Raw genomic sequence first — 72,089 nt, 5'->3', positions numbered from 1 at the left:
GATCCCCACTTGAAGATTGAATTCTTCTTGATCATTGTTTGAAGTGGTAATACAATTTGAGAAAAATCTGGAACAAATCGTTTAACAAAATTGATCTGGCCCAAAAATGACTGCATCGATTTTTTATTGTGTGGGAAAGGGATTTTAGAAATTTCCTTAATCCGATCAGGATCAATATAAATGCCATCTTTGGATACTATAAAGCCTAAGAGTTTTCCTTGATCAAGAGCAAAGAAAGACTTCTTTGGGTTCAGAGAAATACCATATCTTTTGCATCGCTGAAAGATTTGATTTAAGTCATGCAAATGATTATATCTCTTCTTAGAATATACAGTAATATCGTCTAGATAGATGACTACTGATCGATTAATCAACCCTTTAAAGGCTATATCCATGGCTCTCTGGAATGTCGCTCCTGCATTTATGAGTCCAAAAGGCATTTTCTGATATGCGTATGTTCCCCATTTTGTTCTGAATGTGGTTTTAAGTTGGTCGTCAGGATGAACCAAAACTTGGTTATATCCTGAGAAACCATCTAGAAAGGACATCAATTCAGAGCCTGCTACTGATTGAAGGATTTGCTCCATAGTAGGTAATGGGAAATTATCTTTCAAGCTCGCTTTATTCAGGTTCCTGAAATCAATACAGATTCGAATGTCGCCATTTTTCTTTCTGACTGGCACCATATTAGAGACCCAGTTTGAATGTCGGACTGGAAAAATAATCTTGGCTTTCAAGAGCTTGTTAAGCTCCGACTTTATCTGGCTCTCCAAATTTGGATGTATTTTTCTTAACTTTTGCTGAATTGGTTTCTGATCAGGAAGCATAGGAATGGTATGCTAGATAATAGATGTATCATATGTCTTCAAGTCATCATATTTCCAAGCAAAGACCTGTTTGTTTTTTCTTAACAGTTTAATAAATGCTTCCTTTTCTTCCTGGGAAAGTCCTATTCCTAAGTTGATGTTTTGAGGAGCATCGTTAGTGCCTAGATTTATCAATTCAAACCTAAGGGTAGAACTTTGAAGCTTTGCATTAATTACAGGTTTAAACCTGTCTTTGATATCATAAAGGTCTTCAAGCTTCACCACTGGTTTAGGGATCGAATTTTCTTTGGGCGTTTCTTTCATCTGTAGATCATGATCATCTTCCTCAATAACTTGATTGTCATAGGATTTTTCCGAAGTTAGAAACTGCAAGATATCTTCGTCATGGTTAAATACTCTCCAATTAGTGACATTGTCAGGAATTGAAGGCCTAAAAAGTAATTCTACAGAAAATCTATCAAGGCTGTAGTCTTCAGAAGGTAGAAGCTTAGAAGCTACATTGGCTAGTAGGTCGGCTGCCGAATTCTGGGACCTAGGAATGGAAGAAATGTTGAATGCTGAAAAGTGTGAGGTAAGATCCTGTACTAGCGATTGATAATGCTTGAGGTGACTTGAAAGACAATGAATTGCATTCCTCACCTGTTTGACAATGATTTCCGAATCGCCGAATACTTTTAGATATCGCACTTCAAGGCCGATTGCTTTATATAATCCCTGGACTAAAGCTTCATATTCGGCTGTGTTATTAGTGCACTCAAATTCTAACCTACAAGACAACATTGTCTTTTCTCCTTGCGGACTAACCAAAATGCAACCTGCTCCTGAGCCTTCACTGGACTTAAAGCCATCAAAATATAAAGACCAAAATAAAGGAGTATTAACAAAAATATCTACATTTTTCTCAGCATCATTAAAACATCTGGACTTATCAGTTTGTGAAAAATTTTCAATCTGAGATGTAAAATGATTGACTGAAAAAGGAGATGGTTGGGCAACAAAGTTGCCAAAGAATGATTCTGACGAATAGTTCCCCAAAATGTTGTTGTTGAATGCCACAGGTTGGTTTTCTTGCTCAAATTCAGTAACTGTGTGGGTCATATGCTTCTCTCGATCGATCCTTATTTGATTTGGCTTTCCCTTGTAGGGAAGCCACATATGTGACCAATCTGTGGAAATATACCCATGCAGTTTTTCGGACCAATCTCTGCTCAAAATTAAACCATAAAATTCAGGTATGTCGGCAATTAAGATGTCAATCCTCTGTACAATCTTGGGGTCGGCAGACAACCTGATGGTTACAGAATTAATTTCTCCCACAACCTGCACTTTAGTCCTATCCAACTGTACAATATGAATGGCAGACTTCTGGGGTTCAATGTTTAGCTTAGAGCAAACTGAAGCTGGCATTATATTAGATGAGGCCCCTGAATCAATTAAACAGTTGTGCAGGTTTCTGTTATAAATCTCATAAGTCAGCAGGAAGGGTGGAGTGTGAGAATTTGATTTATCTCCAATTAGAACTGAATCGGTAGCTTCAACCATACCTGCAGGAGGCTGGCCTGAATTGTTGGCAGCTCTTGCACCGGGAAGGGGAGTAGAGGGAACAGCATTTAATTCTTTAAGAAGTAATTTTTGTTGATGCTTTAATTTGCTAAGCTCAAACATGGTTATATTTGCCTTAGTTTTCTTCATGTCATCAACAATGTTATATTCCATTGAATCAGATACCACTAATGTCTTGGATGTTGAAGGAGAATTAGAAGTTGAAGGCTGGTTTTGGGGAACTACTACAGGTGACTTCTTTGGGGGGACTTTTTCCTTTGCTGTAGCAGCACCTGCACTCCTCTTCTTTGAAGTTGCCTGGGCAGGTTCAGAAGTAGTTTTACTTCTTGTAGTAACTGGAAAGGCTTCTTCATCATTCTCGGTATCAGAGTTTGGGAGTATAAAATCCCACATTCCGTGGCATTCAGCTACTTCTTCTTCATCATCGGTTTGTGAAGTTGTTTCCTCTTCCTCTTCTTCTTGCTCTGAATCTGTGTTAGATATAACATTGGGCGGCTTTGATTCAGTTTTATTATAAGTTCTAAATGGTTTTTTGTTTGAGGTTTCGGCCACCTGCTTTTTTATCTCGACCATTTCGTTAGACAATGTTTTAAGAACCTTTTGTAAACCTTCCATGTCATACGGGTCCTTTGGGGTTTTCTTCTTGGAATCTTCTTTAAATGAGACTTTTTTAGCTTTTCTATCTTCCAAAGCAGCTTTCTTTTCTAGAGCATTGATGCGCTTTTCAACAGCAAGTGCTTCTCTCATGTTTTCAGCTAAGGTAGGTTTCCCAGCCCTGTCTACAAAAATAGCTATGTTGGCAGGTAGGGCAGTAATATACCATTCGCTTCGGATTTGTTCACTTGGTTTAGAAGCGGTAGGGATTTTATTCAGGAGTTTATTAAATCTGGCATTAAACTCCTTTATTGGTTCCCTGTGCTCTATTCTCAGATTGGAGAGGTCGTTTATTAATGTAGCTAAGGACCTATCATCTCCATATTTGGTAAGAAACTGCTCTTGGCATGTGTTCCAACTGGTAATTGAACCAGAAGGTAAGGAAAAATACCAGGATCCTGCTGATCCTTGTAAGGTGTAGGGGAAGAGTCTTACAACAACATCTTGCTCTGTCACTCCTTTTAAGTTAACTGCTAACATAAAATTGTTAATGTGTTCTTCTGCCTGGGTTCCGTCATCTGGATTAAATTTAGGCAGCCATTTTTCGGGAGCATCTGGTAGATCATGCAATGGTGCAGGCATGTTGACTGCTCCTGGCCTAGTCCATGGGTCTGCCATTATGATAGCGACAGTGGTTGACACTACTGTTGGGATTCCAGATGTATGGGAAGGGATCAAAGATGAGGAGTGAATAGGTTGGGATATTGAGGCTTCTGATCCCTGATGAACGACAATTTGTAATGGGGGAGTGGATGGCTGACCTCGCAGAGGAGAAAATGCAATGGAGGATGTGGATGAAAGCTCTTCACTATCAGATCCTTCAGTAATTTTCTTCGCCCTTTTCCTTTTAGGTAAAGGAAACTCAGTGGGTTCAATACCGAGTTTTTCGCTCTGAAGTCTGGTGAGAGGGTGAGTTAGGTTGAACTGCGAAGTCGCACTGCTTTCTGATACCTCAGATTTCTGTGGTGAAATCGAGAAGATCTGAAGTTTATGGATTAGAGACTGTACTTCAGGTGATTCAAGACTTAGTTGTTCTGTGGTATGGTGGGTTTGAGCAGTGGTAGTTGATTCCCCTTCTCCTTGTTTGGATACCGGCGAACCAGTATGCAAATGGGAAGGTCGAGGGGATTCGGAGGGGGAAATACTCTTGGAATGGCTTATAGGTTTGGACTTATGTGCCATTCACAGTTGACGCCCTCCTTCTAGCGCCAATTATGTTGAGGCCTCGAAAATCGCTGCAACAACATAGGGGAAACCACCCGGTCCAGACCTTAGTACAGCTCCTTTTCCGTTTGGAATAGTGGCTCCGACTGGGGATAATGGGACCAGTTTCCCAAAATAGATAAAATGGGATGGATGAATGACTTATAGATTATGCTGATGATAAGCAAACAACTAAAACTATCGGCATGAATATAATAACTATAATCTACCCCGGGGTTTATCGATCTCTAAAGTGTAGCGTTTGATGATCTGTGCTTTTAGACAGGCATATAGATGACTCTGTCTCCAAACATAGATATTAAATTGTTCAAGATTGCTGTGCATAAATAGTTACACAAAGCGATAACAACGAAATTACTACACTATCATTTATATCATTGTTTACATACATGTTTAAAAGAAATGCAAATCACAAAACATCCAATAGTGGGCTGAGATAAAGATTTGCTGTTATAGCGTATGCATGTATTCAATAATAACAAGAATATATAGCATAACAATTCATATAAAAGAAATGACTTTAGACATAGATAAAAGTACCATATGAGCTGCAGCACATTCCCAAATATCAATCGCTATTAGCAGTTCTTCCTTCAACACGGAAATTGTCCTCAACAAAGGCAATAGTGCGCAATTGCATAAAAAAATTTGATGTCGAATTCAGAACAACTGGTCCAATTTCATAAAAGAATAGCGACTGAAGCACAATAGTGCAAACTTCAGCCTATTAAGTCTGTTACAAAATTTTACGACCCTTTCCAAAACAATGAAAGGGTCTATAAATACTAAGCTAATCTAAATATCTAAGAAACTGAAAAGCTATTAAATTGGCATCAATAAATATTTCTTCCATCTTCCTTGGCGATCTGGCAGTCGGCAGCAATGCTCCATCAGGTGGCCTCTTTGCCTTTAAACCTTAGCTGACATATCGCCAGCATTGGCTCTACTTCCGGTGGAGTGTTGAGACGCGAAGTGAGCTGGGCATCATATGTGGCATCCTGAATGTCGGGGATCAGGCATCCGAGAGCATCTGTTAAACATTTGAGGGCCGACCTTTGAGTGTGTGGCTTGATTAGAAAGAGCCAATATGCCTCGGAGGTTAAAGTATTTACTCCAGCGATTAACCTTCCCTTTTCCTCCAAGTCATGATAACTTGTTTGTTCAATCATGTTTGCTGTTGTTATGCTTCCAGGTGTGCACTGGGAGATCATGTTTGCCAAATAGAGTGTGTTGTTGACTAAATCAATCATATTGCTGGCAATCATTTTACACCTTGAAGCTGCCCTTTCCGCTTTCATCACCTGAGTGTTCCATTCCATGAAGAGTATGTCCTTGTACGTTTCATAGATTCTGGGCAAATTCGCCGCTTTTCCCACATCAGAATCTTGCCAATCAAGATATCCGGCTATGGTTTCTTCGGCCTGATCTAGCTCATTTCTGGCTTTCTCTATCTGCTCACATACTGCTGTAGATATTTCGCATAATGGCTCAGCCTCAGTAAGTTGTCGGCATAGGAGTCTAATCTGAGATACTAATGCGCTATTTATTTGAGCTGCCTCTGCTCTGAAATCCTCCACTTTCTAGGTGCCCTTGATGTCTTTGAGCTGTGCTAATAGTTGAGCTATTTGCTCATCTTTTGATTTCATCATCATCTCATTTGTCGTTCTCAACTGTGACAATGCCTCCGACAATTCTTTCTGCTTCTGGATTGCGCTCTGGTCTATCCTCTGCTTTTCAGTCTGCAGTTGCTGGGTTAATACATTGTTTTCTTGCCGTTGTGCCAGCAACTGCTCTTCTACCTGCGCTGCCTTGTTTTTCGCCTCGGTTACTTCTGCCTGTAATGCACAAATCTCCTGGTCCTTAGTCTTCAATAGAAGACTTACCTCCGATGCCTTGTCAATAGTCGTTGCAGAATAAGCTCCCGCATACTGCGACAGCTTTGTTAGATCATCGGAGGGGTCCAATTCCTCCTTCCAGACTACATTGCCCGTGACTGTTTGCTCAGGAAAGATAGAAGGTTGATCAAGCCTTCGTCTCTTCCTTGAGCGCTTAACAACGGCTTTATGCTTTGGGCTGTAGAAAACATCCAGGGGAGGAATATCTTCCACCTGGAGAACAATTTGATTGGAAGGGTCTTTAGTAATTACCTCGACATCCTTTGAAATGGGTGGGCCGCTGGTTCCGCTTAGAACCTGAGAAGAAGTGGTATCTGGTGCATCGCTTGTCTTAGAGGTGTCTGTGTCTTTGGAGCCTTCCTTTCCACTGATAATGGAATCGAATTGGTTCCATTGTTTAAGCAATTCAGGATCAATGGAGGTCTGTTTATGTTGCTCTGTCTGGGATTTGCTCCGCTCTTTTTCTTGTTCTAACCTCTGCTGCTCCTCTAGTCCTTTTTGCTGCTGCTCCTCTAACTCTTTTCTTTGTCTCTCTTCTTGCTCCCTTTTCTGCCTATCTGCCAATTCCTTCTTTTGTTTTTCTTCTTCTTCATTCTTCCTCTGTTCCTCTATCTCTTTCTGCTTTCTCTGTTCTTGATCCTTCTGCGCCTTCTGCTGTTTTTCTATCTGCTCCTTCTTCTGCCTCTCAGCTTGCTCTTTTCTTTGCTTTTCTGCCTGCAGCTTCTTTTGCCTTTCCTCCTGTTGTTTCTTTTGTTCCTTAGTTGTAACAGGAGGTTGGCTCGTCTGTTGCCGACCAGGCTCGCTTGAGGAAGACGCTGGGGTTGTTGATAATAAATCTAGAGGCAGAGTTTGCAACCTCTGCTCTCTAAGTTTATTGAACTCAGTTAACGTCTCATCATTGTATTTCATTCTAGCAAGCTCTTTGGCACCGCCTATTGTATCGGCGGCGATGAACAGGTCATCAAACTCATCTTCTTGATGGTCAACCTTTGTTAATTTGGCCTGTTCTAGGGCAGTGTAGGCGGTTTTATTTGGATCAAAGAGTCTGCTTGGGATAGTGGCTAGGGATAAAGCTTGCATCTTTATTGCCTCTTTTTCTGCATGCTTGAGATCATGTAGAGTAAAAACACCAATTCTCAAGGGAAAAGAGGGCCAGCCCCTCTTCTTTTCTTTCTTGAGAGTTTGTGTGACACTCTCAGCCATAATCTGGTAGGAGATTTCTCGGGCCAACAATTTGTCTGGAACATATAAAGGAAGAACATGCGGCTTGGCTTGGCTCCCGAAAACCCTAATATAGGTAAAATGCTCTTCTCCGAACCAACTTGCTACAGCTGGTAAGTCGAAGGAAGCCAGATAGGAGATTTTGGGAATAGGCCGATCAAAAATGGAATAATGAATGGGAACCATAAAACCATTGCAAATTTGATACAAATGATCCTTGTAAGAGGACTTCCACAATTTCTGATGGTACAAATGAATGGGTGATGGGTCTTGGGTGGTCCACCTCCAACCGAGGATAGGAAACTCAGAATTAAAGCACAAGGTATCCATAATGTAAGCACTATAATAAAATGGTGGGATTTTCCTTTCGGTGACTACGGATTTGGCTCTAAAGTCACGAACAGCTACGGCCAACTTATCAGAAAGAATGGTGGCCCAATCCATGATTATACTATTAACAGTTGCTTCCATCAGGGGAACCATTTCTATGTCGAAATTAGCAGAGTCATGTAACCCCCATAGTCTACACATCATAATCCCCGCATAGCAATAGGGAGAAGCCAAAGAATCGACGGAGTACTTACCCGAGCTTTCGTGCTTGTGTTTGGCCAGATTCTGCCTCCAATCCCGGATGGGTTCAGATTGTACTTCATTTTCGGCTGCAAATTTCTCCACGAAGGCTTTGTTATAGATTTTCTCCGGCTCGGGAAAATGATACATTTGCCTTAGGTGCTCTGGCTTGAACGACCCGAAAATCCTTCCATCCCTTGTGTGAAACGTTCTATCGATGATTGGAATTTCCTCGATTGCCCAGCGCACTACATCAGTGTAGGGAAGGACCTGCTCTCTGGCTGCTATCCTGTGAAGAAAGGAGTCGGCCAAGTCTTTGAGAGTAGCGTCGGACTTCTTTAGTACATCCACACTAGCCTCTGTCACTGTCACTTTCGGTTGCTCAGCCTCTAATAGATTATATGTGCCCTGCCATGAAGTCCTAGTGAGACCAGTGCACGTAGTGTCTGAAATTAGGCCTTTCTTCTTATCTGCGGCAGCTTGTCCTGCAACAGATGTAGCAGCGGAGGCCGCGGTCCTCTTGGATTTATTCCCCATCATGCTCAGGCTTCTCTCGACAGATGAATTCTACACAAATGCAAGAGAAATCGTAACAAGGAAATAACAATGACAATCCATAACGGGAAAGATATATCATTTGAAGTGTGGTGAGATTAATTCTCAAAAGTGGCTGCGGATCCAATCACTGGGAAGATATTGCAGATGCATTAATGGTGATTTAAGGCCTGCTACCCATTAAATGACTATTACACCGTTATCCGGCTGAATGACCCCCTTAAGCGTGCAACAGATATTTTGGCGGTTAAACGCAAGTGTTCGTTAATCGAAGGGGCAAAGTTTTAAATACACATGCATTACCTTATCCCTGCATTTAACAGCATTTTTAATTTTGCGCTTTATCAACCGGATATCAATATAACTTTAAGGCTTCAAGCGATGACTTTTTGAGAATGCCGACCGCCGATGAGCGATATCGCATCGCATCGGGGAATAGATGCTACACAATCATTAGAAAAAAAATCCTGCCTAGTGCCGATTGCGACATTGCATCGCATCGGGGGTAAGACCCGAGCGCCTTATCAAAGTGCATGGGATTCTGCCGACGGCCGATAGCGATATCGCATCGGGTCGAGGTTTATAACTTAAAGCGTTTTTTCCCACATGAGGCAGCGCCGATAGCCGATCGCCGATATCGCGTCGCGTCGGGGCGTGAGTTATGTGCCCTTATTAGGTGTGCATGGAATATCGCCGATCGCCGACAGCAATATCGCATCGGCGGAGAACAAGGTGTCGTTTTAATATATTTCTCATGTCATTGCGATATGCGATCTTGCGATCGCTTTATCGCAATAACAAAAGATTGTTTTATTATTGGAACACTATTATTCAAAAAGGCTTAAATACATAAACTCATTTGATTATCATACCTTTTTGAACACAAAAGCATTGATGCCAATTAAATTTTAAAAGGGACCCATTCCATATGTTAATTTTTTTCGTGAATAAAAATGTTATGAAATGGGGGGTTGTTGTAGAGCACAACATGACCTTAAAATTGGATAATAATAATAATGATATAGAAAATGTCATCTTTTGGCATGGGAAGTGTCGCTTATCATGTAAAGTGGAGTTTTGGCCTGCTTCAAAGGGTAAATTTGGTATTGATTAACCCCTCTAATCATGTATACATGTTTTACACGCATTTCCAAAGTTTTATGAATTGTCGCACAAGTGTCGTCACTGTCATTGCAAAGTGTACCTTTTGTATTGCACTTGCAAAAAGCCGTTGCAATTTCTTCACATTGAGGGAAGTATGTTGTTCATGTATTATGAGTGATCAATGTTGTGTCTTGAACTATTCTAAGTGTGTGGTCATGCTTGAGTTTTGTTCTTATTCATTTTGGTATCATTGATTCCACACTTAGCCTCATCAAGAAAATTTCACTCCCGAGCAACTTGACCTCACTCAGCCTTCCTGAACTACACATTGTGCAGTATTAACCCTCACTCCTTGACCTTGCCTCTTGGAACTGTGCATTGCATAATCACAATGCCCAACTTTGACCCTTGAGCTCTAGAGTTGCACAATTTCTGCCTTCTAGTCAGCCTTAACTGTGCACTTCACAATGTCATGCCTCAAGCTTCCAGCCTGACACTTTGAGTCGTGCAATTGCATAATCCATTAAACTATCCCCCCTTCCAGAATTTCACATTGGGAAAATTCAATCCTAAAGCCTCAAGTCCGAGCCCTTGAACCCCTCAACTGTGCAATATCCCACCTTGTTCTCTTGCTAGAACTACACATCGGGCAACTCCAAGCCTCAAGCCTCAACCTTGAGCTCTTGAGCCCCTCAACTGCGCAGTTACCTATCATGGCCTCTCAAAACTATGCATTGGTAAACCTCAAGGCTCAAGCCTCAAGCTTGACCTACTTAGTCTCTCAATTGCACAATTCCTTAAGTCTTTCCTTCCAGAACTGCGCATTTGGCAACCTCAAGCCTCAAGCCCCGGTCTTGAACTCTTGAGCCCCTGAACTGTGGAATCCTTTGACCCTGGCCATCATGAACTACACATTGCATAGTATCAAGCCTCAATCTCAGACCTTGACCTTTGGGATTGGGAAATCCCTAGGTTAGTCACTCAACCAGTCACCAGTTCCAGCCCTAACAAGTGATTTCATGAAACATGTTAGATTAGGGGTTTTTCGAATTGATGTCGTCTTGTCATGAATGGTTTTCAGTTGCAGGTACTCTATCTCATCATGACAGGATGATGATGGATGAAAAGGAGAGGGAGACCATGCTAGAAGACACCTATGGATCTAAAATATCAGATGATCATCATGCGAGAGGACGAAAGAACACAAGATTACAATAGAAGACAAAATATGAAGATCACATTGAAGACTCCTTATCTTCAAGTCATGAGGAGGAGGAAGAAGAAGAACATGCACTATCTCTCAAGAAGACTCAAAGATAGCAGCAACAAAGAGTGACTTGACATTGCCATGTCATCATGTAGTCCATGTCATCAGTGTCATGTCATGTCAGGTCATGAGTCATCATGTGCCACATCATTTGTGTATTATGTAAATTCCATATTGGAAAATGTAAAGTAAAGTGGAAGTACAAGAGTCATCCATGTAAATTCATATGGGAGTCGAAAGGTATTAGAGAAGTCAAACAGTCATGAGGGTAGTCCAAGAGTCACAAGGGAGGTGAATGATCACCCCATTCGTTATATATACACCCTCATTGTTCATGCAAAATAATTTTCACCTTGGCTCCTCCTACTAGGCATTGGAGAGGAAGATAGTTGTTTTGGAGGAGCAAGTGACTGCTCTAATGCTCCACTATTAGGGCTAGTGGTGTTCACTGTCTTGTTGTATCTTGGAATTTTTACTTAATTTAGAAGCTCATTGAGCCAACATGCTTTCATGCATATGTCGTTAATATTGTAAGACTATTCTTTGAATGTTTTCAATGTATGTTGTTTTTATCTATACTGGGGAAATTGAACTATTTCGATGGTTTTGGTACTTATCTTGTTGAAAGTGTGTTGTATTTTCTTTAACAACCGTTGTTTCCTTGTGAACTATTTCACTAGTTTATCAATGAGTCATTCATATGTATATGCTCATGTGCCTTTTCTATATTATTAATATTACTTGTCTTTAAAGGGCCCACTTTTCTCTTCCCTTTCGGTAGAAGGACCTTAATACTTTCCGCAGCTGAACATTTCACAAGGCATACTCACTTTCTAATATGAAAATACATGTGTATTACTCTCTTGTGCTAAACTTTGTAGCAAAGGAAAATCTACAAGAATACATGGTCGTCAGGTTGACACTTTGAATGGGGCTCCTACTCCAAATAGTGTGAGGTCTAATTGGGACTTCACATAGGGATACCCCCTTGGTTGATTATCATGAACAAAATGGTGCTAGAAGGAGGGCCATATGATAGGTTGTGCCCATTGAGTCTGCTTTGAATATCTTATCCAAAATGGATCTTCCCCAAATCATAATCTTGGGATGTTTTTCTAAAGAGCTTAATCTTACCATCCCTACGGAAGTTTTCCATAACCTGTCCCAATTTAAGTTTGATGGTAAGGGTGAATTAAATCTTCGTGAACATATGTTTCAAGTTGTCTATTTTTTCCTTTCTAATGGAATACATTGCAAGGATGTCATGGCTAGATTTCTCACCCTCACATTTGAAGGTTGTGTTAAGAGATGGTATCATACATTACCTGTTGCTTCTATCCATTCATTCAACCATCTTGTGAAGGAGATTCATAAAGCATTTAATATGTATGATTACCAGGATGTTCTTAAAATAAAAAATAAACTAAGAATGAAGCCTAATGAATATATTGAGTATTTTTTTGATTGATTCCTTCACCTTTGTTATTAAATTCTCCGAGAAGACATGGATTGGGATTTATTTAAACAAAATTTTAAGAATTTGGTTCATATCTCTTTGCATGGTGAATCTGAACCCCCTGATGTTTTTACTTCCCCAACTCTTGTAAATCATGAGACACCTCGAATTTCAGAGGAGGAACCTACTACTCTTTTTTTTCCTTGTCCTCCTCCTTTTCCAATTCTGATGAGGGTGCCTCCTTGCAATGATAATGAAGTTGGGAAATATACACATCAAATTCCTAATCCATCTTCTCATTCTCCTTCCGCTTTTCATGATTCGGATCTAATGGGTGAAATCCTATAATGTCTCATGAAGCCTATAGTAAAGACTAATTCTGAATCTGATTTGGATTCTTTTCCTCCTCTATCATCTCTTTCTCATGATCCCTTTCCCCATGGTTTTCTTGATCAACCTATTCCAAATCCAAGCAATGAACAGGTGCAAGGTAGTCACATTTCGCAGGTAGAGGAGCAGGAAGGTAAATATTCTTTCTATCTTTCTTCTCTTTTGCAAAATCCTCTGTGCGAAGATGATACTTCCTCATTCTTGGTTGATTTTCAATCCACTAATCTTGGTAGTGAATCAAATGAAATATATTTGCTTAATCAATCTCAAATCTTGAAAAACAATAATCCTAACGATGATGACTCTGTTGACGTATGCGATGATGAATGCTCGAGTGTACTAGTTGATATTTTGGTGTCTCATCCAGAATCTGATTCAGTCAAAGAAGATGTTCTTATCAAAAATTCCTCTTCATCTCACTATCCCTTGTGCCCTACCATTTGTAATGCATCAACTTGCAATGAAGATACTCCATGCTCTTCAAGTTATTCATCTAAAGAGTTAACTTTTCAATTGACACAAGGTGGTGAGATTATCCATGATGAAAATGAAAACAATCAAATCATTAAGTATTCTTTCCATCCCTCATCATCTCTTATTTTGCATGAAGCCAACTCTTCAAGTGAGCTTTCTCATGAACTTTCCCTGATTCATACGTCTTCAAATTTGCAATCGAAAAAATCTTTTAGCTTGAGTACTCTGGTTGTTTAAGTTGTAAAATATGATCAAATCAGTGACATAGATGGCTGTCATCCAGTCATTAGTGGTCCTATTGAAATCAGTGGTGGTAGCTATCCTTACACCATGCATGATTTGGTTCAATCTTCAAAATGCAATTTTACAATCCTTGATAATTTTGGGACTTGCCAAGAAGTCGAGGCACCTCAACTTCCATTGATGGTGATGTCAGGTTCTCGTGACTCTAGTGAGGTCCCCGAACTAAATCATATATGGTTTCTCTCGCAAAATCCTTTTCCTTGCATGGTTTTATTCGATGTAAATTCCTTCTTGAAAGATGTTTGGTATTCTGAATGTAGTCTTTCAAACTTTCGAGATCCGATTTCTGATCGGATTGAAGATTCTATTTCAAATGATTTATCTCCATGCAAGGATTTGGTATCAAACTTGGGTTTGGAATGTGTATCTCTCATAAAGTCATGGAATTGTGAAGTTGATCACTTCAAAGATCATCTTTGGCCAAAGGAATCATGTCTATCAAATTCATTTCATAATAAGAAGCTCCTAGTTTTTCTTGTGAATGTTATATCATAAATCATGTTCTTCATCGCACCTAAAATCCTCTTGAGTGCTAACGAATGCATGATTTATTGTGCGAATCAAATTCTTCTTCATTCACTATATCTTGAATGGTCTCATGTGCTTGTTGTATTGGCATTCCTTTTCACTTCTTTTGATGGTTACGATGCTAGTGCAGTGTGTTTCTAGTTACAAGGAAATGGTTTGTTATATTCATCTATTCAAGGAATTCGTAAAGATGTTCAAACTAATCTATCTTTGTTATCTTCTAACCGAGAATCTCTTGCCACAAATGGTCCATCTGATCATAATATTAACTATCATTCGTTCTATCATTTTCCCACCAATATATCTGATGACAGTTGTTTCACATTAATTACTATTTATGGTTTTCCTCACTATTCGAATACTTGTCAAGCATCTGAGGCACTTCAACCTTCTTTGACGGTTATGTCATGCCTTCACTATCTTGGCATGCCTACCGAATATGATCAAATCCATTTTCCAATATTCTCATCTGGACCCTGTGCTTCTAATTGAAAATTCCTCTTCTCGAAGATTGTGGGGTTTTCAAGAGAATTGGTTCAAATTTCATGATCCAATTTATGATTGCCTGGAAGCATCCTACTTAGAAAGCACTTTTTCTAATAACACATTTTGGTCTTTTCTCATTCTTGCTAAGAAGGATGACACAGATGAAGGAGCATTCACAAGAAGCTTTTGACGTTTATTTATTTGCAATTTTCATTGAGAAGGCAAGATCACAAGTTGAGTATAAGTAATGAATATGACACATTTTTCTACTGATAGGCAATACCTTCAATTTTATATGCAAGTTGTTCAAGCTCTTATATTCTCCTTTGCACATTATTTTATATTGTTTTAATTGCTTGTATCTTTGTGGATGCAAATCGAGAGCAACTACGATGGTTACATTTGAAATTTCATTATACGTATCCCTGACCTTCTTGTTGGTTAGTTTAGAAGTAGGTCTATTTTCATATTATTTTACCTGCACGTTCATCATGCGCTCATTTTCTGAAGCTTGTTTTTTGTTTTATAACGTTTGTCTCGCACTCTGTTTTCAGTCTAGCCTCCTTTTGATTTGTCCTTTTGGTTTTGTTTTCTTGTTATGTCTTGGCTTTTATTTGTGTTTTGTTTAATAAGACTTCGCATGAAGAATGTCCCCTTTAGCTCGAAGACAATGTGGCAAAATAGAAAAGGGAATTGTGACACTAATATTTGGATAACCATAAATCCTTCTTCCTCATCTTGGTTATCCTTTGGTTAATGATGTTTTGACATAAAATATGAACCTTTCCTAAAGAAATCTCTATGTCAAACCGTGATATTCGTGTCTACTCTTGAAACCTCATGCCTACACTTGGTTCTTTATGTTTCGATGTTATTCGTTCTTATCCAGTCAAGTAGAGGAGGATAAGGGGAAAATCAAAATGTGCAAAACAATATCAGAGGTCCAATATATGCTTCTCTAAAGGAACAACCCCTTATGCTCTCAATAAGCAGGGACTCCTCTTCTGCCCATGAAACGGATAATTGTTGATGCATAGTCCTATAAAATAAATAAATAAGGGTGAAAGATGAGAAAAGATTCCTGTGCAGGGAGGTGAAGCAAGCAGCTCCGTCGGGGTATTGTTTAGGCTTGTTGGCAATAGAGCAATGTTTGTGTTCCTGAAGTGACTCTACTGGGGTACTGTCCATCCCTACTGGTGTGGAGAAACACTAGAGATGAAAAACTATACTCTTAATATCTTAAGCTCATGAGCAACATTTCCCTTCTCTTGATTTAAAACATTGTGATATATCTAGTTTTATGATTTTTTTCAATTGAGGAAGGATGAAGGGGACTATGTTTATACACGGGGTAAGTGGGGAAGCCAAAGTAATCTGAATGATGAATCAATACTCCCCGAAGAACTAGACCATGCACAAAGAATTTACCAAGGCAAATAAGTAGGAGTTTAACCAGTGTTTCACCAAGTGTCATCACCACGATAAAGAACCTCCAAAATTTTCCCTATACTTGAATTTTGGAGCCTACTGTGGATCTTTCGATCAGTTGTTCCATAGTCACTTCTTGGTCAGTTGATACTTTTTAAGTCTTTGAGCTCCCTGCTTGGTTTGTAAGTATCGAAGACACCTACTCACACATGATCAAATCATAATGAATTCATGAGCACATTCCTTGATGAAAGCTTGAATAGGCCTATCACAATCTACCAAGACAGTGTCTGTGGGCATTGTCATTGATAGTTTCTCACTTTTGGCTGCACTTGTACTTCTATTTTAGTGAGTTTTTCAAATTGTCTCTTTTACGCACCTTCACTTTCATGAATGTTGTTTTCATGTTTTTGACTATCCCTTTTGCTTGCTTTCACTTTAATTAGTGTCATTATCATGTCATCTTCGCTATAGCATGTGTCGCTTTCATCATCGTTCGCATATTGCAAGTGTCATTCACACTTTTCTCTTCACATTTAAAATGTCATCTTTTGGCATGGGAAGTGTTGGCTTAGTGGGTCCTGACCCAGGTTCAGAGTTAAGTTTTCCAAACAAATCCCTACACTACTGGCCCTATCGGCATCAATCCAAGGAGTGCGGACTGAAGTCTCACCCGAAGCAGTATGGGGGGGTGCTGGAACCAATTTTCTGCACCCAGAGATGAGTGTGATGTTGTTTTATACACCTAATATGCCTTCACGCATATCAATAATCCCTTAAGGCTTATCGATATAAATTCCTCTTACCAGCCTCTAGACCTTTGCGAAGGTCGACGACTGTCATTCATGGACCCTAAACAGTTGAATCAACTACTTACACGCCTCTGTAATTACCCTTAGTTTTGTATTTACCCAGATCGGCTTAAGTGTCTGATAACTTTAACATACATTAAGATATTCTTTGCATAAATAGATATTAGTACTTGCATTCATATAACAATGTAAACCATGCCGAATCGCACATCAATACAATATTAAATCATAAACCCATCATTTATCATAACATAAATGCAATCATTCATAATAGAAGTAAATGGAAAAAACACAGATATTTCCAGAATAATCTCTTTATTGATACTTCAGTTCTGCTTACAGACTCGAGACTACCCTGCGCACTCAGCTGCAGGGGTCTGCGCACTCAACTGCAGACTCTACTCTAGGCCTCTGTGCACACAGCTACAAAGCCTCTCTTCTACGCTAAGACTCGCTATTTTCTTCTTAATGACCCATTACATCAATATCATTAACTATGAACTGCCTTAGACTCTCCTTTTTATACAATCCCATGGTTCGCGGACCATGGGTAGGTCTATGCAAGCTGACACAACTCACATAAAAGAAGGGGAAATCCATTTACGACACTTACTATCTACGTGCTCCGCGACCACAACTTGCGGAGTCTTTACACTTTACATAACAAACTTGGGCTTTCTGCCCCAAAATTAGCTGCAGGGGACCCTGTCCCAACAAGCCCCAACAAAAATATCATGGATCGCCCTGAGTCACTCTTTTGGCGAGGATATCTTACTGCGGAGACCTCCCAGCTTGACTTGCACCACTACTACCTCAATCGCGCTTTGCGTGGCTCCCTGCTTGATTTGCTCCACCAGTTGATCCATTGCTGGTCCTGCACTATCTTCCTTTACCTTCTTGTTGTAGCAACTACAACCACCCTCCAAAATTTTGCCTTAGCTTCATTTTAGAACCTTCCTTCCAACCTTCACAACAACTTGCCTTGCTTCATCAAGTTCATCAACTTCAGTGTTTTTCTTGCACAAAGGAAGCTTTTCAATCACAACTTGATGCATTCCACTCACAATCTATTAACCTAGACTTGGTTTAGCCGCAGGCTGAGCAGCTTCCCCTAGAAAATTGTGCATTTATGGAGGGAAACCAACCTTCACTCTAGAAATTGTGCAATCCTGTCTGGCAGCCTGCTAGGCTCTAGGATTGCGCAATCCTGCCAGTCAACACTCCCAACAGAAATTGCGCAATTTTCCCCAGTAGGACTGCTCAATCCATAATTTGTACAAATCTAGGCAGCTGTCAGTTGCTCTGCCCAGAAATTGCATAAATCTCCTAGACTTTTAGCCTAGCTCCCAGCCAGAAATGCGCATTTCCTTCAAGCAGTCGAACAACCTCTTGCATGTGCAGCTGAGTTGACTGGTTCCCTCCGGGACTGCACAAAACAGACTTGCATGATTGGCTGCTTCTCCCAAGGTAGCATGCAAATGAATCCCTTGTTTCAGGGATCTATGTTTAGCAGTTGGAGGTTACATGCAAGGATTATTTCAGAAACCTCCCACCGAGTGTCACTTTCCCTAGATTTGTGGCATGCACATCACAACCTCGATGTTATCAAAACTCATCAACCGGATGCTACTGAGCTCATTCCTCACGTAAACCTTGCATCTTTGACATCCCACATCACATCTAGGTGCAGTCGGCACACTCAGCTCAACTGTTTTGGGGTAAGCCCGCTTCCCATGCCTTGTGTTGCATTTCTGTCGCTTTTTGTGTTTTTGCTTGTATGAGTATTGTTTGCTTGATTTCTTTGAATGCTTGTTGTTGTTTACATGTATATTAGCTTTTCCTAGCATCGTTTTAGTTTTCATCAACATCTCACTATTGTCGCATGCATGAAGTTGTTTTTCGCGAAAATTCGTTGATTTAGCAGCTCGCCTCACCCACATGCATGTTGTTCCATTTTCTGAATCTTTCATTCACCATTTGCATGCATGATCATTCACTTATGCTTACACTCAGTATCAGCATGCATTCACACTCACATTCACTTTCAGTTGCCCGTCGGCGAGTCTGGCCAACCTCGGCCCGGACTCTGCCTCACCAAGACAACATTGCGCAATCCTGAGAGGGAAGGCTCTGCCTTCCTCTCCAGAAATGTGCATTTCTTCCCAGAAGCTGTTCCCCAGGCCTGCTTTGTACAATCCTAAGGGACAGTGACTGTTGGCCAAGAAAATTACGCAATGCAGTCACTGAGCCTGCAACCATTGCCAGCTTAGTTTGCACATTGTGTAATTCCAATAGTCAGTAGCCAGACTATACTGTGCATTGCATAGCTCCAGCAGTCAGTCGGTCTCCCAACAGCCTAGACTGTGCCTTGTGCAGTCTTGACAGTTGGACTCCCGAGCTGAATTCTTAATCTCTCTTGTAAAGATGCGGTCACCTCGAAGTCTTGTGCCCATAAGAGTTAAGCACAGTGGTCAGTGCCATGACCGACAGTCGGTTGAGGTAGTTTGCAACATTATTCATGCTTCCCTTCTTGTACTTAATGTTCAAATAGAATTGTTGCAAGTATGTGGACCATTTCTGATGGTGATCATTTGGCAACTTCCCTTGTGTTTGTATGAACTGCAGGGGTTGATGGTATGTGTGGATGACCATTTCTTTCCCCATAATGTAATTCTTCCATTGTCGGTAGGCCTGCACAATGGAATACATATCCTTTTCATAGGTGGGATACTTTTGGACTTTGTCTGAAAGTGTCTCACTGTGATAAGCCACTGGATGCCCCTGCTAAGTAAGAACTGCACTATTAGCATAGTCAGAGGCATATGTCTCAATCTCAAATGGTTGTTGCAGGTCTGGTAATGTGAGAAATGGTGAAGAGCAGATGTGATGCTTCAACTCAAAAAATTCCTTCTGTTGGGATTCAGGCCAAAATAATTTTCTTTCGCTTTGCCCTTGGTGACTTGACTCAAAGGCCAAGTGATATGAGAGAACCCTAACACGAAGCTATGGCAGAAATTGACAAGACCCAGAAAATTGCGGAGCTCTGTTATAGTGGTTGGGGCTGGCCAATCTCGAATGACTTTTATCTTGGTTGGGTCCACATGCACATCCCACTCATCAGTGATGTACCCTAGATATTGAACCTGGGTCATACCAAAAGTCCATTCCCCAAATTGGCACACAACTTGTGTTGTCGCAGAGTTTGGAGGACCTGTTGAATATGGCTGAGATGCTCTTCCCAACTCTGGCTGAAGATCAGGATGTCATCCAACTACACCACCATGAATGAGTTGGTGAAGGGTCACAAGGTGTCATCCATCAACCTCATGAAGGTTGCATGGGAATTCGTCAACCCGAAAGGCACGTCTAGCCATTCGAAACGGTCCTCCTTGGATTTGAAGGCAGTCTTCCACACATTGGAGGGTTTGATTGGTACTTGGTGATACCTAGAATTCAAGTCAATCTTGTTGATATATTTGTCCCCCTTAAGCTGGTCCAGAAGGTCATCAATCCATAGGATTAGGTACCTATTCTAGATAGTGATCTTGTTTAGCACCCGATGGTCAATATAGAGCCTTCACGTCCCATCCTTCTTATGTACCAATATGATTGGGCTCCCACAGGGTGATGAACTTGGCCTGATGTGCCCTTTATGCAAAAACTCCTGAATTTGCCTCTTGATTTCATCGTTCTCTAGAATAGAGCATCGATAGATCATTCCATTGGGTAGTAGTGCACCTGGGGTTAGATAAATGGAGTGCTTGACTTGAAAACTTAGAGGTACCACTGTGGGTGAGGTGAAGATGTCCTTGTACTCCTCCACGACCTTGTCCATCTATTGTTTCTATGTGAAGGAGGTCTATTTGGAGGTCGTGGCCATAATCTTCTTCTTTCCCTGAGGGCGAATCATAAGGAAAACAAATTTAATAGTCTCGGAAATGATCTTACTACATTGCTTCACAGTGATCAAAGAGAGTGTGGTAGGCGATGCTACCTCCGGTATCCTATACAACTTATTGCCAAGCTAATAATAACAGTGTTGGTCCTAGACTCATACACATCATGTCACTTCCAAAAGTATGGTTGTCCTAATAATACATCACAAAATTCAAGAGGAGCAACATCACATAGTACCCCATCTGCGAAGGGCTTGATGCTGTAGGGAAGGCGACACTGCTAGTTGATGGGGAGATCTCGCCCTTGATGAAACCACCCGAGGGTGTACAACTATAGGTGTGTTGTGGTCGATAGGCCCAACTGCTTCATGACATATACTGAAATGAGATTATTTTGGCTTCTATTGTCGACAATGAACTGTAGTCTTCACCCGCATCTAGGAGTCGAAGAGGCGATCCCCCTCCTCTGGATCTTTGGGCTCATTATTCTGGATCTTGGTGGTGGAAACGGTGGCACTGGGCTCTGCATCAATAATATGTTTCCCTTTGTCATTCCACTTGTCATATTCTGACTTAGAGTTGGAACATGCATCTGGTTCAGAAACCTTCAGCTCGACCACGAGTGACTGCTTAGCCCGACACTCATTTGTGTTATGAGTGGGGATCTTATGGAACTCACACCATTTCCCTATGTCCTTATTTGTCTTCATGGTGTTGTTCTTTGTTTTCAGCTTTGACGGGTTGTCTTGGGTCGACCTTCCTTGGATTTGTAATTTTTTTTTCGGATTGGGGGCACCTTTCCCTTGCTTCGAATTCACAGATCCAAAGTCTCGCTTCTTCTGTTTAAATTTCTGTTCGATCTTAACAACATATCGATAGGCAGCACCAAGCGAGGAGATGTGTAGGAATTCCATCTCGTCATAGATGTACTTGTGTAGACATCAATGAAACTTGAGTACCAAACTCCGCTATGAATCCTTGATACCCTACTTCATGCAAAGTGTATGAAAAATATTTGTGAAATCTGGCACATCTTGGTCCCTTCCCTGTCGCAACATGGTCCACTTTATGTAATTATCTTCATAGCTCCTGACAGGGTAATGCTGCTCCTTGATGGCGTCTTAGAAATAATTCCAAGTGGGCGTGGATGAGAATAGTGAGGGTTTACTCTCGTCCCTCTTCTCGCAGTAGGTTTCCCACTAGTTCTTGACGTGGGGGTGACTTTGAGGAGTGAAAAAGTAATATTTTCCCAGTTGGAAAAGTCATGAAAAAAGAAATATCCTTCTAACATATTTAACCATTTATCTATGACAGTTGCATCTATATTACCTTCAAATATGGGGATGTCAAAGTTAACTTGTACCTTAAAGGGAGTGCCGCTTGCAAAGCGATTGCTAGAAGAAGATGTGTTGTCTGTGGGGTAGTTGTCGAAGGATTTGGGCAAAGTTGTCCATCATCACGTTCCTTTGTTGCTCAAGGGCTTCTTCAAGCAATATTTTGAAAGGATCTCATGATCCCTCATCTTTCTTTTCTTTTGCCATGGGAGGTCATGGGGGTTTGAGAGGTTGGTCTTGCAAGGGTTTAATCAGTTCAAGTCCTAACTCCTTATACCCCAACCTCATTGGGGACATGCAAAGAAAAACAAAGAAACAGAAAACCTCTTTGATTCCACTTATCCAAACTTAAATAGGAATGCAACAAAATACATATATAACCACAAATACAGAGATGCAACATAAATAACACTTCATTTCATTAACGTCAAAGAACTAAAATATACTTACAAACCGAATGGAAATAAACTAGCTCAAGCGATGGTAGCTTATCTCTGAGAAGAGATGTGGCGGTTACAGCCCTCTAAACTCTATTACAATGAGACTCGAAAGCATATTTATTATTAAGAAACAATGGGAAACCCTAAACCTCCAAATACCTAAACCTAGGAGATGAAGCGTCAAAACTATGGTCCCCATTTGGGTAAATTGGTACCTCAACTTCCCGACATCATAACTTTGGCATACAATCTCTGTTTGACGTGCACAATACCTCATTAGAAAGATATATCCAAGGAATACAAAGTTCAACTACAAACATGAGTCAAAGCCACTTGTTTTCCCATTTTCTAAAAAAACTCCGTTTAGGGTCTCAAAACGGCTCTGGAAGTTCAGGACCGGAAAAACTGCCAAAAATAGTAAATTGTGATACAATTAAGGAACCTGAAAATTTGAAAAAAAAGGTGGTGAGTGTCCAAGTGGAATAGGTAGGTCACCACCAAAATTCACCTGGATCAGTCCTCCCCCCTTAGGAATCAATGGTCCCCATTGCATTGAGTGCCTCCATGAGATGGTGAAACTTCTGTTGAACTTGGTCCTTGGTGAGCCACTTGCCTTGGTGTAGGAGTTTGCCAAATTGACAACCCGATATAGTTGGATCTTTTGTTAGCGAGTATTCTTGATCTATGTATCCATGATCCGATCAGTTGTGGCCTGTTCCATACAATCTGGGTTTGACTTTATTGGTGTGAGATGTTCTGCAATGTCAGATGTGTCTAATAATGGTGGAAAGTATGGCTAAAGGCAGTCCACATTGAAAACTGGGTGCATGCAAAGAAAAGGTGGAATGTTGAGCTCAAAAGTATTATCCCCTATAGCCTTGGTGATGGTGTACATACCATATTAGAGTGGTTAAAGCTTATGATGGGTCCCAACAAGGCGTTCCTTCTGCAAATGTAGCCAAACTTTGTTGCCCACTTGGAACTTATGCAGCACCCAATGCTAATCATGTCACTACTTGTACTTAGCATTGGCTTTGTCCAATATTTCATGGACCTATTGGTGGATGTTCTAGATGCGCTCAATCAAGCTGTTAGCCCTATCAGCTTCGGATTGCACATGGGCCGACGTTGTCTGAGTAGCTGCAAATGGCATGGCCACATGAATGGGACATAGTGGCTGGAATCCCAACCCCACCTGAAAGGGGTTGTGGCTAGTTGAGCTATGGATAGATCTATTATAACTATGTTCGACATAGGGGAGGATTTTGTCCCATGTGCATGGATGCTTCAACTTGTACATGCACAAAATGTTTACGATCATCCTGATGACGACCTCTATTTGGCCATCATTTTGGGGGTGGAAAGCCATGGACTTAGTGAGCTTGGTATCCAACATCGACGAGAGACTTGACCAAAATGTACTTAGGAACCCATTGTCCCAATCTAAGATAATGGATTGTGGGATCCTTAATTGTACCCATATTCGTTCAAAGAAGAGCTTATAAGTGGCTTCTATTGTGATACTCTTCTTGCAGGCCGCCAGAATGGAAATCTTAGAGAATCTATTGACGACAACAAAAATGCAGTCGTTGTCATGCTTAGTAGAAGGGAGACCTGACATGTAATCCATGGAGATGGATTCCCAAGGTCGACTAGGAGTAAGCAAAGGAGTATATAGGCCTTTCTTCTTGATGGTCGGTTTGGAAATGGCACGGGAAATGCAGGATCTGTTGTACTTCCCAACATCTTGTCGAAGGTTTGGCAAATAAAAATACTTATACAACACTGCCACTATTTTCTCTACTCCAAAGTGTCTAGCGACTTGACTGTAGTGTGCCTCCCAAATCATCTTGGCACGCTAGATTGAAGGAAAGCAAAGGTGTCCTAGGTGACACAACAATTTATCCTAGAGGTTCAACTTTGGAACTTGCTTGCCTTATAGGAGCATCTGGTATGTGTTGTCGAATTCTCAATCACTCTTGTATAGATGCGGCCACTCTGAAGTCTCATGCCCACAAGAGTCGAGCACAATGGTTAGCTGAGGCAATTTGCAACATTATCAGTGCTTCTCTTCTTGTACTTAATGTTCAAATGGAATTGTTGCAGGTACGTGGACCATTTCTGATGGTGATCATTCTGAAACTTACCTTATTTCTATATGAACTGTAGGGGTCAGTGGTTTGTGTGGATGATTATTTCCTTCCCCAGAATGTAATGATTCCATTGCCAACAAACCTGCACCATGGAATACATCTCTTTATCATAGGTGGGATACTTTCAGGCTGTCTCTGAAAGTGTCTCGCTGTGATATACCAATGGATGACCCTACTGAGTAAGAAACACACCAATAATATAGTCAGAGGCATGTGTCTCAATCTCAAATGGTTGCTGCAAGTTGGGTAATGTGAGAATTGGTGCATAGTAGAGACAATGCTTCAAATCAGAAAATGCCTTCTATTTGGATTCAAACCAAAATATTTTTTCTTTCTCTTCGCCCTTGGTGACTTGACTCAAAGGCAAAGTGATATGAGAGAAACCCAACATGAACCTATGGTAGAAATTTGTAAGACCCAGAAAGCTACGAAGCTTCATTAGAGTGGTTGGGGTTGGCCAATCTTGAATGAATTGTATCTTGGTTGGGTCCACATGCACACCTTGCTCATCAATGATGTACCCCATATATTGAACCTAGGTCATACCAAAAGTGCATTTCCCCAAATTGACACACAACTGGTGTTGTCACAGGGTTTGGAGGACCTGTCGAATATGACAGGGGTGTTCTTCCCAACTCTGGCTAAAGATCATGATGTCATCCAAAAACACCACCACGAATGAGTTGGTGAAGGGTCGCAAGATGCCGTCCATCATCCTCATGAAGGTTGCAGGGGCATTCGTCAACACAGGAGTCATGACCAGCCATTTGAAAAGGCCCTCCTTGGATTTGAAGGCAGTCTTCCACACATCGGGGGGTTCAATTTCTACCTGGTGATACCCACACTAAAAGTCAATGTCACTGAAATATTTGGCCCCCTTGAGCTGGTCCAAAAGGTCATCAATCCATGGGATTAGGTACCTATTCCAGATAGATATCTTGCTCAACACCCGATAGTAAATATAGAGTCTAGAGGTCCCATCCTTCTTCTCTACCAACACAATCGAGCTCCCACAAGGTGAAGAAATTGGTGTGATGTGCCCTTTATGCAACAAATCCTGAGTCTACCTCTTGATTTCATCATTCTCTAGAACATAGCGTCGATTGGTTTGTCCATTGGGAAGTGGCGCACCTAGGGTTAGATTAATGGAGTGCTTGACCTGAAAGTGTATAGGTATCCTTATTGGTGAGGTGAAGATATCCATGTACTCCTCCACGACCTTGTCCATCTGCTACTTCCATGTAGAGGAGCCCCGTTTGGAGGTCATGGCCACAATATTTTTCTTTTCATGAGGGCGAATCATAAGGAAAACAAATTTCCCAACCTTGGAAATGATCTTACTACATTTCTTCATAGTGATCAAAGAGATGGTGGCAAGTGACGCTACCTTTGGTATCCTTTATAGCTTATTTCCGAAAGTAATAATAACAGTGTGGGGACTAGACTCATACAAAACATGTCCGTTCCACAAGTATGGTTGTCCTAATAATACATCACAAACTTCAAGAAGAGAAAAATCACATAGTACCTCATCTGTGAAGGGCTTGATGCTGTAGGGAAGGTGACACTACTGGTTGATGCAGAGATCTCACCCTTGGTGAAGCCACCTGATGGTGTACGATTGCAGGTGTGCTATGGTCAGTAGGTCCAATCGCTTCACAAAATTTTCTGAAATGAGGTTTTTTTGGCTTCTGTTGTCGATAATGAACTGTAGTGGAGAACCCTTCACCCACATCTAGGAGTAGAAGAGGTTCTCCCCCTCCTCTGGATCTTCGGGCTCATTCTTCTGGTCCTTGGTGGTGTCAATAATGGCACTCAGATCTGCGACAATAATCTGCTTCGCTTTGTCATTCCCTTGTTGGGTTCTGAATCAGAGTCGAAACATGCATCTGATTTATAAGCCTTCAGCTCGACAATCAGTGACTTCTTGGCCCGACACTCACTTGTGTTGTTGTTGGAGCTCTTATGGAACTCACACCATTTCCCTGTGTCCTTATTTGTATTCGTGGTGTTGTTCTTTGCTTGTGGCTTCGACGGGTTGTCTTGGGTCGCTCCACCTTGGCTTTGTAATTTGTTATGTGGCTTGGGGGCACCTTTCCCTTGCTTAAGATTCACAGATCCAAAGTCTTGCTTCTTCTGTTTAAATTTTTGCTCGATCTTGACAGCATATCGATAGGAAGCGCCGAGTGAGGAGATTTCCAAGAATTCCATCTCATCCAAGATGTACTTGTGTAGACAGCTGTAGAACTTGAGTACCAAATGTTGCTCAGAATCCTTGATACCCAACTTCATGCGGAGGGTATGAAAAATATTGTGAACTCTTGTGCATCGTGGTCCCTTCCCTGCCACAACGTGGTCTACTTTATGTATTTATTTTAATAGCTCTCGAAAGGGTAATACCGCTCCTTGATGACATCTTGGAAAGAATTCCAAGTGGGTGCAACTTATAATAGTGAGGGTTCACTCTCATCCCTCTTCTCGCAATATGTTTCTCACCATTCCTTAATGTGGGGGGTGGCTTTGAGGAGTGCAAAAGTATTATTTTCCCAGTTGGAAAAGTCATGAACTAAGAAATATCCTTCTAGCATATTTAGCCATTTATCTATGACATCTGCATCTATTTGACCTTCAAATAGGGGGATGTCAAAGTTAACTTGTACCTTAAAGGGAGTGGCGCTCCCAAAGTGGTTGTCAGAAGATGATGTATCACCTGTGGGTAGCCATCGAAGGATCTGGGAAAAGTTGTCCATCATCGCATTCCTCTATCGCTCGAGGGCTTCTTCAAGCAATATTTTGAAATGATCTCTTGCTCCCTCATCTTTATTTTCTTTCGCCATGGGAGGTTGTCGGGGTTTGCGAGGCTGGTTTTGCAAGGGTTCAACCAATTTGTGTAACAACTCTGGTGAAAATTCATGTAATAAAAGTTAATAAAGGAAAAATAAGACCACGGTTAAGGGACACTTGTTCCAAGCTAAATGTTCGACAAAGATATCCTAGTGGGCATCACTGGATGTGTGTTTTTGGCTAAGGAGATTGGCAAAGGCTAAGGCATTAAAAGGCAAAAAGGAATTTTTGGCACATTTATATATGAAAATAAGGGAAATTAGGAGAAAAGTAAGGTGAAATGTCACAAGTTGCATGCGAGGAGAAAATTGAAGGAAAATAATGGAAAATGAAGAAAATAGAGGTCTCATTCATACAAAGGCTTCTGAGGACTAGTTCGTAACCTTTTTTTAATTCAAGTTTGGAGCTCTCTCATTATTCTCTCTCCCTCTCTCACTCTTGGTCACTTAGATTTTTCTTGGAGCACTCTAGCTTTGGAGCAAGAAAGGAAAAGCAGGCAAAAGGAAAGGGAGGAAAGCAAGGATCAAGGAAGGAAAAGCAGGATCAAGCAACTTCAATAGGAATACTTGCAGGTAACCTTTTGCATGTTTGATTTCCAAGATGGTTTGGATATGCATGGATTTGCATGTTTGTGTATGGTTCTCTTACTATCGGTGGCATGGTTTTACCGGGTTATGACAGTGGTTTTTAGCCTAGCCTTGCCTTTTTCTAGATGCCATGGTATGTTGGGACATTTATCTCGGTTTTGACCTTTGGTTTGCAGGATGGATTTCAGAATTCGGGGCATTGGTGGTCTCAAGGTTCATTACCAAAGGCCTAGGAATCCCTTGATTGGTTTTGGTGGGATACATGGTAAAGCCTGAGGGAGAAGTCTTGGTTTAGGGCCTAGTGATCTAGGTTTGTATTGCCATAAAGCTTGGGAGACTGGTTTAGGGCCTATTGATCCAGGATTGGATTGCGGTAAAGCCTGAGAGACAAGGAGACGAAAAATTCCTCAAGGATAGTGATGGATTCCGGATGGCATTCCAACTTCGGTTCGGTTGTGATCGGAGCACCGGTTTTTGTGTGATCACAGTTTGATGAGGTGGTTTAAACTCTGGATTCCCTTGGTTGTTCTATGAGATCCCACATTCATGCTTGGAATATGGCACAAGGGTGACTAGTTGAAAGAGAGATTTCGTTCAACCATGTCTATGGTCAGGTGGTACGTGGAAGTCCTGAACCTAGTCAGATTTGACTATGATTAATGAAAGCTAAGTTCTCTTAGTTTTGCACTTGTTTATATATGGATTTTATGGTTGTCATATCTCTGATATTTATATGGTTTTTTACGGGTTATAAGCATGGTTATATGACTTGTTCATGTCATGCTTATTTCATATATTTACTTGTAATTGTTAAATGGATGGATGCAAGACGTAATTGATGTTATAACAGTTCAATGGAGAAGGTAGTGATCCTTCAAGTTATGTTTAATAAGTTCTTTCAGTCATTCATGCTCTGTCTTGTATCCTAGACTTGTAAGTTGCATTGATGCCAAGTGTTTGACAGAATGTCAGTCCCGGTTGGGGATGCTTAGGCCTAGTCCTGAGGTTGAATTTTGATTTGTTTATCTTGTCATCAAAGACATCTTGTCATCATGTCTTTGATGGATTTTGGAGGTTGTAACAAGTTTTGGGTAGAGGCCAAGATTTTGGGCTAGAAAAGTGGCTCAAATCCCGGGGACGCTGGCACAGGTCTGCTGAAAAGAGTCCAGGGATGCTGGCACATAGGCCTATGAGAGAGAATTTGGCTTTTGGACATTGTCATGCTTATAGCATGAGAGCAACCAGGGGTTAAAATACTTAAAAATTTAGTGGGACTCAGGGATAGGATGCTTGAGTGGATGACATGTCTCCTGAGGGTGTTGTTGCTGATGTGGATGGGTTTGTTTGATATATTCTGTCAATTCCATTTCCTTACAGTCACCAAGGAAGTTGAATCCCTTATAGTAACATCTCTCGTCGTATGTTTACCTCGGTTGGTCGGTTGCTTGGGTGAACTTGGGAGGAGGGGGTGTTAGAGTTCGAGCCCTAACTCCTTATACCCTGACCTCGTTGGGGACATGCAAAGAAAAAATAAGAAAGAGAATACCTCTTTGATACCACTGATCCGAACTTAAACAGGAACGCAAAAAAATACATATATAACCACAAATACAAAGATGCAACATAAATAACACTTCATTTCATTAATATCAAAGAATTGAAATATGCTTACAAACAAAATGGAAATAAACTCACTCAGGCGATGGTAGCTTATCTCCGAGAAGGGGTGTGGTAGCTACATGCCTCTGAACTCTGTTACAATGAGGCTCGAAGGCCTATTTATTATTGGGAAACAATGGAAAACAATGGAAAACCCTAAACATCCAAAGAACTGACCCTAGGAGATGAAGCACCAAAATTATGTGCCCCGTTTGGGTAAATTGGTACATCAACTTCCCGGGATCGTAGCTTTGGCATATGATCTCTGTTTGATGCACACAATACCTTGTTAGAAATAATTATCCGAGGACTACAAATTTCAGCTGCAAACATAAGTGGAAGTTTGATGTTTGCCTATTTTCCAAAAAACATCGTTAATGGGCTCAAAATGGCTCGAGAAGTTCAAGACTTGAAAAAATGCCAAAAATAGGAAATTGTGCTACAATTAAGGAAACTGAAAAAATGAAAGAAACAATGGTGGGGGTCTAAGTGGAATAGGTGTGTGGCCACTAATATACACCTAGATAAACCCTCCCTCCTTAAGAAGTAATGGCTCCCATTCTGTTGAGTGCCTCCATGAGATGGGGAAACTTTTGCTAAACTTGGTCCCTTGTGAGCCACTTGTCTTGGTGCAAGAGTTGGCCAAATTTGACAACCTGATACAGTTGGATCTTCTGTTAGCATGTATTCTTGATCTGTGTGTCCATGATTCGATCAGCTGTGGCCTGTTTCACAACAAAGCTAATACAACTATATTTAAAAATACAAAATTTACAAAATTTGGGTTTTATTTCTCTTTAGATTTATAGATATGTAGATTACAATTAATTGTGTATGCATGTAAATTAAAATAAGGTAGAAAATAGAGAAAAATGAACTAAAAACTCACAAACCATGATTTGACACAAGACATGACTTGGGAAACACTTCCAGAAGAAAACCCAGATAGAAGGTGAGATTGTTCCGCTCTCTTTCTTTGAATAGAAAATGGTTGTGAATGTAAAGTATGGCTTGTGGCCTATGGGCTACTATAGTGAAAAAATCCTCTTTATGTTATCTATCTCCTATTCCTCTAAGCTATATTTTCTCATATATGGAACAAATGCACTTGAAAGAATGGAACCTCTTTTCCTCATAGTGCCCTAGTTATAACACAACATAATAGCCTACTAGTGGTTAGGTTTAACTACTCAACTCTTAACCAAAGTTACACTATGGACTCTTCTAGAGTATTCTTCATAATAATCATATGGTTATATCCCCTTTTTCATGAATAATGAGGGTTGACGTGGCATCCTCTTGAATTATGGTGGTGAAAACATGAAGGTTAACTTCTAAGTGGCCTAACCTTTGCATACAGACTTCGATTGAGGCGATTCTTGCATCATTGGAAAGGTATTTGTGTGTATAATATGAAAAATAGGTGTGGTGCTAAAGAGGAAAAGCTTTACCCACCAAAAACGTCATTTTATGCCTGAGATGCTCTCGAAAGGTTTTGGACCCAATTTGCCAAACTGGTTCCCGCTGGTAAAAGTGGTCATGTGAGCTTATTCCTCCACTTTTTCCACTCTAAAAGAACCAAGATGGATGAAAAAGAATATAATGATCCAATCTAAATCACACCTACCCATTTTTGGAGGGTTTTGGCCCCTAAAAGTTTCTACTGAATGAGGTAACAAGATTTTTCCTCAACCTTCTTTCAAGTGTACCATTTAGCTTTACCTGGAAGTTATCCTTTCAACTGAATCCATCAAAGGTCATGCTATCCCTTTATTTTAGTTCTATACCTCTTTTGCAAAATGGAATCTTCTTTCAACTTTGCTTGAGCATCTAGTGCCAAATCCTCCATATAAGGTAGGACCTATTCCTCTTCCTAATCTAGCATGGAAGGCTCATAGAGTTCATATTAACTACATTCACAACTGAGTAAATGTGCATGTATGGTGGTAGATTGAGTCGATAAGAATTATCACCCACCTTTTCCAGTATCTAGAAGGGACCATATTGCAGAATCTTTATTTTCTTATAAGGATCCTATAACCTCTCCTTGTTTAACTATAGCCATACTCTGTCTCCAACCTTGAATGACTATGTTGATCATGTACAACATTATATTTTTCCTGTGACTTCTGTAGTGTCTCATGTACCTGTATATGGATTTGCTTGATCTTCTCAATAATTTTTTCAGCCCTCAATGCATCTCTTGTAAGATCCTCCCTTACTCTTATATGTTTCCCATATGTAATATACAAAGGTGAAGGTGGAAAATATCCCAAACAAGTTTCAAATGGGGACTTACCAATAGAAGTGTGAATTGTGTTATTATAAGAGTGTTGTATAAATACCATATTTTCATCCTAGGTTTCTAATTATAACCCCTCAAAAGTTGCACCAAAGTCATGTTGAGTACTTTTGTTTTCCCATCTGTCTGAGGATGGAATGTTGTAGACCTCTTCAACTTCATGTCCATCCCCAGAATGTAGTCCAAAATTCACTGAGAAATATCATGTCCTTGTCTAAAATGATGCTCCTTGGTATCCCAAAGTGTACCCATACCAGTCCAAAGAACAAGTTTGTTGCTTCTTTCTCACTGATTGTCTTTTATAGGGCATGTGAACACACATCTTGTTGAACCTGTCAACTACCATGAATAAGTAGTAATGTCCCTTCCTAGCTTTTGGTAAACCTCCCACAAAGTCCATGGAAATGCTTTCCTAAGGACGAGTGGGTATAGGTAAGGGATGATATAGACCATGTTTCTTGTTACTAGGCTTGTTAGTACAACAAAGCATGCATCCTCTTATGAACCTAGATACATGTTCTTACATCTTGGGCTAATACACATGCCTTTGCAAGTTGGCCATTGTCTTCCCTACACTAAAGTGCCCTGCAACCTTGGAGGTGTGAGCCTCTCTAATCAACTACAATTACTCTCCTTTAGGAACACATAACTCATCTATCTTGTAGAGTAACCCATCCTGGAGATGGTAGTCAACGATGTTGTCACCATCGTGCACATGAATTTGACTATGGAACTACTGAAACACCTTTATGAAGTCTTCTTCCTCTAAATATGCCTCTCTATAATTATCATGGGTGAATGACTCCATGTGCATCAGAGTTCCAAAAACTGTGATATTTGATGAGGGTGGCCTTGAAAGCACGTTGGCCAACTTGTTTGTAATTGCCTTCTTGTACTTGCTCACTAAATGAAACTGTTGTAGGAACCCCATCCGCTTGTAATGTTTGGTCTGCTGTAGCTTACTCCGGTCCTACATGTACTGTAGTGGTTGGTGATATGTGTGGATTATTGTCTCCTTTCCCATCAGATAGTGCTTCCAATTCTTCACATATTACACTAAGGCATAAATATCCTTGTTGTAGGTAGGGTAGTTAAGAACTTCCCAATGAAATACTTCAGAATGGTAGCATATATGCCTTCCTCCATCCATCAAGACTGCTCCCATAGCATACCCACTCACATCTCTCTCCACTTCAAAGGGCTGTTGCAAGTTTGGTAATGCTAGAAATGGTGCTTGACTAATCTTCTTCTTTAACTCCACAAAGGCCCTCTGTTGGAACTTTCCCCACTGGAAACTCTTGCCACTTGTTGTTATGGTGTGAAGTGACATTGTTACTGCTGAAATGAGCTTAGAATTTCCTCACGTATTGTGTTTCACCAACAAAAATCCTAACCACAGAAACATTAGTAGGAATTGGTAATTTCATGATGGCCTCCATCTTGGAAGGATCTATCTTCATCTCTCCTCCACTTATCACATACCCCATATATACTAAATACTATTATGCAAAATCACACTTCTTGATATTTACTAGCAGTTGGTGCTTCTTTAATGTCTTTAGCACCTGCGTCAAATGTGAGGTGTGTGTTGGGTCTAAAATGCGGATGCAAATTAGAGTTTCAGTTACTATCAATTCGGGTAAGGTAAAACTTCAAGGAACATCCATCGTATGTGGACTTAGAGACAAACTAAACTAAGCTAGGTGAAGAAATGCCAAATCTCCCTTACAGGAGGTCTTTCATTGGGATCTCCAACACCTATTTAGTCATTTAACAAAATAAAATCTAAAAATTAAAAGACATTATGACAAGTGTAAGAAATATTGAAGCTCCCTTACAAAAGACTATTCATTAATATTTCTAACCATCTTAATCAATAAAATAAGAAATGAAGGCATTTAAACATAATTCAAATTGAGTACAGGAAATATTAAATCTCTCTTACAAGAGACTATTCATTTATATTTCCAACATCAAGATCTTTAAACTAATGAAATTAAAAACATAAATGAAAGTTTACTATACCAAAACAAGTATGCAAGTGAGGCAATGGGGACCCTCCATAGCTCCACAAGCACACCTAGAAAGAAGTCAAATGTAGAACAAAATCCAATCCACTTTATTTATCAGCAATTGCAAATTGCAATTACAAGCTTCAAGTTCTACATTCCAAGAGATTCTAAATCTCCATTATAATGATCATAAAATCTAAAATTACAAATGAAGGACTAAGTTTCAAAATTCTAAAAAATTAAGATTACAAATGAAGGAGATAACACTCCTATTTATACAACAAGATGAGATAACAAACTCATAATGATGATCCACTATTCCCTCCTTTGATCCACATATTTCTCAACCAATGGTGACACATAACCCTATCCTCCATGATCTTCTCCATGAGGTCCATGATCTCCTCAAATTCGAATTTGAACATAGAGTGCCAAATAAGAGTGCCTTAGAAGCTTCCTTTGTACCTACAGATGTCAACAAACTCATTGTAATTGTTAGGTATAAGTATATGGATATTATTTTCTAAAGTTTAACCACAAATTCTCTTAAAAATACTAAGAATTAATAATGTTTTGGAAACCACAATGGTGATGCATTTAATGATGAAAGTGAAGCTAATGCCATGACATGGTGGTGGAATAGAGGTGAGAAAATGTGTGAATGGAGAGAAAGTGGATGTTGAATGGAGTGAAAGTGGATGTATTTTAAGGACAATTATTAGGCCCAACATTGTGCTCCTCCCAGGTAGCATAGTATAATAGTATATCATCCAAATAGACAATAGCAAATGAATATATAAAGGGGCATAGTATATCATTCATTAACCTCATAAATGTAGCCGGTGCAATGCATAGGCTGAATGGGATGACTAACCACTCATACAACCCTTCCCTGGTTTTGAAAACAGTCTTCCAAGTATCTTCTTCTTTGACTTGAACCTAATGATATCCAAACTTTAAGTCTAGCTTGGTGAAGTACTTCATTTGCTACAACTAATCCATCAGATCATCCATCCTTTGTAGGGGGTACCTATTCTTGAGCATGATTTTGTTCAATGCCCTGTAATCAATACACATATGCCAAGTCCCATCGTTTGGCACAATGATGATGGTTGACTCACATGGTGATGTACATGGTCGAATGACATGCTATTACAGTAGTTGTTGCAATTGTTTCTTCACCTCACTTGATTATATAAGAGAATATTTGTACATCCCAATGTTTGGCAATGGGGAATCCAATAATATTAGGATCTCGTGCTCTACTTTCCTGTTGGATGGTAACCCCTTAGGCTCTTGAAACACATCCCAATATGCCTGTAGAAATTCTTCCAGTTGTTGTTTTTGTTTCTTAGTACACCCCTCCAAGGATTTCTTGCCTCTTATAGACTCTTCTACACAATAATTTTCTCTTACAAATAGTGAAACATGTAGAAATTCCCACTGTAGATCAACAAATTATGCAATATACTAAAGCAAAATACAAGATCTACTTCTACAAAAAAATTTGCAGAAGCTTAATTGAATATGAGCAAGATCAAATAGAACACATATAACTGAGAATGAGAAATCAATCACACATGAACACAGAAGAATAACCCGGGAAAGCCTCAGCCTAAAACCCCAATCTCTATATTATCATACAAGTGGAAATATGTTTAGATTACAAAAAGAATCAGCTCACAAGCTATCTTGCTCTCTCTGCAATCAAACAATACAGCTCACAAACTGAATAGACACAAGATATGCCTTCCCTCAGCGCTCCAAGCCTCCTATTTCCTTGCGTAGTTTTTCTTGGGGCCCAATGATGCCATCTGTGTGATTGGCCTCATCACACACTCACTAAACTGAAGAAGTAACTGCACAATCCTCAAGGAATGAATTCCTTCTGCATGCAAGAGATATCCTCCATGGAATATTCCTGCAACTGATAGTACACTGTCCCATCATCTGATCTCAACTGGGTCTCTGACTGAACTAACATGCATGAGTTATTTATAAGAGAATATTCAGTTATCTGAAGTGCAGTAGTTACATGCATGCATGCATTAACTAGCTAAACTCACAATTAGTTCAACAAACTATTTGAACTAATCTAACTGGACTTAACTTAGTTAAATGAGCTAACTAATTACAACTCAATATTACAACTCATCCTTATCTCTTTAACTAAGGGATAAATTCCTCAATCAATGGGATAACTGTTGCATGTCCCCACATAGAATGTTTGATTTTCTACAACTAATTAAATCAAGATGAATTAATTAATTATTTTACAAACAACTGCTAAGATCAAATTCGAAATTTACTTCTCTATTTTAGTTCAGGGACTAACTAAAATAGGAAGGTATCCCGAAATGCTATTTATGGCAGTGCTATTTTTAGCACTTCTATATTTAGCATTTCTTGTTTCTATTTTCAACAAAACATACTTCTTGTTGGAATTGATCATTTTCTTGCTTGACTAGCACTTACCAATGAGATTTCCGACTTGCCTTTATGTGCATCGATGGTGAACGATTGTCCATCCTTGATGAGCCGACACTAGTTGGCTCTTTGCATGAATATTGCATCTCGCATGTACATGTAGAGACTCCCAAACATGACTCCACTTACATCAAGGGGAACTACATCTAATTCTACTTCATCAATCAAATCAGAACCGAGGGAAAATCTATTTTTGCACTATTTTTTACCTTCAAATATACATACTTATTTACCCATCCTAATGGATATGGGCTCATATGGTCATGAACTTCTAATCCCAATTTTATAACCAGATCTACTGCAATGAGCTTCACATGGGATCCAGGGTCAAATAGATCATAAATATTTATCTTCTTGACCTATATCTTTATATGAAAGAGTTTGGTCACTTCTTTCTCTTCCTATTGCTGAAGGCTAGTCACATTCACCTCCTTTTTCACTAACATACAAAAAATCTTCTTATCCACATCTGAGTTGCTTTCAACTTAGTTGCTTGAATAGGTGGCTATGAGATTCTTCTTGTTATTATATTTCTTTTGTTCTTCGGGTTAATCTCTAGATGCAACTTCCAACACTTCACCTCTATATGGTTGTCAATGTTGTAGTGGTTGTTGGGATCTTTGCACTGGTATGTTGTGGTTGTCGCCTTTTTATCTTTTCCCCCTTTCAAATCCTTCTTTCTCTCTTTAGAAGCATCATATTTCTCCTTTTTCTTTGATCCACCCATTTCTTTAGGCCTATGTTCTCCAGGTACTGTGCTTGTACACAAACCTCGTCCATTAATCTGGGTTTGAATAACATCACTTGCTTCCGCAGATGGTTTTGTAGACCACCCAGATACTTGTGGAGTATGTCTGGTTTCTTTGAGGAGATACCCAACATCATGGCCATCTTTTTGAACTCTATGTTGTACTCCTATATGGTCTGCTCTTGCTTTTGGCTTAAGTAGTGCCATCATATCCACTAGTCATCTACATACCTAATAGGGTAATATTCTGACTTTATGAGGGTTTTGAAGTCCTCCTAGTTAGTCACTAGAGGATATTCCTCCAACCTCAGGGTCTCCATGTGGCTTTCCCACCAAGTGAGGGCATGGGCATCTAATTTCAACCACATCTTTTGTTCTTCCTCAACATGATGGACATTAAAATAAACTTCTAATTGTTGCAACCAATGATTTAGCTTTAGAGCGTCGATCTCACCTTGGTAGGGCTTGATATCAACTTTGAATTCTATTTTTAATATGGATTGTGAATGATTCATGGCAATTAAACTGGTTTGATCTTTTTTGGGTCCTTTCTTCGGTTGGTTCTCTATTTCTTCCTGATCTCCTAATCTCCTCTCTGATCTGTTCTTTGTATTAGAACCCCCATATTCTCTGAATAACCTAATATTATTAATTAGGTTTTACATAAGGAGATTTATGTTATATTTTATATCCGTGACTTGTGCTTCCATCCATGAAAACCTCTCCCCTTTAGGATCAAGAGGGATATTCATAGATTTTTTGGCCATGACTAGGGTTTTACAATTTTTTTCTTAGCCGATCTAGATTCCCTACAAATATCCACAATATACCTAAAAAATCTTGCTTTGATACCAATATGATCCATAAACTCTTGTGGATATGCCATTGGACAGTTTGTCATGACAGATCTATTAAAACTATATTTAAAAATTTGAAATATACACTATTAAGGTTATATTTCTCTTTAGATTACTGTTAATTGCATATGCATGCAAATTTAAATTATGCAAAAAATATTGAACAATGAAATAAAAATTCACAAACTATGATTTGGCACAAGATATGACCTGGGAAACCCTTTCAAGAGAAAAACTAGTTGGAAGGTGAGGTTGCTCTTCTCTCTTTCTTTGAATAGAAAATGATTGCGAGTACAAAGAAGTATGGCCAGTGGTTCATGGGCTACTATAGTGCACAAATCCTATTTGTATGCTCTATATCCTATCCCTCTCGACTATTTTTGCTCATCCATGGAACAAATGAATTTGAAAGAATGGAACCCCTTTTGCTCCCAATGGCCCACTTATAACACAACCCAATAACCTACTAGTCATGGTTAGGTTTGACTCTCTCATCTCTTAACCAAAGTTAAATTATGGATTCTTATAGAGTCTTCTTCATCAAAATCATGTGGCTAACCCATTTTCCATGAATAATGGGGGATGACTTGGCATCCTCTCAAATTATGGTGGTGAAAATAGGAAGGTCAACTTCTGAGTGGCATAACTTTTGCATACAGACTTTGATTGAGGCGGTTCTTATGTCGTTGGAAAGGTATTTATGTGTAGAATATGAAAAAAGAGTGCCACACTAAAGTGGAAGAGTTTTACACCCCCCCCCCCCCCCCCCCCCCCCCCCCCCCCCTTCTAAATGCTCCCAAAAGGTTTCAGACCCCAATTTTCCAAACTGGGTCCTTCTGGTAAAAATGGTCCTGTGAACTAATTCCTCCACTTTATCCACATTTTAAGCATCAAGATGGATAATAAATAATATAATGATCTAATCCTAATCATAAATAGATCGTTGATGTAGAACCTAGTGCTACATTGCTACCACCAATTTCTAAAAAAATGAGCTTGAATATTTGGAAGAAAGTGAGTGCCTCTTTTACTCACACTTGAGGGTGAAAGGTGGTCCATTGCATTTCATTGCTGATAGTGGGAGTCAAAAGAAAATCATATTAGCAGAGGATGTTAAGAGGTTGGGTCTGTTGATAACACCACACCTGCAACCATACACCATAAGGTGGCTCCACCAAGGGAAAGACCTTTGCGTCAACCAACAATGTCGCTTGTCCTATGGCATCAGGCCCTTCAAGGATGAGGTATTGTGTGATATTTCTCCCCTTGAAGTCTGTGATGTTATTTTAGGCAAACCATACTTGTGGAAGCGTCATGCTGTATATGAGTCTAGACCTCATAATGTTATTATTACTTTGGGAAGACAACTATATAAGATATCAGAAGTAGCCTCGCCTACTGCCATTTCTTTGATCTATGCTAAGCAATGCAGTAAGATCATCTCACAAACCAAGAAATTTGTACTCTTCCTGATTTGATCTCAAAGTAAGAAGAATATTGTGGCCACATCCATGGCCTTCACATCAACACATTCACTAACAGGTCTATGATATCTTGCAGAAAACCAATACTAAATACAAACAATTCCATGATCAACACAGGGTACCACACAAGTTTCAATTGGGATACAAGGTTTGGTTGCATTTACAGAAGGAACACCTTGTAAGGGCTCATCAGAAGCTTCAACCACTTCATTATGGAACTTACACCATCACCAAGGCTATGGGTGACAACAATTTTGAGCTAAGTATCCCCCCCTTCCTTGGCCTGCACCCAATGTTCAAAGTGGACCTCCTTTGACCATACTTTCTACCATTGTTGTACACATAATAAATCACAGAGAAACTGTCTCCGATATAGATCAACCCAAATTGCATTGAACATGAAATAATTGATCATATAATTGACATACAAATTAACCACATTCGCCAACAGAGGATCCATCTATATCAGGTTGTCAAAGTAGGCGAGCTCTTGCACCAAGGCAAGTGGTTCACGAGGGGCCAAGTTTAATGGAAGTTTCCCCATCTAATGGAGGCACTCAACACAATGGAGACCATTTCTTCCTAAGTGGGAGGACTGATCCTGGTAGATATCGGTCGCCACCCACCTATTCCATTGGCTCACAACACAATTTTCTATTTTGGTAGTTTGTACAATATTTTGATCTTGAAATTATGGAGTCGTTTTGTGGCCCTGAATGACATTTCTTGGAAAAATGGGCACGACTAGTGAGTGCAATGAAAAATTTTACTTCTTGGTTATACCTTTCCAACAAGCTACAGAGCACCTCGAACGAAGATCGTATGCCAAATTTACAACCCTAGGAAGTTGACGTTCCAACTTACCCTATTGAGACCCACAAGCCTTTTGGCGCTTCATCTCCTAGGGCTAAGATTTTGGATGTTTAGGGTTTTTCTCATTGCTTCTTTATGATAACAAGGCCTTGGAACCTCATTGTAAGATAGTATGGGAAGGCATGTAGCTGTCACATCTCTTCTCAGAGATAAGCTACCATTGTTCGAACTAGTTTCTTTTCATTATGCATTTATACAGTTTCAACACTTCCCTTTTATTATAGAAGTTAAGTTTCATTGTATCTTTGTATTTTGGTTACCAATACTTATACTATTTTGTTCCCTTCATAAATTTAGATCAGAATTAATGTTTACATTTCATGCATCATCTCTCCATGAGTTCAAGTACAAGCTTCCCATAAATATAAGATTCAAGATCATGCTAATTTTAAACTTTTCAATAGAGACATAAATAATCTAAAACAAGTAACAATTTACACCACATGCTCATGAAGCAATCCTTTTCATGTTGCATACTAAGGATAAGAGAGGCTCATGGTTGGTAGTTGATCACACTTTATTTGCTTGTAGGCATTGATTGTTGTGGCTTGGTCCAAGATGAAACTTGAAGATGCCAATACATAATATTAGAATTGCACTGAAGGTAACCACAACCTTGTAGATGTCATTAATACAACAATGGGAGTAAATACAATCTCATGGTTGCAAGGATATAATCCTAGAATCATGTTGAAGGTAGGTATGTTGTTAATCTTTGCTACCATGTTGGTTTACACATTAAAACTCCCACCAGAACCTTCTCAAATCATGTCAGGACTACTCTTGGGTAGCCAATTCAGATACTTTATTGCAAGGTAGAATGATTCATTTTGTCCCTCATGTCTCCAAGGCATTGGGCAAACAATCTTGTGATAATCCTTCAAAATATATTGCTCAATGTTCCTATGATCAAATGAGGCACCTATACCATCTCCACAAGGTTTTTAACATGTAATAAAAGTACCTAGCTTAAAAAAATTAGAAATAATAATGAAAACTCCTTAAGATTGATTCTATAAACAAGAAAAGACTAGAGTTGAGTCCATAATACTTGGAAAAATGCCAAACGCTAAATCTTGATGATATAGACACATTTTGGAATAATCATGAACTTAAGGAGCATAATGGATTAGTAAATCTAGGTATAGACAAGCAAATATATCATTCTAGGGGCCCATTACTTCACAAGTAAGGACCATTACTTTGTGTTAAGAGAGTACGTTGACCATTAAGGCTACTTATGGGGAGTCTATTCCTTTGAGTAATATGTTGACTTCCCATCACATCCAATGGATCTTCACCAAATTACACAAGAGTGTTTCACATCCAATGGATCTTCACCAAATTACACAAGAGTGTTTCACATCCAATGGATCTTCACCAAATTACACAAGAGTATTTCACATCCAATGGATCTTCACCAAATTACACAAGAGTGTTTTTTCCTTAAACATTAATGCTAAAACCCTAGTTTGTCCCTTCATGAAAAAGGCAAAACTTCTAAACCCCAGCTTGTCCCTTCATGAAAAAGGCAAAAATTCTAAACCCCAACTTGTCCCTTCATGAAAAAAGCAAAACTTTTTGTGCGAGGATTTTTAGTAATTCCTTCCCCTTCATTCTAAAAAGCTCTTCATAGCTCTTTGTGAAATTAACTTTAAAAGAAAATTAAAATTTCAATTAAAACTTAAATCAAAATTAAATTTCATTTAAAAAAAAAACCAAACAAACAAACATATAATATCCCAATCACTAACATAATAAATGACATTAGAGTACACATATAATGATATCCATGTTCGAACACAATACATAAGTTTCCTCACTTCTGAAACTATATAAATTATATTTATTCATCTCCATTATATAAAATTATAATTTTTTTCCTCTGGAAAAATCCATAAATATTGCATTAATAAGCAAAAAATTTACATGAGAGTGTCTGTTTTTACAAGTATTAACAGTTGAGCTGTTAAGTTGCATTACCACGCAGGGTATGCGGACTGTTCTATTACAGTAGCCTGTTCATCATTTTCAAAATATCAAAAAATTCAGTATGAGTCTATGTAAGTACTGCTGTTAAATAAAAGCGGTTCCTATTGTGCTACTTGCTGACCCAAGGTTGGATATCCCGGGTCTATATACGGTCGGTGGAAAAATTTTTGTTCCTGCTGATCTTTAACCTCTGTAATCTCCCAGATGCCTCTGTCCATCAGCGCTGCCTCCTTGGATAATTTGTCGGCACCCTTGTTGTGTTCCCTGTAGATGTGAGAGATAGTAATATTGTTAAAAGCTGATTTGAATGTCAGTGCTTCATGTAATATAATGCTGAGTGAGTGCATGTGACAAGTAGCTGTGCCATTTATCCAGTTAATGATGATCTGTGAATCCCCAAATATATTGATGCTAGTGCAGTGGTGCCTCAAGGCAAAGTGAAGTAAGTGGCGGAGAGTGATGAGTTCTGCAAAGTTATTGGTTCCAGCTCCCAGTCCAGCCTTAATTCTGTAGTGATGATTCTCTGATATATGTAGGATGATGCCTCCACCACATCTTTGCAGGTTTGCCGCCCCATCGAAATATGCCCAAGGCGTGCTTGGGTCGATGGGAGGGGGCGGGGCAGGTTGTCGAGTTGAGGGAGGGGGTGGGTCGGGTAGTTCCCTCAGGGCAGCTACAATACTAGCCTCTAGCAGTGGCCAGTGAATTGGCTTGTTTTCGAATATCACGCTGTTTCTTGTTTTCCAAATGGCCCAGTTTACAATGATGGGGAGATTGATAGATTTTGAACCTCTGTTATTCTTTTCCCAATCAGTCCATGCGCTAATGATATCAGTACCAGCCCAATCGCCCGCGAAGTTTATGAAAGGCTTGAGGTTTTTCCACAGGTTCAATGTCGAACGACAATTTAGGAATAAGTGGTCTGTAGATTCCGAGTCCGCCTTACATAGTACGCACCACGTGGGGCCATGCTGGGCTCTTTTCATAAGCTGGTCTCCGGTGGGAATTTTATTCCGCAGTATGCACCAATTGAAGAGCTTTGATCGTGGGGAAGCGGATTGTTTCCATATACTCTGCCACCAACTAGCATTTACCTCAGGTTTTTTATGAGCAATGAGCTGTATGTAACCATCCTTGGGTGTGTATACCCCGTGTTCTGCCTGGTTCCATACTAGTTCATCCGGGCCCTCTGTGATTCTAATGTGTGATTCTGTTAAGGCATCTCTGTATTCTTCCCATGCTGTATGCCATCTTCCAGGGAGGTTTAGTTGGTGCGCTGATTTCCAAGCTTGGTGGAAGATATCCGAATGGTCATGGTCCGCAATCTGTGAGATTACCTTTATGTTCCGTGCTGTGAGGTGTGCAACCAGATCTTGTGGTAGTGAATGCCTTCCCCCACTCCCCGTCCAGGGGTCAAGACCTATCCTTGCACTGTTCCCTTCTCTGATACGCCAGACCAGGTTGTCTCTAATGAGAGGCAGTGAATGTAAGAGGGCCTTCCATATCGAAGATATGCCAGTTTTGTTCCACTCAGGGAGCCTTACCCAGTCATAGATGCTGAGTGGCCATATGTATTTGTGGAATGTAATACTGGTCCATAAGCTTTGGGTCGTTAGTAGGGCCCAACCCATTTTTCCTGCTAGTGCTTTTGCGAAGATAGGGAGCTCCTTCAACCCCCAACCTCCCCATTTCTTGGGTATGGCTATCTTGTTCCAGCCAATCCAGGCAAAGATGCGCTTGTCTTGGTTGCCAGCCCATAAGTATCTATTGCATAGCTGCTGTAGTTTAGCCAATATGTTCCGAGGTATCCAAGCTAATGCCATCCAGAATACTTGGGTAGCTTCAAGTACAGATTTTATCAGGGTTAGTCTCCCAGCCCTGGAGAGATATCTGTGACTCCAGCATGTTAACCTTTTTTCTATCTTTGATACTAGCCATACCCAATCAGCTATCTTTTGACATGTCGGCTTTAGCCAATATCCCAGATATTTGAGGCCTCTGTCCAGTGGCTGGGTGGTATAAGGAAAAGCCTGTCTGGCCACGAGTGCTTCATTTGCTGTGGTACCCACCGCGGTGATAGTGGACTTTGATCTGTTCACTTCCATGCCTGTAGCTTTTGAGAAGAGATCTAGGATACGAGTGAAAGAAGTTGAGTCCTGTACGCTGCCATCCAATAGAATTAAGACATCATCTACAAATAGAAGGTGAGTGAGGAAACATACTTCCGTGATTTTGAGGCCTCTGATAGTCCCCTCCCTTTTTGCAGAGATGATAAGCCTGCTTAGAGCTTCTATGACCAAAAGAAAGAGTAGTGGCGAGAGGGGGCAGCCCTGTCTCAGCCCTCTTTCGGAGTGAAAGAAATGTGAGGCTGATCCATTGATCAAGATACTGAAGGTGGGGGAGGTGATGCACGCCATGATCCAGTTGATTAAGGTAGGGGGGAAACCGATGTGAATAAGGATCATTTTTATATATAGCCAGCTTACTCGGTCAAATGCCTTGGATAGATCTATCTTCAGCAGGATACACTTGAGATGTTTAGTCCAGATGGAGTGTATCGCCTCTTGTGCCGAGCCAATGGCTTCATGGATCTGCCTGTTTTCCAGAAATGCAAATTGTTGAGGGGAGATGTGTCTGGAAAGAATGGGCTTGATCCTATTGGCAATGATCTTAGAGATGATCTTATAGAGGACATTGCAGAGGGATATGGGGCGAAAGTCATCAAATGAGGATGGGTTGTCTGATTTAGGGATGAGGGCAATGAAAGTGGAGTTAATAGCATTGTAGAGACTACCCGAGGTCCTGCTTTCCTCAACAACCTTTAAGATATCTCCTCCCAGCAGATCAAAGAAGGCAATGTAGAACTCTATAGTCCAGCCATCCGGCCCAGGGCTCTTTTCCTTTTGAAACCATTTGATAGTACTTTCCAGTTCTGCCATAGTGACGGGGGCTTCAAGGTCTTCAGATTCCTCCTCCTCTACAAATCTGGGGAAGTGTGTGGCCACGTTGATGATTTCTGCCAGATTTGTACCTGCAGGGTTCTTGTATAGGTCTCTGAAGTGTGAGGTACCCAGATATGAGAGCTTGTTAAAGGAGTCTGCCAGTCCCCCCTCGGGGAGAGGGAGGTTCCATATGGTATTTGCCACTTTCCTTCCTTTGGCAAAATTGTGGAAGAATCTGGTATTCTCATCTCCGGCTTTAAGCCAAGTAGCTCTACTACGAAGCCTGATAGATTCCTCCCTACCCTTTAGTATATTATTCTTCTGATTTTCCAGCTCCACGAGGCGGGCCTTGTCATCCTGAGTTATGAACCCCATGTTTCTCTCGTCCAGAAGAGCATTCAGGTCTTCTTCTACCTTGATGAGCTGCTCATCTTCTCGATTCTTCTTCTCCCTGGCCCAATTGATCACTATATGCTTGAGCTCAGTCAGGTTTTTAACAAATCCCCTTGCCATCGAGGATTCTCGATCAATGGGGTGAGCTCTCCAGTATGCTGTAATCAGATTAGAGAAGCTAGGGTCTTGTAGCCACAGATGATTGAACTTGTAAGGTGCTTTTGGTTTCAGATGCGGACCCTGGATTTCCATAGCAATTGGGGAGTGGTCTGAGATACCTCCATTGCTTACCCACTGTTTGTATGTGTGCAGTCGATGAATCAGAGGGCCTTTCATCAGGAATCTATCCAATCTTCGGGCCAGGGCAGCCGATCCTATCCTTCTATTTCTCCATGTAGGATGAGGCTTCTGCAGTGGGATATCAATGAGGTCATGTTGCTCCAATAATCGTCTCATGAAATCTGTGAGGGGATCTATCTGGGCCGATGATCCCCATGACTCACTGAATCCCAGGGAGAAGTTCAGGTCTCCTCCTATGATGATGTGATCAAGTGATAATAGATTACAGCTGAGGAGTTGTCTCCAATAATTTTCCCTCTGTTGGCAAGGCCCATATATGTTGACAATGCGAAGGGAGAGGCCGAGTTCGATAGAGAATATATCAGCTCCTAGGAATCCATGACCTCCCCAAGAGGAGTCAAGTCTGATAGAACTGGGATTGTATCCGAACGCCAGGCCACCCGATCTGCCCATGGCATCCGAAGCTATGAAGTTCCATCGGGCTCCTACTGTGGCTAGGGCTCGTGTAGTAGACTCTGCAGATCCAAGGGTTTCTTGTAGGAGAATGATATCGGGAAGTTCGACCTCAAAAAGTCGTTTGAGGGCTAGCTTTTTTGGGGAGCTAGCCAGGCCCCTACAGTTGAAGGAGATGCACTTCATGGGGGGCCGATCTTTGGGGGTTTTGTTGCTCTAAGGACCCCATCTATGGTGGCTTGACGCCCAGCTGCTACTTCCGCGCCCGCGTGCCTAATGGCTTTATTGAGATATGATTTGCGACCCCGGGTAGTAAGGAACCCAGGGCCTAGAGGGACAATACCCAGCCCGGAAAGGGTTTCAGAGACCTCCAGATGTGAAGAGCGAGGGCGAAGGGAGTATGGGTGGGATGGGGTCGAGCGGGATGATGATGGCGAGGGGGGCGGAGATGAAAAGGGCAGAGTGGTCGGAGCAGTGGATGACGACGGAGGGGGAGGGGGGATAACACATTGAACCATAGTGCATGCAGTTGAATTTTCAAGTGCAAATGAGATATCAGATGAGTTAGAGAGAGGGATAGGAGAGATACCCGACACTTGCGCGGCCGCTGCTGCTGCCCGAGCCCTGGTCAGCGGGGGCGAAGGCGGGGCTATCTTTCACTTGTCCAATTTTGCAGGTTCGCCTTGGGGTCCCGCGCTGCTTTGAGGCGAACGAGGTATAGATGGAGGGGTTCCGCTGGTGACCGCAGGTGCCGGTTTTGGAGATCGTTCCTGATTGATGTTCAATGGGCAGTCCTTGAACAAGTGACCGACTTGGTGACATCGGTTGCATCTGAAGGGAACGCCCTCGTAATCCAATATCTGCGATCTGCTGAAATTCCCCCATCTCAAAGTCATCTTTTCTTGTAATCCCTCTCTGGTATCCAGATGGACCAGGATTCTAGCTAGTATTCTTTTGTTGGTCTCCTTGTAGGATCGATCGTGGTCCAAGTACGTTCCCAAAGCATTCCCAATTTTGACAAATGCTTCCTCAGACCAGTGTTGTAGCGGCAACCCCGGCAATCTTACCCAAAGAGGGCCTGCTCCAATCTGTTCGCGCTCCGGATCAAATAGAGGGCTCCACCTTTTCAATAGCACCGGTGCCATTTCTATGTGCCAGTACTGTGCCAGTACAGAATTCGTGTGTTCCTCTTTTGTGAAGTGGAGTGAGAACCATCCCCTTGGGAGTTCTTGTACTTCCGGCAATTCAGTGAATAACGCGCCCCAAATTTCTTTCACCCATAGTTTCAATCTCTCCGCCGTGAAGGTACGCCCCCGCACATGTCCAACCAAAATCGTTCGAGCCAGTGCCATGGTCTCCTCGAAGTTTGTGGGATCACCGAATGATACTGTAATGTCTTTGACAGTTGCTCTGATGCACTTCGATCTCTTCTTCGAGCGTGGAGCGGTCGGATGATCTATGAGTGGGTTGGTGACCTCGACCCCAGGGGGGGGTTTTGCGGGCTGTGCATTGAGGGCCGGCGTGCTGAAGCTGCCCGAGGGTCTAATCCCTTCTTCGCTCAAGGGTTTTTCCGCTGCAGCCCTAGACTCAACAGGGGTGATGGTGTTTTCCGGTGCTGCCTGGTGTTCGGTAAGTGCGATGGGGATTTCAGCTGCTGCCCTAATCTCAACAGGGGCGGAGGGAAGTACGCTTCTTGGCGGAGATGGCAAATCGAAGGTTAGAGCGTCGGGTGATAATTGTGATAGGAGGAGGGCAGTACCTGGTGAAAGGGGCGGGGCATCCAGAGCAGGGGATGTGGGAGGAGACGGCAGAGAAACCACAGGAAGGGTGTCCTGGGCGGCGGGGTTTTCAACAGCTGGTGCGGGAGTTTCGTTAGGGTTTCCGAAGATGGCGATCCCTTCTAGTGGGTCCGCGGAGTAGTCCACAAGCTCCGTAGCTTCGAGGCCCTCCATACCGGTCAACCGTAGATACCGCAGTCGCTGTCTGAAGACGGAAACCAAAACCCTGTTCCCTGATCTGTGCTGTCCGTTCCGGCGAGCTCCCGTTTTCCTGCGGCTCCTGCAGCTAGGTTAACCTAGGCCTTTGCGATCGCGACGCGTGAACCCCATCAGACCGAATCCGCCTCAATTTCTAGGGATTTAACTTCTATATAAAATTATAATTATATAAATTATATTTGAAATTAATATTTTTAGCATCATTATGTTTTATTTTGGTGTTTAAAATATATTTTTGAAAAAAAAATAGGTTCGACTCTGTGGTAAACCTCTGATATGTTTAACAATTCCAAATTACCAAATTTTCAATTTTTTTACCCAATTTTAAACAAAATGGGCAACAACATCTACCAGAAAAAATTACGATTTTTTAAAATTTTTAACTTAATTATAAACAAAATGCACAACAGTATCTACCAAAAAAAACAACAAAACAGTTGCCGCGGGACATTATTGCGAGCAGAGTATGAAATGATGACAAGAATAACTTGCATGAAAAAATACACATGTTCGCACATAAACGGGTGGCCTTCCACCCGAAAACCATTGCTCATTGAAAATTTAGAGTTGTCATTGGCGTGAGCAGCGTCATGGAAGTGAATCCAATTACAACCACCTTCAAAGCTTTGGGAAGAAAATGAAAATGGTTTGGTTTGTTGGGACATTGTTTCATCACCTTCAACTACGATTCCTTGCAACAAGTATTAGTATTCAAAGACAATGCAATGCCACCATTCGTCCTGCGTACGCCCACGATCTTACAGCTCTCTGTTACGAGGGACGTTTGAAGGAGGCTCTGCAAATTTTATGTATTACAGACAATCATGTTCACAACTCTCACACCTATGTGTGTCTCTTACAGGGCTGCATTAAGAGAAAAGCCTTACCAGAGGCCAAATTAGTCCATGCGCACATCAATCAGACGGGATTCATGGTAGACACAGTTGTAGGCAACACTCTTGTGAATGTGTATGTCAAGTGTGGGAATTTGGTGGACGCTCGCAGAGTTTTCGATCAAATAACTGAGCGAAATGTGTGTTCCTGGACTGTTATGATTGCAGGTTATGCAAGGCATGGAGTTTATCCCCAGGAGGCATTGACACTCTTTCACCAAATGGAGAAAGCAGGAGTCCAACCCAATCAGTTCACTTTTGCCTCTGTCATTCCGGCGTGTGCCAATTTAGCATACCTCGCACAGGGTGTGGAGATCCACCAACAAATAATAAGATGTGGATATGCGTCCAACGCCTTTGTGATGAGTGCCCTAGTAAATATGTATGCAAAATGTGGGTTTATAGAGAAGGCACGTGAAGTGTTCGACAAAATGCACCAACGAGATATTGTCTCCTGGACAGCAATGGTTGCAGGGTATGCACAGAATGGGCTTGTTAATGAGTCCCTTGAACTATTTAACAAAATGCCTGAGAAAAACGTAGTCTCATGGAATTCAATGATTGCAGGTTTTGCAGATAATGGCTTTGTGGACCAGGCCTTGAAACTGTTCAATGAAATGCCGCAACGAGATGGGGTTTCATGGAATGCGATTATTACAGGATTTGTACGCAATGGTCATGTCGATGAAGCCCTGAAGCTCTTTCAGAAAATGCCACAGACAAGCGTCATCGCGTGTAATGCGATGATTGCAGGGTTTTTGCAGAATGGGCTTGTTGATGAAGCCTCAAAACTCTTCAAAGAGATGCGTCAACGTGACATAGCCTCATGGAACTTGATGATTGCTGGATTGGGACAGAATGGGCTTGTTGATGAAGCACGGAAACTGTTTATGGAGATGCCTCAACGAGATGTGGTCTCATGGAATGCGATGATTACATCGTTAGCACAGAACGGGCTTACTGGTGAATCCTTGATACTTTTCAACAAAATGCCTCAACGAGATGTGGTTTCATGGAATGCTATGGTTGGAGGCTATACACATACTGGGCATATTGAGCAGGCCCTGAAGTTGTTTAATGAAATGCCTCAACGAGATGTGGTCTCATGGAATACAATGATTGCTGGATTTGTGCAAACTGGGCAATGCGAGGAGGCTCTGCATCTTTTTCAGCAAATGCAATTGGTAGATGTGAAACCAAACTCAAAAACCTTCACCATTATCCTCCCAGCATGTGCCGACCTGGCAGCTCTGGAACAGGGTATGGAGGTATATGAAAAAGTAATCAGGAGCGGATATCAGTCGGATGTCCTTTTGTTGAATGCTCTGATAGACATGTTTGCAAAATGTGGGAGCATAAATGTGGCACGTGGGTTATTTGACAAAATGCTTAAACGAGATGCTGTCTCCTGGACAACGATAATCGGGGCATATGCCATACATGGCTATGGAAAAGAAGCCCTCACACTATTTGAAGAGATGAAGCAGTCTGGCGTGAGCCCAGACCGTGTTACCTTATTAAATGTTTTGTTTGCATGTAGCCATACGGGCCTAGTAGATGAAGGCTACAAATACTTTAATTCTATGAGTTCACATTATCACATTACACCTTCAATGGAGCACTATAGATGCATGGTTGACCTTCTTGGGCGTGCTGGGCATCTGCAGGAAGCTCAAGACTTTATCAATAAAATGCCCATCAAAGCTGATGCAATTCTGTGGATTTCCTTGCTTGGTGCTTGTCGAGTGTATACCAATGTAGAGCTAGGAGAAAGTGTGGCAGAACGTATTTTTGAGATGGACCCTGGAAATGTTGCACCTTATGTGCTTCTCTCAAATATCTATGCTGCAGTAGGCAGGTGGGGTGATATTGAAAATTTGCAGAAGGTAATGAAAAACAGATCAGTAAAAAGGACTCCAGGATGCAGCTGGCTTCAGGTCGATAAAAAGACGCATGCTTTCCTAGTAGGGGGTAGCTAATACGAACAAACACAGCAATTTTGTGGGAAGTTGGAGAGCTTGTCTTGGGGGAATAGATAGAGCAAATATTTTTCCAATACAATTTGGGATCAGACTGAGGTGAGAAGCCAGACACTATTGTATTGTGACAGTTAACGCAATACTGGGAGGAGCTATTTCGTAATCAATGTTGGAGTTAGCAATCCACAATTTTAGATACAACTGTTAAAGGGGGTTCACCATGAAGCGGTATATAGCTCATTGGCGGAGCAGCCCATTGGCCATGAGCAGGTGCCGTGTTCAATTCCATTCCTATTCAACTTTTAATGATTATTCTTGATCCACATCACAGGACGGCTCAAGGGGTCAAATGGGATAGGGAAGGTAGGGTTCCTCTACAAAAAATTCAGGCCAGGAATTGATTAAATGGGATAGGGGAGGTAGGGTTCCTCTACAAAAAATTCAGGCCAGGAATTGATTATTGTTATCATCTGGTTCAACCATCTATGGAGTTTTAGGGATCAAAGTTTGGATACCTGGGGGAGGTAGGGTTCCTCCACAAAAAAAACAGACTAGGAATTGATTATTGTTATTATCTGGTTCAACCATCTATGGAGTTTTAGGGATCAAAGTTTGGATCTGAACCTGCAAGTACATTGCAGATCTAACAACAGCTTGGATCTGACCATGCAAGTGCATGGCAGATTTAACCAGCCTTTAACGATCATTCTTGTGTATTGATTATTGTTATCATCTGGTTCAACCATCTATGGAGATTTAGGGATCAAAGTTTGGATCTGAACCTGGGGGAGGTAGGGTTCCTCCACAAAAAAAACAGACTAGGAATTGATTATTGTTATTATCTGGTTCAACCTTAGGGATCAAAGTTTGGATCTGAACCTGCAAGTACATTGCAGATCTATCAAGTTATCAACAGCTTGGATCTGACCATGCAAGTGCATGGCAGATTTAACCAGCTTTTAACGATCATTCTTGAGTATATTGCCCTACAACTAGAGATCAACTAGAGATTAGAGTTGCTCCGAAAAAGAATGAAGACAGCTATTGAACTGGCTGAACGGGAATATGTAGAAGGTATTCAGATCCAAATTGCAGGACGTCTCATGGGAAAGGAAATTGCCTGGTCAAATGGGATGGGGAGATAGGGTTCCCCTACAAAAATTCAGGCTAGGAATTGATTATTGTTATTATCTGGTTCAACCATCTATGGAGTTTTAGGGATCAGAGTTTGGATCTGAACCTGCAAGTGCATGACAGATCAGCTAGGCCGGTTTTATTTAGCAATCCCAAAAAAACAGGCGCTGAGAATGGAACTTGGGAAGTGCAGTTGATAGCAACACTTTACCTCGTTTGTGTCCACAAATTGAAATGTTTCAAGTCTTATCTCAGGCTTAGGTGAGAAGCATCAATGGGAGCAGCAATATTATACGTTGCAGATAGATGTTGATGATATTAACGGGGTATATGATTTTCAGAAGACACGAGGAGGGATATTGACATCAATTTGTTACGTTTGTCACCGGAAAAAGCCTTGAAATGGTAGGTAATTTGCTTATTTTTATAGTGTTTCGTGGCATCTTGCCTATTCTATGTTGGTCACAATTGTATGCTAGAATTCTGTTAGCCAGATAGATTCTGTTACAGAGAATTATAGATATCTTGAGAAGATGTTATGGTTAAGATGTTTGGTGTTTTCGTATTTTATGATCGATGACTATTTATAATTGATATTTACTTCTAAATTTAGTGAGAAATGAGAGTTGAAATAGCTGAAATAGCTAAAGGCATGTCCTTGTTGATCTTAGTTTGGGGAATTTCCAAGGAAGAAATTTCCATCGCCATTTGGCTGATTCAAAGTTGTGAATATAATCAGTTAAGAAATTATGCCTATGGGGATAGCCAAAGGAAGTCTGATCTATGAATGGGAAGAAAAAGAATACTTGTTATTGGAACTCTTTGTATGAAAGAAACCTCAAATTTTTTGAAATGAGTGTTTTGTCTAGGCACAATAAACACTCTAAACACTCTCCCAATGCACTCTTATTGAGTCCCCTCCACACCTGTCGGAATAATATCTTGAACTCTAGCATACAAAGTCTAGGTGCTAGGATGGAGTCTCCTAACATAAATGTTCACTTTCCTTTATCAACTTGTTCTTACCTACTTGGTTTATGAACTTTGCCATATAATTGATGAGTAATGACTCTTCATGGTAGAAAAATTAAAACACTGGGTTAATTGTTTATGATTTTGAAAGTTTATATCAAATAGTGTTATCCCTATTAATAGAACTTTATTTGACTATACCAAATTTTTGAAAGACACTTCTTCCATTAAAGATTTTGATCCAGTGATAAATATATTGTGACTTGCCCAAACATGTTTTACACATATGGTTCACTACTCTTTATGAGTTCTCTAGAATCTCAAATTTAATAATTTAAGAAGAAAACCTATCATTTGTTGTGTTTTGATGTTGATTAGTGTTTGGAACATTTGTATTTACTAATCATGAAAGGCAATAAGCATTTCTCTTTATCGTGATAAGCATTTCTCCTTCTCATAGACCAAACTCACACTTGCTTCTCCTCCTCTTATTTTGCACTTTCTCCGGCTTCAAGAGAGATCGAACTTGCTTGTGAGAGCGAGTGCTTCAAATGGAATTCGAATGCCTTTATTTATAGTACTTTGGTGAGGTCGAATAGCCTCCTTTGAGGCCGACTTGATCATCATAAGGCCAACTTGGCTTGGAGACAACAAAATTCATATTTGACTCAATACTTAACCTTTTTACATGATTCGAAAGCCCAAGAAGGGTCTCTTTAAAAGTACAATGACTCTACTGACTCAGAATAAATCCTAGAAGTCCTCAATGGGGACTTTGACCTAAAACATGGTGACCCAAGCATAAAACCCATGCTTTAATAAGTCACAATAATAATATTAAAAATTCTTTTCTTTATTCTTTTGACAAGTACATTACAAGATGACTCAAATACATTTAATTAAGATCGAACCTAGTTACATTTTCCAACACTCCCTCTTAACTTGGGAGGTATTCATCATATACAAGTACAAGGACGATCTCAACTATATGAACCATGAAGAATTTTAGGCACTGCAATGCCATGGACTAGATTCCTGACCAGGGAAATCTATCCATTGGTCTCTAAACAATTTAGGTACCACAATGCCATGGACTAGATTCCTGACCAGGGCAATCTATCCATTGGTCTCTCAACAATTTAGGCACTGCAATGCTACAGACTAGATTCTTGACCAGGGCAATCTATCTGGGTGGGAATAAGATGGACTTAAGCTTTCAGCCTTTATAGGTATCATTAGGCATACTAGCTAACCACCAACCCAAGGATCCAGTTGTGTATCCAAAAACAAAGCTCTTATAATCAACACCACCTTTTTCCACTTCGGGACCTAAACATCAACACAAGGTGCCGGTCATATGCCCTCCCAGGCAATGCTTCACTCACAAAGCCTCGACACTCCTAGATCCAGCATATCAAGGATAACCAGTCTCTCCCAATCAAATTGATTGGCAACCAACATGTTATCAACACCTTCAAGAGATTCACCTGTACAAACACAACCCCAATCAATAATATACTTCATATGTACATAATCAAATACAAACCTCCAGGGTCTTGATGTTGCTTCTCAACTTTTCATAGTAGGACTATCAACCGAATCTCTGACAAAAGATTCCTCAATCATACACTTTTCTTTCCTACTTCTCATGCAACAACATATCCTCCGAAATTCATTCTTCAATCAAAACCAAGCTATGCCCTCCCTCTCAACTAGGGAGCATCTCTTTATCCAAACTCCCTCTTAATCTTAGGGATATCTCTTCTATTAGGGATATCTCTTCTATTCAGGCTTCATCAGGGAGATCAACTTCTTCTTTTTGTCATCGGAGAATCTTTCGTGGCTTCCAATCATTTTATCAGAGTTATTATCATCCTCATCATGCTTATCACATCAACGAGCATCTTCACCATATTGAAGATTGTGTACCTGCACAACTTAGATAGCAAGTACAACCAAATATATAGAAGCATGAAGTTATCCATATCAGAATCATGAAAGCATTTCAACTTTATACATATCAGATACCCAAACTTAATTACAAACAAGAGACATATACTCTTCAACATCTTACTAGGGACTTAGTCATAAACCTTAGACTACTTCATAACAACTTTCATTCCATCTAGGGTTTTAATGTTTCTTTTAAAGGTGTAACATACAACAAACCCTAGAAACAATTCAAACAAATATAAATCAACAAAGCATCTAACAACTTTCAGAATTCATATGTTAGATTTTACACTAGGGTTTCATACAAATCCTAGATTTCATACAAATCCTAGATTTCATACAAGAGATTCAATCAATCACAACTTAGTCATTAACATGACCAACTTCCACTAGGGTTAGTTGCAAACCCTAGATTTTTCAATCAGACATTAATCACAACTAAAACTCAGATTTCAACAATCTTACACAAATATCAAATTATCACATTGTCATATATCAGAGATTTTTATTTCTACTAAGGTTTGATTCCAAAACCTTAGAATTTCATAAATACTATCACCCTAGAGAAACAAACATTGACTAGAGCTTAATTCCAAACTCTAGGATCCATGACCGCTGACAAACATGTCAACCCATACATCTAGGGCTTCATCATCATGTGTTAGTCAATCCCAACTTCACAAATATCAATAAGAGTTAGATACACAACAAACTTGATTAGACTAAGGTTTGATCAGGCAAACACACATTCCAAGAAAATCACTTCTAAGACATTATAAGGGTCTTGCTTACACATTCCACCAAACCCTAATGAGTTAGGGTTTCAATGTAGAAACATAGAAAATCCAACATTACCAATATTTCAAAGATTCGAGACTTTATCATTCAACCCTAACAAGTTAGATTTTCCTGATCATACCAAAATCCCAAACTTGACATTACCACCAAAACTTCAAATAGTATTTCTCAATGACCCTAAGTAGTTTAGGGTTTCATACATTCACATTAACATACCCTTAGGTTATGGTTTTCCAGAGAACCTGTCTAGGGTTCTATAAAATCAGTTAATAATATGAGTGGGGTGGGTAGATTTATCAAGTGATGAATCACCCAAAACAAGAATCATTATGATTCAATATAGCTAGACATAACAATGTTAGCAATAGATTGCCAAATGAAAAAACATTTAATATAAAGAAATCAATGTATTGTAGCTTAAGGCATACCTATGTTTCTTGACAAACCTTATCTTGGGTGGCTTTCTTCCATACTCATTGAGGATATAGCAGATGTCTTCCTAATCAAGACAATAAAGGGAGAATGGTGATTAATATTTAATATAATCAAAACGAAATGAGTACATGAAACCAAAAACTAAAAGGAAATGAACTTATCTTTGGGAGTTGTTGAGGGCTTCCTCCAAAGCTTGAGGGATACCTATAAACTTATAAAACAAAAGAAAATATCTTTTCCAAAAACATGTTAAAACCTATAAATTCTAAACATTAGAAATACAAAATAGAATCTCTAAGAATAATACCAAAAGAATTAATAGTGTAAGTCCCTTATATCAGATTCTTTGGGTCTCCTTCTTCAACAATGTTAACATGATCTGTATCTCTCTTATTCTTTGGATTGTCAGGACAATCGCTCTTGTAGTGACCCTTCTTATGGCATTGATAACATTCTACCTTGTGTTGAAGAATCTAGGGCATCTGAGTTATTTGTGAAGTACTTTTACTTTTCTTATTACCACACTCTTCTCTTATTATTATCAATGTGTGTTTTTCTTACTTCATCAAATAGTTACCAAAATGCAAGAGACAAGAACACAAGATGTTGGCTATTCGCCAAGGCAAAACCTCTCTCTCTTAGAGAGGAAAACTCTTTTTCAAATTTCTCTTATTAAAGATTCATTTGACAAATGCCAAACCCTAGACCCTTGACAAGAAGATCCTCCAAGCACAAGTCAAGCCCTCCTTTGATCACTTGCTTAGCTCTTTGTCCTCCTTCTTCTGGCAATTGATAGCCTTACTGCAACATTCCTAGATTGTATGCCTTAGAAGGAGCTTTCTTCTTTTCTTACTATGCTTGAGATAGAGCCTTTCTTAAACAAGGAGATGACCTTGTTACTACCCTAACCGAGCTCTCTTTTATTCAATGTGATTGTAGATTAGGAACAACAGTAGTATGTCTTCCTTTTCCTTTGCATGTGTGGATGACGTGCGAAGGATACATTTAAGAATAACAACCTTGAATGCCCTCCTACCTTTGCTTGAGTAGCCCTTACCTTTGCTTTAGTGAGAGGCCTAATTGGCACCCTTTTTCTAGCCCAACCAAGCCTCTTTGTATGACTGCACTAGGAGGTCAGTTATGACAACAGGTTGAGCCTCCTTCTCTTCGCACATATGACTGTAACTAGGCCAGAAATATGCCTTGTGAACTCGGTCTTCTATCCCTCCTTCTTCGTTGCAAGAGAGATACCTTCTTCGTCCTTTTCCGTACCCTTTTCTCTTCCTTCTTCCTCGTTGATTTCAGAGGTGACTTGCTGCCTTTTGGTGAGGACGAGTGACCCTATATATAGTGGTTTGTCCCTCCTTTTGAGTCGACTTGACTTTGGAGATGCGAATTAGTCCCTTTTATGAGGCCGACATGTGTAGGAGGCTTGTGACTTTGCTTGGAGGTCTTTCTTGGACTCTAATACATAAATATACATGGTGTAATATGCCCTTAAGGGTCTTCAACATTTATTTTGACTCTTTGAATTTCCTATAGCACTTTGACATGTGCTAGACCTATGCAATGAGCAAGAAACTCATTTTTATAATTTACAAAAATAATATTTCTTTTCTTTTACAAGTACAAAGATCAAAATTACATTTATGAAGATCGAACCTAGTTACACTTTCTTCAACACTCCCTCTTAACTAGGGAGGTATTCATAAATCATTACAAGGTGTTTGGCCATTTTCAATCTGAAGAATTCACATAAGAGAAATCAGATTGGCAATCCATCTGTTATAGCATCATAGTAACCAACATTGTTTCCACAACAAGGCCTTGACTGACAACTCTATCTCTCAATAGATCATAGCACAATGTTGGTGAGACCAATGACTATAGACACCTTCATCATTGTCTCTCAAGGTACATACCCACCCGGGTGTTCACTGAGTATGACCTTCTAAGACTATTCTTGTCTTGGGTTCCCAGCCCTCAAAGAATATCGATCCTCTTGCCTACTCTTATCTTGGATGCCCTACACATCCTCAAAGAGCATCAGATGCCAGATGATTACCCAATCCTCCATTCTTTCTTCCCAAGTGAAGACAAGAATGTTGTGTCTATCTCTCCCTCTTAACTAGGGAAGATATTCCCATTCATGTGAAGGAATGTACCCAAGCTCCCTTTGACCAGGATCTTGCCCAAGCTCCCTCTTAATTAGGGACTTGTCAGAACTCCCTTTCACCTAAGGACTCTCCTTTCTAACAACAACTTCTTCTTTTTGGGTCCTTTAACTACTTGATCACTTTCTTTCCTTGATGTCATGAAATTCATTTGAGCTTCTTCTTTGTAGGGCATCAACCATTAATCACTTTCCTTCTAGGTTCGCCACGTCATTCCTTTCTTCATGGAAAGTGGCCTTCTTGATACATATTTGGAACCTTCGTCATATGGCTACTTCTTCATCATGTTTCTTTTAGGAATTTCTATCCACCACATGAATGCTAGTTGTACTTGTACTTACAACCCTTGTTCTAGTAACCTTGCATGAACCTATCTAGATATTATTTAAGAAATCAAAGCATAACATTAAATCAAATAGTACCTTACGAGATGGATTTCCATCATGACATCTTGTTGGCTTGAATCATCAACATCCTGCATGTTTTACATCTCCAAGGCCTTTTCCAGGTGTCAAGGGTTCTTTGATCTTTTTCTTCCTTTGTCAGAATTCTCGTGCCTTTTTCCAGGAGATGTCCTCAACAAATCTGTCGGATGTTGATTCCTAGTGTCCATGGTGTCCTTTTATTCCTTATCACTTTTCCCATATGCTTCTTTATAGTTTCTCTTGTGAATCACCTCATATTTCATAGGAGGATATTTCTCAAGTTGACCTTTTTCAATGTGTGAACCATGTCTTCATGTATATCTTAATGAAAGAGATCTTATCATATTCTTGACCATGCTTCTAGAGCAATTCCCCATGCTTATTAATACAAATGATGACATGACTCTAACTGAAAACATATATGCATACATACCTAATCTTAGTTCTTTCCTTGATCATCTCAGCTTCCTTTGACAACTTCCTAGATTTAGATTACCTCAATCTCATTTGCCTTGCTACATCTATCCTTGCCTACATATCATCCTTTCTTGAATCCCCGTAAGTGGAATTCCCATCGAGACATCCGCCCTTTCCAAAAATCATGTACCTTCTATTGAAGATTCCATCAGAGGATCCTTATAATCCTCATCCTGCAAATGCTCCTTCCTGTTGATGATAGTGGCTTTCTAAGATGATTCTTCCTGGTCATGATCATTCCTTTATGCATTGATGAGGTCATTCAATGGCTACATCCTTCCTACATGAATATCTTATTTGAGCTATCTCTGCATAATGCTCCTATATTCCTGAAGATGCCATTCTCATAAATCATGCATTCTATCCTACTGCTACATGTTCCTATGATACCCAAAACTTTAAAGAAGACTTATGTGAAGAAGTTGATCTTAGTCATAGTAGAGATCTGGAGGGTCCTCCTTCTTCTGATTTTTCTCTTCTTCTTTCACTTCTTGGGTAATGTGGGCTTCTTCTCGTTTCCTCTTATTGTTGTCCTTCTTGAACTTAGGACAATCCCTCTTATAGTGTCCATACTCTTGGCAGCCAAAGCATTGGACTTTGGACATATCTCTTTTACCCTTTCTTTGTGGACCAAACTTGCCAAATTTCCCTTTTCTCTTGGCCATAGCAGCAAATTCCTTCTCTTTTGATCCCACATCATCTTTGGCTTTGAGTCTAGTCTCCTCAATTTTTCATAGAGACCAAAGTTCATTCAACGGGGTGGCTTCCTTCTTGGCATATATACTTGATGTGAAGTTGCCCCATTCCTCAGGTAATGCATTGAGCACCACAATTTTCATCTCTTTGTCTGACATAACTTCTCCTAGTCCTTGCAGCTAGTTTCTCATCTCAGATACCTTCATGAAGTACGAATCTATTCCTTCTTCCTTGGAGATCTTGATTTTATATAGTTCATTACGCAATGATATCACTTCTCCAGCTGTACTAACTGAGAATAGATCTACAAACTTATAATAGATTTCTTGAGATGTTTCAAGTTTGGAAACATAAGGAATGAGAGGGTTGTTGATGGATTCTATCATAATCCTTTGAGCCCTTGTTTCATCATTATTATACTTTGTTAGGGCTTGGGTTTGTTCCTTAGCAGGAATAGTGACACTCCCTTTGATGTAGTCCAGAAGTTCATTTTCTTTAAGAAGTAGATCAGTCCTCTTTTTCCATGCAAGGAAATTAGCAGTCCCAACCAATTTGTTGCTTTCCTTGCAAAAAGACATTTTGATATTTTCAGAAGAGGACATAAAAATACTTACTTTAGAGAGTTGTTGTGAAGAGACCTTATTGCTTCCTTGAATATTTGATGATTTGACTTCTTAGATCTTGGAGTTCTTCAAGATGCTTCCTTCAAGGTGCCTTATGAGAGATTTGCTTGGTGATGAAAACTTCTCACTGTGTAGATATGGAGATCTTCAATGACGAGCTTGGATATGAGGACCTTCCTTTGAAGATGATGAGTCTTTGATGTAAAACCCTTCTTGGATGAACCTTGTTGTAGAGGCCTTTAGATGGAAGGCTTTCTTCTTTGTTTGTTCCCAGGTTGGTAGTCCTTCTTGATGGATCTAAGAGAGGAGATGGTAATCCTCCTAGTCTTTAATGGATCTGGAACCCTTTCTTGTAGATCTAATGCTTCAACCTTTGTGTGCCCTTTCTTCTTAATCTTAATGTTTCAATATTCTATGTTCTCTTGAGATGCCCTTCCTTGATGTGTCACCTTAGCTCTGATACCATGTTGAAGAATCTAGGGTATCTGAGTTATAATGAGATTCTTCTATTCAACGATAACAATTTGTGAAGTAATTTTACTTTTCTTATTACCACAATCTTCTCTTATTATTATCAATGTGTGTTTTTCTTACTTCATCAAACAATTACCAAAATGCAAGAGACAAGAACACAAGATGTTGGCTCTTCGCTAGGGAAAAACCTCTCTCCTAGAGAGGAAAACGCTTTTTCAAATTTCTCGTATTGAAGCTCCAATTAACAAATGCCAAACCCTAGACCCTTGACAGGAAGATCCTTCAAGCACAAGTCAATCCCTCCTTTGATCACCTCCTTATCTCTTTGTCCTCCTCCTTCCGACAACTGATAGCCTTACTGCAACAGTCCTAGATTGTATGCCCTAGAAGGACCTTTCTTCTTTTCTTACTATGCTTGAGATAAAGCCTTTCTTAAACAAGGAGATGACCTTGTTACTACCCTAATCGAGCTCTCTTTTCTTCAATGTGATTATAGATCAGGAACAACAATAGTATGTCTTCCTTTTCCTTCGCATGTGTGGAGGATACATTCAAGAATAGCAACCTTGAATGCCCTCCTACCTTCGCTTGAGTAGCCCTTACCTTTGCTTGAGTGAGAGGCCTAATTGGCACCCTTTTTCTATCCCAACCAAGCCTCTTTGAATGAATGCACTAGGAGATCAGTTATGACAACAGGTTGAGCCTCCTTCTCTTCGCATGTGTGACTATAACTAGGCCAAAAATACGCCTTGTGAACTCGGTGTTCTATCCCTCCTTCCTTGCTGCAAGACAGACACCTTCTTTGCCCTTTTCTGTACCCTTTTCTCTTCATTCTTCCTCACCGATTTCAAAGGTGACTTGCTGTCATTTGGTGAGGACGAGTGACCCTATATATAGTGGTTTGTCCCTCCTTTTGAGCTGACTTGACTTTGGAGATGCGAATTAGTCCCTTTTATGAGGCCGACATGTGTAGGAGGTTTGTGACTTTGCTTGAAGGTCTTTCTTGGACTCTAATACATAAATATACATAGTGTAACATGCCCTTAAGGGTCTTCAACATTTATTTTGACTCTTTGACTTTCCTATAGCACTTTGACATGTGCTAGACCTATGTAATGAGCAAGAAACTCATTTTTATAATTTACAACAATAATATTTCTTTTCTTTTACAAGTACAAAGATCAAAATTACATTTATGAAGATCGAACCTAGTTACACTTTCTTCAACACCTTGGACATGTCAACTTTCTTCCTTGGTCCTTTCGATTTCTTTCCTTTGTGTTGAGCAATGTAGACATTTGATACTCCTTCAGGATTGGCGACTAATGAGATCCTTAATTCTTCTTGACTGCAGGCAACCCATAGTTCTTCAAAAGTGGGAGCTTCCTTACAACTGTTAAGCCCTGCAACAAATGCATCCCAAGTAGGTGGCAATCTAATAGAGCGGTGATCACGAGTTCTTTATCTGGAACAATTTCATCAATGGCCAAAAGATCATCTATGATTCTTGCTATCTTCACAAAGAAGGAGGCCACTGCATCTTCTTTAGTCATCTTTGTGGTCCTTAGTTCATTCTTCAAGCTTGCCACTTGACCAATGTTCTTAATAGTAAATAACTTTGACAATGATTCATACATTTCCTGAGCATGATTGATGTTGGCTATAAATGGGACAAGATTGTCCTTTATTCCTTCTACCATTAGATTCATGGCCACCAATTCTAATTCTCTGTATTTTACTTTGTCAACATCACTAGAGTAATCTGTAGGCTTATTTACTTTTCCTTTGACCGAGTCTAGAACCTTGTTCTTTTCAAGGATGAGGTCAATCCTCTTCTTCGAGGACCTGTAGTTTGAGGCTCCTTCAAGTTTGTTCTCTCCCTTGATTGTGTTAGACATCTTCTTTGAATATAGTAGTCTCCTTCCCTGAGATAATTCTTTTGAATGGTTCCTTGATCAAGTGCTTGAGACTGCTTTTTTCTTCTTTCTTCACTAAAGCTCTGATATCATGTTAGAAAATCAGAAAGACATAAAAATTTTCTTATTCTTGATAATTACTTGTGATGTTCTTGATTTGTTATTATGTTTCTTTATATCTTGTTTATTTTAGTTCATCAAGCAAATACCAAAGCAATAACACAAAAAACAATGGACACCAGTTGTAGGCATTATGCCAGGGGAAAACCCCCCTCGAGGGGAAAACCCAGTCAATAATTCTTCCTTTAATAGTTTTCTGGAGATATTCCAAGACTCTTGACCTTGGCACAAACTTTCCTCTACACCAAGTCAGCCTTCTTCCTTACATGCAGATGATCCTTCTTGACCTAGCAGCAATAGCAGCAACGACAACACTTTCTTCGACCCAATAATTTCGATCTTGCCATAGAGACTTCGATCTTCACTAAAATATTTCGATCTTCACTTAGAACCTCCGATCTTGGCCCAATACAACTTCTTGAGGTGACAACATGACACGACAAGTGGCTACGACATCAACTCGACAACTGGTTACGACATCATACGACCACTGACTATGACATCAATAAGAGAACTTTGATCTTCCAAACTAGGGCATGAGAGAGAGATAGTTGCACCAAAGATTCGATTTTCCCTTTCTCCTTCTCCTAGACCAAACTCACACTTCCTTCTCCTTCTATTTTTCACTTCTTCCAGCTTCAAGAGAGATTGAACTTGCTTATGAGAGTGAGTGCTTCAAATGGAATTCAAATGCCTTTATTTATAGTCCTTTGGTGAGGTTGAATAGCCTCCTTTGAGGTTGACTTGATCATCTTAAGGTCGACTTGGTGTGGAGACAACAAAATTCATATTTGACTCAATACTTAACCCTTTTACATGATCCAAAAGCCCAAGAAGGGTCTTTTTAAAAGTATAATGACTCTATTGACTCATAAATCCTAGAAGTCCTCAATGGGGACGTTGACCTAAAACATGGTGACCCAAGCATGAAACCCATGCTTTAATAAGTCACAATAATAATAATAATAATAATAATAATTCTTTTTTTTATTCTTTTGACAAGTACATTACAAGATGACTCAAATACATTTAGTGAAGATCGAACCTAGTTACATTTTCTAACATTTTTTGGATTACATATCAAAATTAGTTGCGAGTTGAATCAATCCTAGTAGTATATGATATTCCATATGATTAAATGGAGATGAATTTTGCAGCTTTAGGAATATTTGATGGAATATGTGCATATGAATATTTAATTAATATATTTTATTCTAGCATAGATCTATTTTAATTTCAATCATCAAGAAATATTTCTCTTGAGAATTGTAAATTTTATTATTATTTAAAATCAATCTAGGCTACTTCACTCACCTCTATAAAATTCAAAACTCACAACTTACACACTTTTTCATTATTTTAAATATATTTATATTCACATTGTAACAATATTTTTATGTAAATATCATATCATCATATTTATATTTGTATATAAATTTGAAGTGTCTTTCTTTAATGTCAATTTCTAATCATTTTTTTTTAATATCTTTATATGAGAGATATTTGCATTTAAATTTGTATCTATATTGGCTCACATATGGTATCATTGTTATTATTCGTTATAGCTCATTATATGTTTTTGAATGCTACATGTAATGATGTAAGCCTTACCCATGTGACAACATCCTTATTGTACTGGGTTTTAGATGCATTTCACTACTCAATGCAATTGGTGGCAATACATGTACAAAACTAAAAATATGAAATTATGTATTAAAAAAGCCATCAAGGTATCTTCCTCAACCCCACTAAAAATTAGACATGAACGCTGAAGCATATATTTTCTCAGATTGATCGCTGATCGCTTTTCTGTCAATCTCTCTCTCATTAAGGACGGGTTCTCATATTTGGGATTTCGCCTTAAAGCGAAGGGATATCGCTGCCACGATTGGCTCTGGCTGATTGAGCGCTTCTACTCCAAGATTTCTAGATGGGAAATGCGTTTTCTGTCTCTTGCTGGCAGATTTATTTTGGTACAGGCGGTGCTCTCCCAACTTGCGGTCTATTGGGGCCACCTCTTCTATCTTCCGGCCTCTATCACCAGGCAAATGACGTCCATTGCTGCCAACTTTTTATGGGGTGGTCGATCCTATCAAACAAAATTTCATCTCGCGAGAATGGATATTATTTCCAGACCGAAAAAGAATGGTGGATGGGGCCTTTTAAACATGAAGGTTTTTGGAAAGGCGCTCATATGCAAATCCCTTCACAGGGGTATTTTCGGGGACAGTCCGTGGAGTTCTATTATCAAGCAAAGATACCAAAAAGGCCGGAACATGGCATTCTGGTTCAGAAGGTCTTCCCTTGGCATCAGGAATGGCTCTCCCATTTGGTGCAGTTTCAGAAAGATCCAAACGTTCTTCTTGAAGCAGTTAAAATGGACTATTTTCTCTGGCTCCTCTGTCTTTATTGGTTTTGATCCTACCCTATCCAACTTAGAATCTAAGATTCCACAGGTTTTACTTTCTTTTTTCCACACTAAGGGTCTCTTCACCTGGTTCAATCTTATAGACTCCTGGTCCTCTCTAGAACCCATCTGGAAATCTGACCTTCAATTAGGCATCCCCCCTCCTCTTCGCCCTCTCTGGTCCTCATTCACTAGCGCTTTCTCTCAGGGGGGGATTCTTCAACTGGGCACGAAGGACGAACTCATCTGGTCCCCCAAATCCAAAATCCTCCCCATCTCTGTCAGACTCATATACTCTGTCCTATCATCTGATCTCCTCCCTCTCCCCTCCCTTTTCCCCATAAATCTCTGGAAAGCCCCCTGCCCGCTTAAATCTATCCTATTCTCCTGGCTTCTCTTCTCCAACCGGAATCTCTCCTGGGAAGTTCTCCAAAAGAAAGGTTGGCACGGTCCTGGAAGATGTCATCTCTGTCTGGATGATGAGGAATCGAACAATCACATGTTCTTTCAATGTGCTGCCGCCTCTGCGATCTGGTATGAGCTCTCCTTCACCTATGGTTTTCCTCACCGCCTATTCTCCTCTGTACAGGAAGCATTTTTGTGGTGGGCTTCTCAATGCCCAAAATGGCAGGCTCTCTTCATTCTTTCCTGCTGGCACATCTGGAAATGGAGAAATGGACGTGTTTTTCAGGGTTGCTGCTTGCCACTGGCCTCCATTTTGCCCATGATTTCGGGCTCCATGCCATCGGACTAACTATCCGTCTTCTGTCTACTTATATGTTTCTCTCTGATATATTTTTGTTCTCATACAGCTCCTCCTCTCTCTATGTATATGCCCATCTGGTCACTTATGTTTTCCCTTCGATCTGTGCCTTCCGATCTATCTGTGAATTTGTCCTTATTATGCTCATCGTTTTGCACAGTTTCTTTTGGCAACATTGGCGGTCGCGCAAATCCTATATGTAAATCCTGACAATATGCTCAACGTTTTTCGCAGAGGCTTTTGGCATCTATGTCGGCTGCGGGTGCTCATATCCTATATGTAAATCCTGATATTTATATGATCTTAATATAAACCATACAGATTTTTTCTTTCTGAAAAAAAAAATATTTTCTCAGATTGAAATGCAACTTTGTTCACGTTGAATGTGTATGATGGTGTGGAGGATGTTGACTAGGCAACACGAATATTGAGAGTATGAGATCCTATCAACTCATACGAGGAGTATCGAGAAGTGTGTTGACATTAAGTCTCGATCTGTTTATTGATGTTGTTAATTGGAGCACCTGTTGCATATTTGGCAAAAGTAAAAAAAAAAAATATTGAATGTATTTGCAAGACAACTATTCCTCTCCTTCATTTCACATAAAGTCAAAGATAATTTTTGAGCATTGCCATTTTTTTCAAGCCCAAACTTTGAAAGTGACCGCGACCACAAAGAATGCGGACTGTGCAAGTGTGAAGAGAGGCATTTGAATGGATGATGAAGATCACAACCATGTAGGAGAGCTCTAAGTTTAAAAGTTTTGAAATTTATTTAAGAAATAAAAAATGGGCAGACAACCCCATTCACGGTAGCCACAAATTTGTGAATTTGTTTTCAAAATACTAAAAGGTATTTACAAATTTGTTTAAATGACTTGCATTGACCAATTTATATATAAAAAAAAGACATTTTAAAATAATATATGGTAAAATTTAGAAGTGTTTGCTAATACATTTATTTTTGTATTTCTGATGTAGTATATGAAATATTTATTTGAGAATTATTTATGTAAATAAATTTATGTTACCTAACAGTTCAAGATCATATAGTGTTTTTCTAAAGTTGGTATCTTGGTTTCAGAAAGATAGATATCTCATATCTTTATAACATGAAATAGGTTAAATTTAAATATGACATTTCTAATTATTTTGCAAAGTGAATTTCTAATTAATATGTAAATTGAAAGTCTTTGAATTTTTACATAGTATAAAGATTATTAAAATAATTTATTTACAATCTTGCCTAAATTAATATATTTATTATAATTTTTAATTTAAAATAATAAAATAAATTAAATTAAAGTATTAAGACTTGTATTATATTTTTCAATCCACATTATTATTGTTTTGATTTTTTAAAGTGAGAGTAATTAGAATTATTTAAATAATTCACCAAAGTTATTTTAATTTTTTTTTGATGTTTTAAATTTCCATCTACTATTATTTTTTTAAGCTTTATCCACAATATTAAATTTGTATCATTATAATTTTTTTTAATGTTTTAAATTTCCATCTATTATTATTTTTTTAAGCTTTATATACAATATTAAATTTGTATAATTAGTAGTGAGTATTGCTGCTTAGTTTAAATAAGAATAAATATAATTAAAATATTAATAATTTTGTTATTAAAATTGTTTAAAAGATCATAATGACACAAATCTAAGATAAATCTTAAAAAAATAATAATAGATGGAAATTTAAAACATAAAAAAAATTAAAATAACTTTTATGAGTTATTTAAATACTTCTAATTGCTCTCACTTTAAAAAATCAAAACAATAATAATTTGGATTGAAAAATATGATACACTTAATATTTTAATTTAATTTATTTTATTATTTTAAATTAAAAATTATTATAAATATATTAAATCAACCAACATTATAAATAAATTATTTTAATAATCTTTTTACTATGTGAAAATTCAAAGACTTTTCAATTTACATATTAATTAGAAATTCACTTTGCAAATTAATTAGAAATGTCATATTTAGATTTAAGCCATTTCATGTTATAAAGATATGAAATATCTATCTTTAAACAAATATAGATTACACCAGAAATAAAATAATAAAACTAATCAGTAAAATTCAATATTTCTATATTTATGTTACTTTATTTAATATTTCTTATGTTTATAGTATTAAGTCTTATATTGCATTATTAAAGTGTCTAGCTTAATGTTATTTTATTTAAGATTTTATATTATCTTGAACAGTTAGGTAACATAAATTTATTTACATAAATAATTTCTCAAATAAATATTTTATATACTTTATATAAATACAAAAATAAATGTATTAACCAATACTTCTAAATTTTACCATATATTACTTTAAAATGTCAATTTTTTTTTATAAACAAATATAGATCACACCAAAAATAAAATAATGAAAATAATGAAACCAATCAATATTTCTATATTTATGTTACTTTATTTAATATTTCTTATGTTTATAGTATTAAGTTTTATATTGCATTATTAAAGTGTCTAGCTTAATGTTATTTTATTTAAGATTTTCTATATTTATGGTATTTTGTTTTATATTGTATTAAACATGTTATTGTAAATGTTTTTCTAATATTCTATTTTTACCTTTTTTTTCTTAGTTTTGCTTCTATTTTTCCAATTCTTTATAATATTGTATTTTAATTTCACTATATTTAAATAAGATGGCGGGTACTTGCCACTATGTAGCTTGTTTATATCATGTTTCTTAGTATAATATTTATGATTATTATGTGTTGAGTTTAATGATATTGTTATTTCTCTAAGAGTATTTGCAAGCTATAAGGATAGGTTACCTAAGAGTTAGGATTTCAGGTATGGCGGCTTTGGAGGGGAAAATTGAGAGGGTGATGGTGTAGGAGGCATATTGTGTGCCTATCTGGCGGGCGCTGGATTTTTACTGAGCAGGGTTGTGTTAGGGGGTTTTATTTTGTGGGTTTTGGACAAGACATCTTGTATCCTTTTTCAAATTTTCATTCTCTTCTCATTGGCCCTCTTCCTCACATTCAGAATGATGGCCTTGGTTTTGTCATAGACCATTTCGCTCCATCCTCCATTTGAACATGTATACTTGCTCTTGCTATCATATTATTCATGCTTCAGAGGACCCGACTCCTTTGGATACATTGTCTATTCTTCTTGTATAGGGTGTCTCCTCTCTGAGCTGCTGTTCCACTATCTGCTCTTGTCTTGGCTACGAGACTGGATGCTTGGGTTATTCTTGGTGGTGTCGTATCTTCAGGGATTGGTGTGGTGGTGGTAGTGTGCGGTGGCCTTGTGGATGCTGCTGGTGGAGTTGTAGTCTGTGCTGGTTCCAAGTTTGTAGTATTTGTGCTCACTGCACTTGACTCTTATCTACATTATTCTTGCAGTGATCCTTTTTGACTGTTTATATGTGATATTGTATTGTGGGGGGTTTTTTTTATTTCACGGGATAAGTTTCTGGGGTGGAGTATTCGTTCACCTGCTCTGGGTAGACTTGTGATGAATATCGGGGATGTTCATGGTTATGAGATTGTTGGAGGTCCTGACTTTGGTTTGATACATTACATGGGTGCTGCCTCAGGGTTGCTTGTGCAGTTGTTTTGGTGGTTTGGAACTATCTTCGGAGGGTGCTCACATTTCATCAGTGGTACACTGCAATTTTCTCATCTCTATAGGCCAGGGTGGTGGAATTTCTCCGACGTTCCATTTCACCTTTTTCTAGTGCCCGTGATTTTCTCTGGCGCCCGTTATATGTTTTTTTGGCCCACCCTCTTCGAGACGATCTCCTAGGCCCTGAAATTACTTGGATCTTTCCAATTTTGGTGTCATTTCCATTTATATCTGTCCTATGTAGTGTGCTATCAATTTCGACTGTGGCTTATATTTTATTCTCCCATTCGGAAGGGTGGATGTTCGATGACCTTCTGGTGGGTGAAGCATTTATTCTGCCTTAGATCTTTTGAAGGTTGGGGCCGTCATTCCATCCCGGTCTTCATCCTACATTTATTTTATCCCTTGGGTGGTGGGAAGTTGATGGGTGCGGTATGAGATCTCTTATCTTCTCGAGGGATTCTCTGATCCTTTTTGGCACATATCTCTGACACCCCGTGAGTGGCTCCTTACACATTTATTTCTCCTGGGGTGTGGTTCCGTGGGCTGTATGTGGTGCTGAATTTGTTTTGTTTTCATTTCCCTCGTAATTCGGGTGGTGTTGATATGGATGGTTGTTTGGCCTATCTGGATGCTGATGTGGAGGCCCATGAGGCATTCATTCAGGCTATGTTGAAGGCAAAGCAATCATTTGCGCCGAATAGTCGCCCGATGGGCTTGATAGACATGGCGCGTCCACAAGACTATCAATGTTGGAATGGGCAGGGATCTATGACACATAACCCTCCAGCTGTTGACGGTCCTGGATGTGGGTTTCCTTGGCGTGAGAAGGCACGTTGGAGGGGTGGTAAGGCCATCAAACCTGATACTACTACCAAACTTCTTAGTTTTGGCTATGATATTATGTGGGATCACGTTACTAGTCTGCAGAAGAGAGCTCTAGTGGGCTGTTGGATTTTCGTGAAGGGTTCTAAGATGGATATGCAGGAATGGGTCAAGCTTAACTGGTCTTCAACTCTGGGATATACTTCGAAGGTCAATGATCTTATGAATTCATGGTTCAGTTTTCATTTTCTCCACCTCGATGATGCCGAGAAGATCCTTAAGAGGCCATGGGTGAATGGGAGGAGATATTTACAACTTCACAAATGGTATATTGGGTTTAATCCACTGTTGAATACTCTGAGAAATGAGATTGTGTGGGTTAAACTGTCAAGACTTCCTCTAGAATACTAGACTCAGAGGACCTTGACGCGATTGGGAACTCTATTGGGAAGTTCATTTATCTAGATCCGAAGGTTATGGGTGTGAGGGACAAGAGGGTTACATGGATTTTAGTGGAGGTTAATTTCTCGGGTGGGCTTCCTGAAAATTTGGACCTAGAATGGGGTTCTATGCACATTAGACAAAGGATTGAATACTGGGGAATCCCCTTCAGATGCCTCAAATGTCATCGTACTAGCAATCCGATGGGTCATTTCTTGGGCTGGGGTTGAGAGCATAAGGTTGCATCACGGTGCCGGTTTGGTCGTTTTGGGGGAAACATCACCATTTTGCGGTGCTGGATACTGATGAATCATCCAAAGGTAATACTTCTTCCTTCCATGAGCACTCTTTGGTTTATATCTCTTCTTCTACACCTCTTTCATCCTCTGTCTGTCCTCCTTCGTTGGTCCTAAATTCTACGCATATTCCTAAGCGCCCCCCCGTTACAACAGACTTCTCATTGG

General features: G+C 39.7%; 1 protein-coding gene across 1 annotated transcript; it reads left to right on the top strand.

Annotated features, from left to right (window-relative positions):
- The first annotated feature begins 49,011 nt into the window (after nucleotides 1–49,011).
- On the top strand, nucleotides 49,012–53,209 carry LOC149259207 (pentatricopeptide repeat-containing protein At2g13600-like). The gene has a single exon (XM_089417701.1). The coding sequence runs from the start codon at nucleotides 49,148–49,150 to the stop codon at nucleotides 51,380–51,382; it is 2,235 nt and encodes a 744-aa protein (XP_089273827.1). The 5' UTR covers nucleotides 49,012–49,147; the 3' UTR covers nucleotides 51,383–53,209.
- Nucleotides 53,210–72,089: the final 18,880 nt, after the last annotated feature.

Source organism: Pinus tabuliformis, chromosome 6 (assembly GCF_031772625.1).
Source record: "Pinus tabuliformis cultivar Carrire ecotype Pingquan chromosome 6, CPIR1, whole genome shotgun sequence".
Classification (NCBI taxonomy): Eukaryota; Viridiplantae; Streptophyta; class Pinopsida; order Pinales; family Pinaceae; genus Pinus; species Pinus tabuliformis.
This window is presented reverse-complemented; position numbering and strand designations above follow the sequence as displayed.

Excerpts from the sequence above, each read along its gene's own strand:
- LOC149259207 (XM_089417701.1), top strand. The coding sequence starts at position 49,148 with ATGAAAATGGTTTGGTTTGTTGGGACATTGTTTCATCACCTTCAACTA.